The sequence below is a fragment of the Taudactylus pleione genome, unplaced genomic scaffold (genome assembly GCF_031769625.1).
Source record: "Taudactylus pleione unplaced genomic scaffold, aTauple2 ptg001032l, whole genome shotgun sequence".
Taxonomy (NCBI): domain Eukaryota; kingdom Metazoa; phylum Chordata; class Amphibia; order Anura; family Myobatrachidae; genus Taudactylus; species Taudactylus pleione.
Genome location: NW_028285433.1, coordinates 10,119,463 through 10,191,551, shown reverse-complemented (window position 1 = coordinate 10,191,551; position 72,089 = coordinate 10,119,463). Strand labels below are relative to the sequence as shown.

Genomic DNA, 72,089 nt, shown 5'->3' with positions numbered 1-72,089 from the left:
GGGGCGTGCAGGAGACGCTTTGGGTGGCCCGAAAAATTTCTGGCCACTTTCGCCATTCAGCGACTACGTGCTGAAGACTGGAGCGCCAGCAAACACTCTTGAACCTGCCCCGCCATCACCTGAAGCAAGAGGTTGTGACGCGGTGGAACTCAACCCTCTATATGCTTCAGAGGATGGAGGAGCAGCAAAAGGCCATACAAGCCTATACATCCACCTATGACATAGGCAAAGGAGGGGGTATGCACCTGACTCAAGCGCAGTGGAGAATGATTTCCATGTTGTGCAAGGTTCTCCAGCCCTTCGAACTTGCCACACGTGAAGTCAGTTCAGACACTGCCAGCTTGAGTCAGGTCATTCCCCTCATCAGGCTTTTGCAGAAGCAGCTGGAGAAAGTGAAGGAGGAGCTAAGACGGAGCGATTCTGCTCGGCATGTGGGACTTGTGGATGAAGCCCTTCATTCGCTTTGCCAGGATTCAAGGATTGTAGTGGTCTGATTTCAATCTGTTGAAATCAGACCACTACATTTTGGCCACCGTGCTCGATCCTAGGTTTAAAGCCTATGTGGTGTCTCTCTTTCCGGCCGACAAAAGCCTGCAGAGGTGCAAAGACCTGCTGGTGAACACACTGTCAGCTGAAGCAGAACATGACACGTCAACAGCTCCTTCTTCATTTTCTCCCGCAACTGGGACTGCAAGGAAAAAACTTAGCTATCCTAAGCAACCCGCTGGTGGTGATGCAGGGCAGGCAGGACCAAGTTTGGACATCTGGTCTGGACTGAAGGACCTGGCAACAATTTCTGACATGTCTACTGTCACTACATATGATACTGTCACCTTTGACAGAATGGTGGAGGATTACATCGGTGACAGCATCCAAGTAGGCATGTCAGACAGTCCATACCTGTACTGGCAGGAAAAAGAGGCAATTTGGAGGCCCCTGTACAAACTGGCTCTATTTTACCTGAGTTGCCCCCCCTCCAGTGTGTACTCTGAAAGAGTGTTTAGTGCAGCCGGGAACCTTGTCAGCGAAAGGCGTAGGAGGTTGCTTCCACAAAATGTGTAGAAGATGATGTTCATCAAAATGAATTATCAACTCTTCCAGGGAGACCAGCCTCCAGAACGTACAGAGGGACCTGTGGTGGTGGATTCCAGTGGGGACGAGTTAATACTCTGTGAGGATGTACACAACACTGAAGAGGGTGAGGAATCGGTGGATGAGGAGGATGAGGACGACATCTTGCCTCCGTAGAGCCAGTTTGTGCAGGGACACATTAATTGCCAGCTTGTTTTGTGGGGGCCCAAACGAACCAATCATTTCAGCCACAGTCGTGTGGCAGACCCTGGCGCTGAAATGATTGCTTTGTTAAAGTGTGCATGTCCTGTTTATACAACATATGGGTGGGTGGGAGGGCCCAAGGACAATTCCATCTTGCACCTCTTTTTTTTCTTTGCATTATGTACAGTTTGGGGCCTAGTTTTTCAAACTGCCATCCTGTCTGCCACTTCAGTGTCACTCCTAGATGGGTCACGTGTTTGTGCCGCCCACTCGTGTCGCTTAGCATAGTCATCCAGCTACCTCGGTGCAACCTTTTGGACATAAAAACACTATTGTGAGGTGTGAGGTGTTCAGAATAGACTGGAAATGAGTGGAAATTAAGGTTATTGAGGTTAATAATAGCATAGGAGCAGAAAAACCAACACATTCTGTGATTTTAGCTGTTTTTATGCTTTTTTAAAAAAAAATACAGATCCAAAACACAAAACCCAGAACCCAAAACACGGAAGGGTGGTTTTGGCAAAACCAATCCAGATCCAAAACATGAAGAAAGATCCAGATCCAAAACCAAAACACAAAACACGAAAAGGGGCCGGTGCACACCCCTAATTCTAATACATGGGTGAGAGGGGGGCAAGTGACTGAGAGCTATTCCCAGGAATTCAGAGTATGCACCATGCAGACTGAGAGGAGAGGAGAGGGGGATAAGGAAATATGGCACAGATTTAAGGGGAGGTTGCAGTGCCCACTTCCTTTTCATGAGCATCAGGTAAGGGTGAAGCCAGCGCTTCTTAAATGCCCAAGTACACTACACAGCACACTACACTTTAAAACACACTACACACAGCACTCCACTACCCCAGCCACCACCATACAGAACAGCTCCTGTGTGCTGGGGAGGCCACACTCACACCCAGCTCATGGCTGCATGCTGGCTGTTGAGAAACAGGACGGCAGTATCACGATGCATGTGAGCGTCGCACTGAGAAAGGAAGGCAACCGCTGCTCTTGCTGCTGGAGACGGAGCTCTTGGCTTGAGCTGTGTATGAAGGAGGAGGGAGTGGGTGGGGTAACGAGGAGGACCAGGCACCCTGCTTGCCAGATGCAGGGACCGTGGGGGCAGCTCTGTGCGACGGTACCGGCTGCACCACCCTAGTTACGGCCCTGGAGTTAGGAACTTGGGCCAGCAGGGTATTCATTTTTGGGGAGATGTATCAACAAGTGTGAAGAGAGGGGACGCGGACCAGTGGAGAAGTTGCTCATAGCAACCATTCAGCGTTGAGGTAGCATTTATCAAGTACATTCTACAAAGTGATAGGTGGAATCCTATTGATTGCTATGGGCACCTTCTCCACTGGTTCTCTTCTACACTCTTTTCACTGCTTGATACAGCTCCCCCCTTTATTTCTTAAATATGTACAAATAAAGATACCTGGCGTATGCTACATCATCATGATCACCATTATCTGCCAACTCCCTGCTCTCCCAGTCCATTCACTGATGTGTATATATATATGCTGGGTATACACCTGGCCGACCTGCCAACTTATCTGACAACTGGGAAGTGAATATACACTTACCGGTTGTTCGGACTATATATATCTGCCAGCAGAGCTATCTGAATATGACCGTCCACTGGTAATGTCATATTCAGTAAATTCTGCTGCAGACATGTCGGGCTGACTGTGGATCGGTCTTACAGTTGCATGAAACTATATATCTAGTAGATATATCACCAGCGGCTGTGCTGTAGGGTTGATTAGATATGTCTCGATGGCGTCGTATACAGACATATCGTGTGTAACACCTGCCAATGTACTAAAGATATATCGCCCATTCAATAGAACAGGCCATATATCTGTGTACCCAGCTTTACCGTGTTCCTGGAGCAGAGTGGTCATCCGTCCTCTCAAGCTGGGCCGTCCTGTCGCTGCAGTGGGAAACCTTGTAGAGGGTGTCACTGATTATTGTATAGATTGTCAACAGTGTGTGCAGTACTTTACAATTGGAAACAAACGCAGTCATTAAGAAAGACTGGGTGTAACCAAGAGGTAGGAGGGCCCTGCTTGCAAGCCTACAATCTAAAGCCTATAAAAAATTAGGCCCATCAGACCTGTGTCAATCCAAAATGTCAAAGCAATTTACGTAACAACCTATTGGTAGTACTTTGACAAAAGCTTTTCCATGATTTATACCTTGGTTGCTGTCACAAGATTCAGCTCAAGAAATGTACTTACAACTTTGTAACATTTACTATTTATGTGAATGCCAAATTTGTACTTTATTTGTAAAAATCTGAGCTGTAATCAAGTATATAGGTCCAGGGGCATAGAGAGTGTCACTGGGCAACGGTAAAGAGGGGGGCATGACCTAATCGCGGGAGGCGTGGCCATGTCCCCTTGGATAAAAAAACTAGTTTTGCGCGCCGGGGAGGGGGTGCTGTGAGCCCTTCAGCCCGACGCAATGCCAGGGGTGGGTGCGATCACTGTGATTGCTCCCCCCCCTCAGGCATAGGAGATTGCTGTGGCTGATGCTTAGCAGCCACGAGCAATCTCCCACTGCGTCTGCTCGGAGGGAGGGGGGGCGGCATCGGACCTGGGCCCCTCTGGAAGCCCGGGTAAATTGTACCCGCTCCCTTCCCCCCTCTCGGCACCCCTGAATATGTCATGTACTGTTATTCTAAAAATAGTTACAATATGGTCTGTTGCCCAAAAAGGAGCATTTTGCTAAGTTTGCTGTATGTGCAAGCTGGGCCGGCGCTAGGCCTCTCTGCGCCCAGCGGAGTCTTGTACTGCACTACAGCACCCCTCCCCCTGAGCGTATAGCCAATAATGTCAGCGGGGGGGACTTTCTGGAGTTGCTGCCAGCCAACGGTGAGTTCAGGCTATAATGCTCCAGGTGACGGCCCTGCTAGCCCGTGCCTTGAGACGTCACTGTATGCAAGATGTGTGCAGCTCGGCAAGAGTAGCAATAGCTCCTTCTTTATTCCTGGAGAGAACAGTAATATATGCACAAGGTTTACGCTGGGAGAGAATGCTAAATATACAGTACACAATTCATACACAATATAGTCTGTCTGCACAATGTTATAAATAATATAGTCATGTTTACCACATAAAAACAAATTAAAATAATACACAGGCAAAATTTAAAAGTACTAATTGACTTTATCAATACACAGAACTGGCCTTCCCCTTTAGAAGATGACATGGAAATATTGACTTTATTACTGTGGACTGATTGCAAATAAAAATGTAATAAACCAACTACAGTAGACTGGTATAGTATAATCCAACCACATTGGTATAGTATTAGCATAAATGCTAAGGACTCTGATGTATTCAGGCCATCGGAAATAGCCATTGATCATCCTCAGAAACAGTTTGCATTTTGCACCAGGGGATGAGCACCTGCAAGTTATCGACCTTCAAACTAGGGGTGAGCGGGTTCGGATTTCTGAAATCCGAACCCCCCCGAGCCCCCCCGATCCGAGGCAGATCCGAGTCAGGCTCGACTTTTCCCGCCTGACTCGGATCTGAAATCGAGGCAAAACCTCATCATCCCGCCTTCCGAGTCTCGCGGGTTTTGGATCCTATATAAGGTACCCGCGTCTGCGCCATTTTCTCACTCGGCTGTGGACAGTGAAGAGGGAGGGTGGGAGTTAGGGCTGTGTAGTGTAGTGTAGTGTAGTGCTGCTGTTGTCCACTACTTCAAAGTCCATAGGGGCTGGCTGTGTTGTGCTGTGCTGCTGTTGTTAATAGGGGCTGTGTCCACTACTTCAAAGTCCATAGGGGCTGGCTGGACTGTGTTGTGCAGTCAGTTCTCCATAGGGGCTGTGTCCACTCCAAAGTCCTGTGCAGTGTCCCAGTCCTAAAGGGGTGCTGTAGTGTTGTCCAGGGGGTGCTCTGTCCATCAGGGGTGCTCCCCCCAAGTGCTAAAAAAATAATATATTTTCTGTGTTTGTGAATTGTGTGCGCAGTAGCCGCACGTGCATCAACAAAGTAGTGCCAAGCGTGCGCCTGTGTCATAAGTAAAGGGCCGGCTGGCTTGACCGTTAAAGGGTGCTGTAACCCCCGAAAGTACACTCCAATCCAAACCAAAAAAAAATTATTTTCTGTGTTTGTGAATTGTGTGCGCAGTAGCCGCACGTGCATCAACAAAGTAGTGCCAAGCGTGCGCCTGTATCATAAGTAAAGGGCCGGCTGGCTTGACCGTTAAGGGTGCTGTAACCCCCGAAAGTACACTCCAGTCCAAACCAAAAAAAAAATTATTTTCTGTGTTTGTGAATTGTGTGCGCAGTAGCCGCACGTGCATCAACAAAGTAGTGCCAAGCATGCGCCTGTGTCATAAGTAAAGGGCCGGCTGGCTTGACCGTTAAAGGGTGCTGTAACCCCCGAAAGTACACTCCAGTCAAAACCCCCAAAAAATTATTTTCTGTGTTTGTGAATTGTGTGCGCAGTAGCCGCACGTGCATCAACAAAGTAGTGCCAAGCGTGCGCCTGTGTCATAAGTAAATGGCCGGCTGGCTTGACCGTTAAGGGTGCTGTAACCCCCGAAAGTACACTCCAGTCCAAACCAAAAAAAAAATTATTTTCTGTGTTTGTGAATTGTGTGCGCAGTAGCCGCACGTGCATCAACAAAGTAGTGCCAAGCGTGCGCCTGTGTCATAAGTAAAGGGCCGGCTGGCTTGACCGTTAAAGGATGCTGTAACCCCCAAAAGTACACTCTAGTCCAAACCAAAAAAAAATTATTTTCTGTGTTTGTGAATTGTGTGCGCAGTAGCCGCACGTGCATCAACAAAGTAGTGCCAAGCGTGCGCGTGTGTCATAAGTAAAGGGCCGGCTGGCTTGACCGTTAAAGGGTGCTGTAACCCCCGAAAGTACACTCCAGTCCAAACCAAAAAAAAATTATTTTCTGTGTTTGTGAATTGTGTGCGCAGTAGCCGCACGTGCATCAACAAAGTAGTGCCAAGCGTGCGCCTGTGTCATAAGTAAAGGGCCGGCTGGCTTGACCGTTAAAGGGTGCTGTAACCCCCGAAAGTACACTCCAGTCCAAACCAAAAAAAAAATTATATTCTGTGTTTGTGAATTGTGTGCGCAGTAGCCGCACGTGCATCAACAAAGTAGTGCCAAGCGTGCGCCTGTGTCATAAGTAAAGGGCCGGCTGGATTGACCGTTAAAGGGTGCTGTAACCCCCGAAAGAACACTCCAGTCCATACCAAAAAAAAATTATTTTCTGTGTTTGTGAATTGTGTGCGCAGTAGCCGCACGTGCATCAACAAAGTAGTGCCAAGCGTGCGCCTGTGTCATAAGTAAAGGGCCGGCTGGCTTGACCGTTAAAGGGTGCTGTAACCCCCGAAAGTACACTCCAGTCCAAACCAAAAAAAAATTATTTTCTGTGTTTGTGAATTGTGTGCGCAGTAGCCGCACGTGCATCAACAAAGTAGTGCCAAGCGTGCGCCTGTGTCATAAGTAAAGGTCCGGCTGGCTTGACCTTTAAAGGGTGCTGTAACCCCCAAAGTACACTCCAGTCCAAACCAAAAAAAAAATTATATTCTGTGTTTGTGAATTGTGTGCGCAGTAGCCGCACGTGCATCAACAAAGTAGTGCCAAGCGTGCGCCTGTGTCATAAGTAAAGGGGAGGCTGGCTTGACCTTTAAAGGGTGCTGTAACCCCCGAAAGTACACTCCAGTCCATACCAAAAAAAAATTATTTTCTGTGTTTGTGAATTGTGTGCGCAGTAGCCGCACGTGCATCAACAAAGTAGTGCTAAGCGTGCGCCTGTGTCATAAGTAAAGGGCCGGCTGGCTTGACCGTTAAAGGGTGCTGTAACCCCCGAAAGTACACTCCAGTCCAAACCAAAAAAAAATTATTTTCTGTGTTTGTGAATTGTGTGCGCAGTAGCCGCACGTGCATCAACAAAGTAGTGCCAAGCGTGCGCCTGTGTCATAAGTAAAGGGCCGGCTGGCTTGACCGTTAAAGGGTGCTGTAACCCCCGAAAGTACACTCCAGTCCAAACCAAAAAAAATGTATTTTCTGTGTTTGTGAATTGTGTGCGCAGTAGCCGCACGTGCATCAACAAAGTAGTGCCAAGCGTGCGCCTGTGTCATAAGTAAAGGGCCGGCTGGCTTGACCGTTAAAGGGTGCTGTAACCCCCGAAAGTACACTCCAGTCCAAACCAAAAAAAAATTATTTTCTGTGTTTGTGAATTGTGTGCGCAGTAGCCGCACGTGCATCAACAAAGTAGTGCCAAGCGTGCGCCTGTGTCTTAAGTAAAGGGCCGGCTGGCTTGACCGTTAAAGGGTGCTGTAACCCCCGAAAGTACACTCCAGTCCAAACCAAAAAAAAAATTATTTTCTGTGTTTGTGAATTGTGTGCGCAGTAGCCGCACGTGCATCAACAAAGTAGTGCCAAGCGTGCGCCTGTGTCATAAGTAAAGGGCCGGCTGGCTTGACCGTTAAGGGTGCTGTAACCCCCGAAAGTACACTCCAGTCCAAACCAAAAAAAAAATTATTTTCTGTGTTTAGCCGCACGTATATATCAAATCGATATAACATAAATGGAGGACCAAACTTTCTCCGATAAAAATAAAATAGAGAAAGATCAAGAACCACTTCCTCCTAGTGCTGAAGCTGCTGCCACTAGTCATGACATAGACGATAACATGCCATCAACGTCGTCTGCCAAGGCCGATGCCCAATGTCATAGTAGAGGGCACATACAATCCCAAATGGCAAAGTTCAGGAAAATGACCTTGAAAAAGACATTTAAATCAGCTGAAGAGAAACGTAAACTTGCCAATATGCCATTTACGACACGGAGTGGCAAGGAACGGCTAAGGTCGATCCCTAGTATGTTCATGACTAGTGGTTCAGCTTTACATGACGATGGAAGCCCTCCTCCCAATAAAAATATCAAAAGAGTTAAGCTGGCAAAAGCACAGCGAAGAACTGTGCTTTCTAAGAAGATATCACAAATCCCCAAGGAGAGTCCAAGTGTGGTGGTGGTTGCGATGCCTGACCTTCCCAGCACTGGACGGGAAGAGGTTGCTCTTTCCACCATTTGCACGCCCCCTGCAAGTGCTGAAAGGAGCACCCACAGTCCACTTGCTGATATGCAAATTGAAGATGTCACTGTTGAAGTACAACAGGATGAGGATACTGGTGTAGCTGGCGCTGAGGAGGAAGTTGGCGAGGAGGATTCTGATGGTGATGTGGTTTGTTTAAATCAGGCTCTGGGGGAGACAGTTGTTGTCCATGGGATGAAAAAGCCCATCACGGTCATGCCTGGGCAGAAGACCAAACATTCCACCTCTTTGGTCTGGCAATATTTCTATCCAAATCCGGACAACAACTGTCTTGCCATATGTACCATATGTAAAGGTGAAATAAGTAGGGGTAGGGACGTCAACCACCTAGGAACATCCTCCCTTATACGGCACCTGCAGCGCGTTCATAAAAAGTTACTGTCAAGTTCAGAAACTTTGGCTAAGACCGTAAGCAGTCCAGGGACACCTAAATCCCGTTGTCCTGTTGTATCCAAGCGCCTGCAAACCACACCGTCAACTCCCTCCTCGTCAATTTCCTCCTTAGTCAGGATCGGAAGTAGTCCTGCAGGCCATGTCACTGGCATGACTGACTCTCCTATCCGGGATTCCTCTGGAGGATCCTGCATTGCTACGCCTACTGCTGCCGCTGCTGCTGTTGCTGCTGCTGGGAGTCGTTCATCATCCCAGAGAGGAAGTAGGAACACCACTACTTTTACTAAACAATTGACCCTCCAACAGTCCTTAGCGAGGAGGATGAAGTACGACAGCAGTCATCCTGAAGCAAAACGTATAACTGAGGCCTTGACTGCTATGTTGGTGTTAGACGTGTGTCCGGTATCCACCATTAGTGCAGTGGGATTTAGACAATTGATGGAGGTAGTGTGTCCCCGGTTCCAAATCCCGTCTAGATTCCACTTCACTAGGCAGGCGATACCGAGACTGTACAGAAACGTCAGAAAAAGTGTCCTCAGTGTCCTGAAAAATGCCGTTGTACACAATGTCCACTTAACCACGGACATGTGGACAAGTGGAACAGGGCAGACTAAGGACTATATGACTGTGACAGCCCACTGGGTAGATGTATCACCTTACGCAGCAACAGCAGCAGCGTCACCAGTAGCAGCATCTCAGAAACGCCAGCTCGTTACAAGGCAGGCTACGCTGTGTATCACTGGTTTCAGTAAGAGGCACACCGCCGACAACCTCTTAGAGAAACTGAGGGAAATCATCGCCCAGTGGCTTACCCCACTTAGACTCTCCTGGGGATTTGTGATATCTGACAACGCCACCAATATTGTGCGGGCATTACATCTGGGCAAATTCCAGCACGTCCCATGTTTTGCTCACACAATAAACTTGGTGGTGCAGAATTTTCTGAAAAGCGACAGGGGCGTGCAGGAGACGCTTTGGGTGGCCCGAAAAATTTCTGGCCACTTTCGCCTTTCAGCGACTGCGTGCCGAAGACTGGAGCGCCAGCAAACACTCTTGAACCTGCCCCGCCATCACCTGAAGCAAGAGGTTGTGATGCGGTGGAACTCAACCCTCTATATGCTTCAGAGGATGGAGGAGCAGCAAAAGGCCATACAAGCCTATACATCCACCTATGACATAGGCAAAGGAGGGGGTATGCACCTGACTCAAGCGCAGTGGAGAATGATTTCCGTGTTGTGCAAGGTTCTCCAGCCCTTCGAACTTGCCACACGTGAAGTCAGTGCAGACACAGCCAGCTTGAGTCAGGTCATTCCCCTCATCAGGCTTTTGCAGAAGCAGCTGGAGAAAGTGAAGGAGGAGCTAAGACGGAGCGATTCCGCTCGGCATGTGGGACTTGTGGATGAAGCCCTTCATTCGCTTTGCCAGGATTCCAGGGTGGTCAATCTGTTGAAATCAGACCACTACATTTTGGCCACCGTGCTTGATCCTAGGTTTAAAGCCTATGTGGTGTCTCTCTTTCCGGCCGACACAAGCCTGCAGAGGTGCAAAGACCTGCTGGTGAACACACTGTCAGCTGAAGCAGAACGTGACACGTCAACGGCTCCTTCTTCATTTTCTCCCACAACTGGGGCTGCCAGGAAAAAACTTAGGTATCCTAAGCAACCCGCTGGCGGTGATGCAGGGCAGGCAGGACCAAGTTTGGACATCTGGTCCAGACTGAAGGACCTGGCAACAATTTCTGACATGTCTACTGTCACTGCATATGATACTATCACCATTGACAGAATGGTGGAGGATTACATCGGTGACAGCATCCAAGTAGGCATGTCAGACAGTCCATACCTGTACTGGTAGGAAAAAGAGGCAATTTGGAGGCCCCTGTACAAGCTGGCTCTATTTTACCTGAGTTGCCCCCCCTCTCCAGTGTGTACTCCGAAAGAGTGTTTAGTGCAGCCGGGAACCTTGTCAGCGAAAGGCGTAGGAGGTTGCTTCCACAGAATGTGGAGAAGATGATGTTCATCAAAATGAATTATCAGCTCTTCCAGGGAGACCAGCCTCCAGAAGGTACAGAGGGACCTGTGGTGGTGGATTCAAGTGGGGACGAGTTAATACTTTGTGAGGATGAGGATGTACACACTGAAGAGGGTGAGGAATCGGTGGATGAGGAGGATGAGGATGACATCTTGCCTCCGTAGAGCCAGTTTGTGCAGGGACACATTAATTGCCAGCTTGTTTTGTGGGGGCCCAAACGAACCAATCATTTCAGCCACAGTTGTGTGGCAGACCCTGGCGCTGAAATGATTGATTTGTTAAAGTGTGCATGTCCTGTTTATACAACATAAGGGTGGGTGGGAGGGCCCAAGGACAATTCCATCTTGCACTTCTTTTTTTTCTTTGCATTATGTACAGTTTGGGGCCTAGGTTTTCTAACTGCCATCCTGTCTGCCACTGCAGTGTCACTCCTAGATGGGTCACGTGTTTGTGCCGCCCACTCGTGTCGCTTAGCATAGTCATCCAGCTACCTCGGTGCAACCTTTTGGACATAAAAACACTATTGTGAGGTGTGAGGTGTTCAGAATAGACTGGAAATGAGTGGAAATTAAGGTTATTGAGGTTAGTAATAGCATAGGAGCAGAGAAACCAACAAATTCTGTGATTTTAGCTGTTTTTATGCTTTTTTAAAAAAAAATACAGATCCAAAACACAAAACCCAGAACCCAAAACACGGAAGGGTGGTTTTGGCAAAACCAATCCAGATCCAAAACACGAAGAAAGATCCAGATCCAAAACCAAAACACAAAACACGAAAAGTGGCCGGTGCACACCCCTACTTCAAACAGGTGCATATTTGTCTTTCTTGTGGTTAGCATGGGACATCCTTAGTGTATGCTGGCCATGTTTACATACCTCTTCCAACCTCCATTTTGTTCCCCTAGGTGCACAGGGATGTAAACCTAAAATGCATGTCATTTAGACGGGGCAAGGATGTGTAATGCTGCGTATCCACTAGCCAACAAAGAAGGTCTGCACAATAACGATATCGTTATCGTGCAGTCGTTCATTGTACTGTGCAGTGCCCACACTGACCAATATGTCCAGTGGAGGCACCCTCCCTCATCCCTGAACATGGGATATCGTCATGTTGACCATCATGTTCGGGCGATTAACGATGTTGAAAACGACCAGCGGGCGTGTGCATCGCTGGTCGTTTACAACATTTTAATGGACGATTTATGCGCGATTGAATGATTGAACGATAATGATATAGTTATCGTTCAATTGCTCAATTTAATCGGCAAGTGGATACGCGGCATAAAGCTGCATACACACGGTACGATCTGTACCACCAACGACTTGAAAGATATCTTTCAAAGAGATATTTCAGTGAATTCATCCTGCCACATCTCTGAACAGGCAAAGTTGACAATATCGTGCAAGTTGGCCTGCATGTACGGATGATTATAGATATCGTTCATGTGGGAACGGGCATCGTTGGTCATTCACTGCTTAAAAATGAACAATATCATTATTATTCCTATCGTTCATAGATATCGTACCCTGTGTACGCACCTTGAGAGGTTTGTGTGCATATGCACAATTGAGAAAAGCAAAAACTGTGTTTCTGGTCAACTCTACATGAGGCCTATGTGTTCCGGATGTTCTGCTAGCTATATTCTAGCCAGTGACTGATGCCGTCTTGATGTTGGCAGCAGAACTTTAAGGGGACAGCATTAAGCATTAACTAGTTGTGAGTGCTACACAACTAATATGCCCTTGCTTTCCATAGCTGGTGAGCCCCATTGAAAGATCCTCTTCAAGACCTTGAAAAGAAGAAACCTAATTATTAATCTTTATAAACTGAAACATAACTCATTCACATTAGTCTTTGCCAGAGAGGAGCTTACAGTCTAAATGTTGCACACACCCTTACACAAACCATAACCTGCCAGCATTTTTAGGGATTTAAACTCACCGTCAGCGCCTCCTTCGAAAGTATTTTGCTTTTTATGTACATTGTATTTGGCAGCAACAGGGTTAATGAACTCCACCCAAGTATTATATATATATATATATATATATATATATACATACATATATATATATATTATATATATAATATATACTCTCACTCTGGCAGTGGCACTCCAAGTAAAAGATGACAGTAGGTAGGATATCATTCATCAAAGTTGCGATGCTATTTAATGCATTGTTTTCAAGATACAGAAACAAATAAAACAAGATACTAACATACCCTTCACCACACCACGTGAAAACGCTGCAGCATCCGGGTCCAGTATGAAACGCCCACTGATGACATCACAGGCGCGACCCATTGCCATAGCAACACATATGAAACAAAAAAAATAAAACACTGTTCATAGAAGCATGAGACTGCAGATGCAGATGTACCTATAACGTGCTAAAATATAACAGCATAAAGCAAATTGGGGCACAGTTAAATAATCACAAAATACATGCCAGCAAACCAACTAATATATATCACAGACCTAAATAACAATCAATTAGACATAATAGTCAATACTGCATAATTGATAAAACATCAGATCATGTGACACTCATTCGTTGTCATGTCCGTCAACTGTGTGACACATCAGCTCACACTGAAAGCTGAACAAGTATACTAGTAACAAACATTACATTGAACATATATACTATATATAGCCAAAAGGCACTAAACATTACCAATAGAGATCATGAGAAAAAAACAGCAAATAACGGTAAGGGCAATGAACCCGGACAGACGTCCGTAGTTACTGCATCATCACCGTGATAAACATCACTCGCTGACATATAAACCCCATCTTCTCAAACAAATGACAAAACCTACTACGGACTTCTGTCCGGGTTCATTGCCCTTATCGTTATTTGCTGTTTTTTTCTCATGATCTCTATTGGTAATGTTTAGTGCCTTTTGGCTATATATAGTATATATGTTCAATGTAATGTTTGTTACTAGTATACTTGTTCAGCTTTAGGTGCAAGCTCATGTGTCCCACAGTTGACGGACATGATAACGAACGAGTGTCACATGATCTGATGTTTTAAATCTGGTGAGTGCCCTTGTGAATACGCAATACAATGTGTTGTACATCTTTGTGTGTTAATATTTGGACTCAGTCCAAAAAAGGAGCAGCCCAGTGAGTGGAATTGGATAAAGGCGGGAGTGCAGAATTACATTAACTCTCTCTCTATATATATTATATGTTTTAAACACACCGGTCGCTATTTATCAATTGCACTAATTGCACACGCCGGTCGCTATTTATCAATTGCACTAATTGCATATATATATATATATATAAAATGTATGCATCGCAGTGAACGTGCGCTAAGGCTTCATCTGCAATCGCAGACATTACGCAGACACATCGCAGAGTGATTGACAGAAAGTGACCGCTTAGGGGTGGTCGGCAAAATGCAGGCGTGCCAGTGCATTTGAACGCCATTACAGGTGCATGCATAAATTATCCACTGTCTGTGATGACATACACAGCTTGAGATCTCACTGCGAAAATTAGCAATTTCTGAGTAAGGTCTGACCTTATGCAAGTGTGCGTGAGGCCAGTGGCGTAAATTTATCCCAGACGCAAGGAGGCGAGTTATAATTTGGTGCCCCCCGTCACTGCGCCTGACACTGTAAAGTAGCAATTTGCATGCAGGCAGGCTATAGATAGACAAAGGCAGCAGCTGATGGTCTGACATGGAGCTTTCCACTAGTGTATGGTGGCTCTTCAGGTGTCGGGAAGGGGTGCCATGTATTGGGCGGCCATGACAGTACACTCCGGGCGCCTCCATTGTCTCCCATAGTTCTGCCCCTGAATTGCACATATCCTTACACATCAGGCCTTCTTATTAAGCTAACTTTACTATAACCTCTTGATTACTCGTACACTAACTGACTGTCTTTTCATACCAGTTACAATAACATACACATCTATAGAAATTAGAACTTTGCAGTACTTCTAATATTTATTTTTAGCAGTTAGAAAACAAATAATTATTATGTTTAAACCTTAACAGGGTCTGCAATTAATTTGTGCCTACTAAGACATTTGCTTCTTTGTGCATTTATGAGTTTGTCTTGTTTGAACTGCAAACAAGTTTAGATGATTACTAGATTATGGCTACTTCACATATCGTACTGCATGTGACATTCCCCACATGAGACAGGTGTAATGACTCCTACCCTGCTGCAGCTTGTGATGACGGAGAGAGACAAAGAATAGAAAGAAATGAGCAGGCCATTCAGCAGCATCTTCCCCAGGCAGCTTCAAGTTCTCCACAGGATGTTTTATATTCTTGCACTTCCCACGGGCTTTATTTTCTAGACGTTTTCCTTGGAGCAAGTAAATGACTTGTTGCTACCCCCAAAGTCCTAGACCAGCCCCCCTTCACCGCCAACTCCAACGCCAGGCAACGACCACCCCACCCTCATCGGGCTTGGCTTGCCAGACACTGAGACAGACTTACTATATTGTACTGCCTGTCTTGCAGCCTGTCTCGGGTCCCGGCCACTCTCTACGGCCCGCAGTAGTCAATTCCAGCCGCCGCTGAAAACCAAGTTGCAGTGTTGGAGGCTCCTCAGAAGGGGCAGGCACAGGGTTGCGGGCTGTCACATGATACGTGACGTCCGCCGCGACCAGAGAGACCACAAACAGAGTGCAGACGTGATGGAGCCGGAGGAGGAGCACCGCTGATGCTGTTCGGCGCTCAGCTCAGTGGCTCCTCTAGCTCTGTTTCTTTTTATTACTAGTTATAACGAAGAAGGCGGTAGGTGGAACAGCCGGGACCCAGGTGACAATGGAGCCAGGTGACCCCTTCAGGGCTGGTGCCCGGCGGCAACTGATTCCATTGTCTCCAGGAGTTCCGCCACTGCGTGAGGCTCCGATGTTACTCAATGTTTTTGCAGACTTGGGGAAGTGGGCGTCCTTATTTTGTGCTACGACGGCATAGCAATTGCAGACATTAGCATATTTTCGCAGTGAGATTGCGTGCGTAATTGCAGCTGCGATTGCACTTACGATCTGTAATGAATCAGACCCTTTATGTATTGTAACAGAAATAAAAAAAATACAATATATCAAGCACTCCTTTTTTCTATGGGATATATATGTATATCAATAGAGTTCCATAGCCAGTCTTTCTATAGGGATTTTTCTTTCTTCTGATATATTCCTTATTCCAATGATCCCTCAAATAAAGGAGAAGAATATACCGTTGGCAAACAGATTCAATGTATAAAAAAGGTATATTCTCCTTTATTTGAGGGATCATTGGAATAAGGAATATATCAGAAAAAAGAAAAATCCCTATAGAAAGACTGGCTGTGGAACTCTATTGATATACATATATATCCCATAGAAAAAAGGAGCGCTTGATATATTGTATTTTTCTATTTCTGTTTCTATATTATAAGTGGTGGGTACCACTTTAATATCGGGTAGCCCTTTTTTGAATTTGTGTGCGCAGGATTTATATATATATATATATATATATATACACACCTTTATGTATTGTATTTATGAATAGAATAGGCTCTGTTGTAAATTTTGCATTTTTTTTCCCTTTCTTATGCTCACGTGCGGCCACATGTTGGCCACGCCCCCAATTCAGTACAGGTGAGGGGGGTGCCGAAACATACCCTTGCTCCAGGCACCATGGCTCCTAACTACAGAGTAAAGACTAGTTCCACTTCAGATTTTGTATCTGGAAGTGACGTGAACTGAGGCCGAAAGTGTAGTTTCCTGCCCACACAGTGCACCAAAAAAAGAAAGTTAACCCTTCGCGGGCTCGCTTTGCTTGCCACGCTTCGGACACGGTGGCTCGCTACGCTCGCCACATGTTTATAATCCCCCTCTGCACCCACTTGGATGGTAGGGAATGACGTTGGACACTGGCTGATGACGTCATACGGAAGGGGATCTAGCTGTTACCCTAGGTACAGCTTAACCCGGAAGTGTCGTGAGTTAGAGGTCCTTTCTCCAACTAGGATCTAGCAGCTACATTCTGATCACTGCTGCAGCTGCAGTGTTGACGTGTGAGTAATACCCCTTTTACACCGACTGAAATATCCCGGGTTGATGCACGTGAGCGCGCATAATCCCGGGAATTTAGTCGGTGTGAACGGATCAACCTGGGTCCAGAGACCCGGGGATCCGACTCTGCTCCATTGCAGGGTTGAGTGCGGGTTGTTCCCGTGTCACCCTGCAATGTAAACGGCGCTCACGATGACCCGGGTCGCGCCGCATGCCGCTTGATTGGCTGGCTTCAGTGGCGCTTGGAGATGACATCTAAAAGCGGCCACTGCAAGCAGCGCCTGCCTGAGTGGCACGAAACAGCGCATCCCACCTGCTCTCCCTGCCTCCGGACCGCTGCAGGATAAGGTAAGTAGGTTGCGGAGGGGGGAGGGAGGGGAAAAAGCGCTGGTCACCTTCGCCGGGCAGCCGGGTCAGTGCTGACCCGGGTCAGGTGTGAATGGTGCCGACTCGGGCATAGCCCCTTGTCTGATCCGGGTTGGAAACGTGTTCCAAATCCCGGGTCAGACCAGGGGATTTTGGTGTAAAAGGGGTATGAGATACAATATGTCACTGTGTATGTAGTATGTTATGTATGTTGTTTCTCCTGCTACGTAGTCTACCCGTACACAGGGAGTCTACATCAGCGCTGAGCCTGAGCGCTGTACTGATGTCTGGGTGCCGGGCGGGGAGCCCATGCAGTCACGGAAACGCCCACCTCAAACGCTCCACACCTCTATTGGATCCAGCATACTGGAGGGGGCGGAGCTATGGATGGCTGACAGTTATCGCCCACAAGCTGCTGCTTATATGCAGAGATCGGCGGCGGCTCCGCGGGCACTGACTGTACTCTGCATTGTACACAGGGAGAGCAGCTGCACAGAGCGGGCGGAGGTACGGCGATATCATGGTGAAGTCTATTCATTCTATGGTAAGTGTCTGATCTGTGTGTGTGATCGCCCCATACACATGATTGTGTGCTGCAGTGCGGGGGAAAGAGGTGTAGTAAAGCAGCTTCAGTGACACACATGGGTCGTATAGTTATACTCTATGGTTACAAGTACAAATAGTGTTATACTGTATAATTACAACTAGTGTCCTCCTTGTGTGAGAGCAACGTGATCATGCCAGTCTGGTGATGGTGGCTTGGAGTTGGGCAGAGCCGTAACTAGACATTACGAGAGCCCTATGCCAGAAAGAGCATTGACGTGCTGGGTGTGGTTTTGTGGGGAAGGGGTATATTTAATAGGAGATGATGGATCTATCACCATGGGAAATAAATGGGACATTGGGGTAGATGTATGATAGCGCCACTTAACGTGCCACTATACTGCTTCCTGCTTCGCCTCTTTACCGAGGCGAAGCAGGAAGCACTACCGATGAGATGTAAGAACATCTCATCGGCTGGAGAAGGGGAGTGTTAGCGCTACCCGCTAGAGACAACGCATCAGCCTAGTGCTGATGCACTATGTCTCGGTCCCGGCTGGCTCCACTGAGCATGCGCGGGATCTCGCAAGTATCGCGAGATCCCCGCGTGCAGTCCTGGAGCCGGCAGCCACCACAGCAGGGACAGCGCTGTCCCTGCTGTGGGGATAGGCTAGCGCCAGGCTGTAGCTGTCGATAACGACAGCTACAGCCGGCCGAATGGTCATGCGGTATGACCGTTCGTACATGGCCCTGCCGCTCGGCGCTGCTATCTTGTAGATAGCAGCGCCGATAATGACCCCCGATCATACATCGGGGAGAAGCGGTATCAGCGCACATAACGTGCGCTGATACCGTTTCTGGGCTTCGTGCATCTACCCCATTATATTCTAATACCTGGGTGAGATGGGGGCAAGTGACAGAGAGCTATTCCCAGGAATTCAGAGTATGCACCCTGCAGACTGAGAGGAGGGGGGAAATAAGGAAATATGGCACAGGTTTAAGGGGAGGTTGCAGTGCCCGCTTTCTTTTCACAAGCATCAGGTAAGGGTGAAGCCAGCGCTTCTTAAATTACCAAGTACACTACAAAACATACTACACACAGCACTCCACTACCCCAGCCACCACCATACAGTACAGCTCCTGTGTGCAGGGGAGGCCACACTCACACCCAGCTCACGGCTGCATGCTGGCTGTTGAGAAACAGGATGGCAGTCAGTGGCGTAACTACAGCCCCCACGGTGGCTTGGGGGCGCGGGGGCTTGTTGGGCGAGGTGGCTGCAGATTCCATGCAAACTAGCCGTCCGCATGGAATCTGCAGAAAACGGCCCTCCAAAAATGGCCGCCGCCTAGGAGGAGACAGATGCTAGAGGTCCTACTGGACCTCTAGCATCTGTTAGTCACGCAAGCAGGGCGGTAGTGCGGACCGCACATAAGTGTCGTCCGCACTACACTAGTATAACAAACACACAGCCGCCAGCGCCGGCAGCTGTGTGTTTGTTTTAGCAGCCGATGAGAGTCAGACAGACTCTCATCGGCTGCATGTCTTGCGCCCACTGCCGGAGCCGGGCTCTTCCGGCTCCCGCAGTGGGTGATGATGGGAGAGATGTCATGACGTCTCTCCCATCATGCAGAGCGGGCCTGCCCGGGAGGACGCCGGACGGAGGAGCCGATCCCGGAGCGTTGATCATGGTAAGTGGATTTTGTGTGTCTGTCTGGCGGGGGGTGGGGGTGGTTGTTTACTACTACTGGGGGCATTGCTGGGGGGAGGGGGGTTGTTTACTACTACTACTGCTACTGGGGGCATTGCTGGGGGGGTTGTTTACTACTACTACTACTACTTGGGGCATTGCTGGGAGGGGGGACTACTACCAGGGGCATAGCTGGGGGGGGGGGTTGTTTACTACTACTGCTGGCATTGTTGGGAGGGAAGACTACTACTAGCGGCATTGCTGGGGGGGACTACTACTGGGGGCATTGCTGGTGGGGGGGTCTACTACTGGGGCATTGCTGGGGGGGGACCACTACTGGAGGCACTGGCGGGAACACTACTGGGGGCACTGTACTGGTGGGGCCACTACTACTGGGGGCATTGCTGGGGGAGGACTACTACTACTGGGGCCACTGCTGGGGGTTTAGTACTGGGGTCACTATTTAAGGGGGCCTACTACTGAGGGCATTATATAAGAGGCACTGCATAGGGGGATGACTACCTGGGGCACTGCATAGGGGGACCACTTTTGGGGGCACTGTATAAGGGGCACTACTGCAAACTGTCTAGGGGGGGTGGGAGCACATTTTTTACTTTTGCATTGGGGCAAATTGCGTATAAATGGCCCTGTAATTATTTTACCAAAATGCCGAAGGTGGGGGGGGGGGGGGGGATGCGACAGAAAATTTTTGGGCAGGGGGGAGCAAAATTTATAGTCACGCCACTGATGGCAGTATCCGGATGCATGTGAGCGGCGCGCTGAGAAAGGAAGGCAGCCGCTGCTCTTGCTGCTGGAGACGGAGCTCTTTGCTTGAGCTGTGTATGAAGGAGGAGGGAGTGGGCGGGGTAAGGAGGAGGACCAGGCACCCTGCTTGCCAGATGCAGGGACCGCGGGGGCAGCTCTGTGCGATGGTACCGGCTGCACCACCCTAGTTACGGCCCTGGAGTTAGGAACTTGGGCCAGCAGGGTATTCATTTTTGGGGAGATGTATTAACAAGTGTGAAGAGAGGGGACGCGGACCAGTGGAGAAGTTGCTCATAGCAACCATTCAGCGTTGAGGTAGCATTTATCAAGTACATTCTACAAAGTGATAGGTGGAATCCTATTGATTGCTATGGGCACCTTCTCCACTGGTTCTCTTCTACACTCTTTTCACTGCTTGATACAGCTCCCCCCTTTATTTCTTAAATGTGTACAAAGAAAGGTAACTGGCGTATGCTACATCACCATGATCACCATTATCTGCCAACTCCCTGCTCTCTCCCACCCCATTCACTGATGTGTGTGTATATATGCTGGGTATACACCTGGCCGACCTTCCAACTTATCTAAAGATCGGGAGGTGCATATACACTTAACGGTTGTTTGGACTATATATATCTGCCAGCAGAGCTATCTGAATATGACCGTCCACTGGTAATGTCATATTCAGTGAATTCTGCTGCAGACATGTCGGGCTCACGGTGGATCTGTCATGCAGTCACATGAAACGATATATCTAGTAGATATATCACAAGCGGCTGTGCTGCAGGGTCGATCAGATATATCTGGACAACGTTGTATATAGACCTATCTGGTGTACACAGCTGCCAATGTACTAAAGATATATCGCCCATTCAATAGAACAGGCCATATATCTGTGTACCCAGCTTTACCGTGTTCCTGGAGCAGAGTGGTCATCCGTCCTCTCAAGCTGGGCCGTCCTGTCGCTGCAGTGGGAAACCTTGTAGAGGGTGTCACTGATTATTGTATAAATTGTCAACAGTGTGTGCAGTACTTTACAATTGAAAACAAACGCAGTCATTAAGAAAGACTGGGTATAACCAAGAGGTAGGAGGGCCCTGCTTGCAAGCCTACAATCTAAAGCCTATAAAAAATTAGGCCCATCAGACCTGTGTCAATCCAAAATGTCAAAGCAATTTACGTAACAACCTATTGGTAGTACTGTGACAAAAGTTTTCCATGATTTATACCTTGGATGCTGTCACAAGATTCAGCTCAAGAAATGTACTTGCAACTTTGTAACATCTACTATTTATGTGAATGCCAAATTTGTACTTTATTTGTAAACATCTGAGCTGCAATCAAGTATATAGGTCCAGGGGCGTAGAGAGTGCCGCCGGGCACTGGTAAAGAGGGACATATGACCTAATCGCGGGAAGCGTGGCCATGCCTCCTTGGAAAAAAACCTGCTTTTGCACGCCGGGGAGGGGGTGCTGTGAGCCCCTCAGCCCAACGCAATGCCAGGGGTGGGCGCGATCAGTGTGATTGCTCCCCCCCCCTCAGGCATAGGAGACTGCTGTGGCTGCGAGCAGTCTCCCACTGCAGCTGCTGCGAGGGAGGTGGCGGGGGGCGGCACCGGACCTGGGCCCCTCTGGAAGCCCGGGTAAATTGTACCTGCCCCCCCCCCCCCCCCTCTCTCGGCGCCTCTGTATGGGTCATGTACTGTTATTCTAAAAATAGTTACAATATGGTCTGTTGCCCAAAATGGAGCATTTTGGTAAGTTTGCTGTATGTGCAAGCCGGCGCTAGGCCTCTCTGCACCCAGCGGCGTCCTGTACTGCATTACAGCACCCCCCCTCCCCCTGAGCATATAGCCAATAATGCCAGCAGGGGGGGGGGGGCACGACTTTCCGGAGCTGCTGCCAGCCAACGGTGAGTTGAGGCAGGGCTGCGCCCTTTAGGCTATGATGCTCCAGGTGACGACCCTGCTAGCCCGTGCCTTGAGCCGTCACTGTGTGCAAGATGTGTGCAGCTCGGCAAGAGGAGCAATAGCTCCTTCTTTATTCCTGGAGAGAACAGTAATATATGCACAAGGTTTACACTGCGAGACGTGGCTTTACAGCAGTAGAGAATGCTAAATATACAGTACACAACAATTCATACACAATATAGTCTGTCTGCACAATGTTATAAATAATAAAGTCATGTTTACCACGTAAAAACAAATGAAAATAATACACAGGCAAAATTAAATTACTAATTGACTTTATCAATACACACATCTGTGGCCTTCCCCTTTAGAAGATGACATGGAAATATTGGCTTTGTTACTGTGGACTGATTGCAAATAAAAATGTAATAATCCAACTATAGTAGACTGCAATAGCCACATTGGCATAGTATTAGCATAAATGGTAGGGACTCTGATGTATTCAGGCCATCGGAAATAGGGCCTGATTCAGACCCACTCGCGAGCGGCTGTCCGCTCGCAAGTGGGTCGATGTTCTGCACTGAGCATGCGCACGACGGAGGGAGCTCCGTCGTGCGCATGCGCCAGACGCAACGAGCGAAGGATTTTCCTTCGCTCGTAGTGTCTCTTCAAAGGGGGCGTGCTGTCGATGTTGACTGACAGCACGCCCCCTTTGGTGGGCGTGCCGGGGCGTGCCTCCCTGACGGGGGCGTTCCCACGGGAACGCCTCCCGTCAGAAGCCGGCCCACTGACATCACTAGTGATGTCAGTGGGAGTGATTTTGGCTCTGATAGAGCCAAAATCACTCCGGAGCTTGCGGTTGAAAACCTCAACCGCAAGCTCCGGCTCGCAGTTTCGATGGTCGCGATGGTCACGACCATCGCGGCCATCAAAATGCACGCTCGTATAGGCTGTGGGTGGTGACCCACAGCTATACGAGCGTCCAGGAGGACCTTCCATTTTTATGGAGGGCGGCCCTCATTCAGAGCGTGCGCTCTGCTCAGAGCGTACGGCTCTGAATGAGGGCCATAGTCATTGATCATCCTCCGTATCAGTTTGCATTTTGCACCAGGGGATGAGCACCTGCAAGTTATCGACCTTCAAACAGGTGCATATTTGTCTTTCTTGTGGTTAGCATGGGACATCCTTAGTGTATGCTGGCCATGTTTACATACCTCTTCCAACTTCCGTTTTGTTCCCCTTGGTGCAAAGGGATGTAAACTTAAAATGCATGTCATTCAGCAAGGATGTGTAATGCTGCGTATCCACTGACCAACAAAGAAGGATTGCATGGTAATGATATTGTTATCGTGCAGTCGCTCATTGTACTGTGCAGTGCCCACACTGAACGATATGTTCAGTGCAGGCACCCTCCCTCATACCTGAACATGGGATATCATCATGTTGACCGTCATGTTCGGGAGTTTAACGGTGTTGAAACTGACCAGCAATCGTGTGCATCGCTGGTCGTTTATGACATTTTATCCACTTGCCTGGCACGGTTGTATCAGATACGACCGCACCAGGCTGGGCTTTCCCTGACATGGTCGTATCTGATACGACCAGTCAGAAATGCCCACTAGGCGACTGTGGGAAGCTAATCTTCCCGCAGCCGCCTACATCAGAGGGACCTTCTGGTCCCTCTGCAAGCATATTTGCCTTGTCAGCGTGTCCCGATCACTGCTGGCCACAGTGATCGGGCACCATCGACAACCCCCTCCCGGCGCACTGTCATTGAAGCAGCAGCCGCGGCTCATGTAGCCGCAGCTGTTGCTGTGACCCGATCACTGTGGCCAGCAGTGATCGGGCAGCCGGCCCCAGCAGCCGCGGCTCTGGTAGCCGCCGCTGCTGCTCTGTACCCGGTCCGCCAGCGGGAGACCCTCCCGCCATGGCTCTGGCACTACAGTGATCACTAGGTGATCACTGTGGTGGAGGAGCAGCAGCAGCGGCTCTTGTAGCTGCTGCTGCTGCTATGTATCCGGGCCACCAGCGGGACACGCTCCCGCTGTGGCTCCGGAACTACAATGTACAGGAAGCAGCAGCCGCGACTTTGGCTGCTGCTTCTATGTACCCAGGCAGCCCCCGCACACTCCCACACCGGCCTCAGCTCCTCCTCCTCGTCCCCCATGATGCAAGTTTTCATAAGGGCCACAATAGTGTGTGTGTGTGTATATATATATATATATATATATATATATATATATATATATCGCAGAGCCTCTGATTAGGGATGGCAACGACCATCGATGGTTTGCAAACCATCGATGGTCTGACTGAAAACAAGTGGTTTGCCATTGCTGTAGGCAATCAATGTTGTACCATCGATGGCAAACCCTTAATCGATGTTTAGGAAACATCGGCAGATGTGGTCTTCACACATCTCCTCGACCAATCGCTAAACAATTGATGGTTTCTAATGATGTTTGAACCATCGATGGTACAGTTGTCAATGCCCATCACTACAGTATAACATAGTCACTATTTTTATGGTATACCGTGTTTTAAAAAAAATTTTTGTAAATAAAATAGTGATGGATACGTTTAAAATTATGTTCTTGACCTAATTCAATCATAAAAGAAACCGACAATTTTGGATTGGTTTTTGTAAAAAGAATTAGTCAGTTAAGTTGTTAATGGACTATTTATGCACGATTGAATGATAATGATGTAGTTATCGTTCAATTGCTCATTTTAATCAGCAAGTGGATACGCGGCATAAAGCTGCATACACACGGTACGATATGTACCACCAACAACTTGAAAGATATCTTTCAAAGAGATATTTCAGTGAATTCATCCTGCCACATCTCTGAACAGGCAAAGTTGACAATATCGTGCAAGTTGGCCTGCATGTACGGACGATCATAGATATCGTTATCGTTCATGTGGGAATGGGCATCGTTGGTCGTACACTGCTTAAAAATGAACGATATCATTATTGTTCCTATCGTTCATAGATATCGTACCATGGGCCTGATTCAGACCCACTCGCGAGCGGCTGTCCACTCGCAAGTGGGTCGATGGTGTGCACTGCGCATGCGCAGTGCACACCATCGTTGTGTCTGATCAAAGGGGGTTTGCTGTCGATGTTGATTGACAGCACGCCCCCTTTGGTGGGCGTGCCGGGGGCGTGCCTCCCAGACGGGGGCGTTCCCAAGGGAACGCCTACCGTCAGAAGCCGGCTCCACTGATATCACTAGTGATGTCAGTGGGAGTGATTTTGGCTCTGATAGAGCCAAAATCACTCCGGACCTTGCGGTTGAGAAACTCAACCGCAGGCTTCGGCTCGCAGTGGCGATGGTCGCGATGGTCAAGACCATCGCGACCATCAACCTGCACGCTCGTATATGCTGTGGGTGGTGGAGGACGCTCCATAATTATTGAGGTGGGCCCTGATTCAGAGCGAGTGCTCTGGTCAGAGCGTCCGGCTCTGAATCAGGGCCCATGTGTACACACCTTGTTTTGTGTGCATATGCACAAGTGAGAAAAGCAAAAACTGTGTGTCTGGCCAACTCTACATGAGGCCTATGTGTTCCGGATGTTCTGCTAGCTATATTCTAGGCAGCGATTGATGATTCCGTCTTGATTTTGGCAGCAGAACTTTAAAGGGACAGCATTAAGCATTAACTAGTTGTGAGTGCTACACAAGGAATATGCCCATGCTTTCCAAAGCTGGTGATCCCCATTGAAAGATACTCTTCAAGACCAGGAAAAGAAGAAACCTAGGCCCTCATTCAGAGCCACTCGCTAGCGGCAGTACGCTCGTTCTGAGCGATGTTAGCCACCCCTTGGGCCTGATTCAGAGCCGTTCGCTACTTGAGGTCGTTCGTTCAAAAACAAGGGGTGGCTATTCAAATGATCCGTTCGCAAATTGCAGTCTGTTCACACCTCTAAGTCTGAACGAGCGAGCAAAACATACGCTCGTTTATTTGTTAAAAACGCCCCCTGGCCGCTCGCACCATACGTCATGTCCGCTATTTATTAGATTAATCGAGTACATCGACCAGCGTATGAACTGCTCGCTATTCTTGTGGTTGGTTTTTGCTACCACAATCTTGCGAGCAGTTCTGGCTATAAAATAACCCAGTGACGTGGTCAATGACGCTGCTGTATTAATTATGCACACCCATAAAACGCCCGTTTTGACCTTTAAGCACGCCTGCGTTCGGATCTCCACTCCCCATTTTCAAGCACCTTCCCCTGTTACCACCCACATACGCCTCATTCTGTCACTCAAAATAGCAGGCATTCGCTATATTGCGAGCACATGAATTTCGGCCGCACTGACTGGTTCGCGCATGCGTATAACGATCCGTACGCATGCGCAGATGTGCGAACATCGCTCGGAACGAGCGTACTGCCGCTAGCGAGTGGCTCTGAATGAGGGCCCTTGTTTTTGAACGAACGACCGCAAATAGCGAACGGCTCTGAATCAGGCCCCTTGTTTGTTTCAGGGGTGAATTGCTGCTTTTTTGATTTGCCTCTAATTTTGAATCGGGCCCATTGAGTTCACTGGGTGAATTTAGCATTGACTTGGAACTGGAGACAGGGCTGCCATCAGAAATTGTGGGGCCCGGGACTGACCAAATTGGCAGCCCCTTCCCCTACTACCTTATTCCTACAAAAAAATTGTCCAAAAAATATCAAGCCAGCCCCTACTGTATGTGCGTCCCACCAGACCCCATTTCTCAGCGTCCAGACAGTCCCCCTTTGTGTGTATCGAGCTTCCCCTCCCTCTTTCAAGGCACAGCACTGCCCGCTGGCAGTGCATTTGAACTTAGGCCCTGATTCAGAGCCGCTCGTAAGCGGCTGCTCGTTCGTTCTGACCGTTGTTCGCACATCTGCGCATGCGTACGGATTTTAATACGCATGCGCGAACCAGTCAGTGCAGCCGAAAATCGTTTGTTCGCTATATAGCGAATGCCTGCTATTTTGAGTGACAGAAGGAGGCGTATGTGGGTGGTAACAGGGGAAGGTGCTTGAAAACGGGGGTGTGGAATTCGAACGCAGGCGTGCTTAAAGGTCAAAACGGGCGTTTTAAGGGAGTGCATAATTAATACAGCAGCGTCATTGACCACGTCACTTGTTTTTTTTTTACTCAGAACTGCTCGCAAAATAGCGGTTGAAAAAAACAGCCACAAGAATAGCGAGCAGTTCATACGCTGTTCGATGTACTCGATTAATCTAATAAATAGCGGACATGACATATGGTGCGAGCGGCAAGGGGGCGTATTTTTCAAAATTACAACCGCAAGTTTTGCTTGCTCGTTCAGACTTAGAGGCGTGAACAGACCGCAATTAGCGAACGGTTCATTTGAATAGCCACCCCTTGTTTTAGAACGAACGACCGCAAATAGCGAGCGGCTCTGAATGAGAGCCTTAGCCGCTTTGCGTGCCACTGCTGTCTTCTATCCGGGCATTGACGCGCCTGTGCGCTGCTGGACAGACCACGGCGGTTAGAGCCACGGTTGGTCCTAGTGCCCACCGCCGGCTCAACCTAAACTGACGGAGACGGAAGCAGTGCTGCTGCTCTCCGTAGAAAAAAAGTGCCAGAAACTACGGAGCTGTGTGGGGAAACTGGGAATGGGGCCAGGGATTGCACTGTAGGAGTCGGGCGCCCACCTCTCTACCAAATACCCGGGACTCCCGGCAGTCCCCCCCCCCCTAATGGAGGCCCTGACTGGAGACATTACTTAACATGGTACTTGTGTACTTTACGGAATCATAGCAGAGAGAACCCAATGAATGTTTTAAATGGTACTTGTTTACTATACATACACAAGTCCCGAAAGTTGTCCCCACCTAAAGAAGAAAGTTGTCCCCTCGCGGACTCGCTGCACTCACCACAAGGTTATATTCCCTCTCTGTGCCCACTTGGATGTTAGGGAATGATGTTGGACACTGTGAAGGGCGCTGGACACTGGCTGATGACATCGGGGTCCTCTCCTTGAAGGGGATTTAGACATTACCATGATTGATAATAATAATGAGTGTAGGACACTTGAGTACTTTACGGACTCATTGCAGAGAGAACCCAAGTACCCTTAACATTATTCGGGAGTCATGAGTGACCAAAAAATACGGGGGCTGCAATAATACAAGTATAATAGTGTGATAGTAACTGCAGAGTTCTGACAATTTAATGCTTAGGGTTGGTTAAAATAATGGAGCTGACGGGAGGAACCAGATTACTAATATTCAATGGCAGTGCTTAATATTTTCTTTTCTTATTTTTTTTTTCTTCCCCTCCCCTTGATCTGTCTAGTCATTTAGGGCCCACTGCTGAGTTGAATGCAAAACATGTATAATTGCAACACAGAAATAAATGCGTATATTTGCCTGTATAAAGAGTCAAGGGGTGAATGCACCTCTAATCTGTATGCTTAGTTTGATATTTGTTATCATCATCAGGGTGTACTTGGAAATCCTAAACTTTTTGCACATGAATCACCTGGAAACACATATTTAAGCTTACGTCCAACTTTGTATTGCCCGCAGTTCTGTCAACATGCGCTGCCGATGTGAGAACACCCCTTTATGCCACTTCAGTTGCAAGTAGAAATATGAAGGTCTCTGTGTCGCCTTACTTGGTTTCAAAGAATGCACAGTGCAAATATAAGCAAACTCTGCAAACAGGCGGACATGCAACTCCTTTTATTAAAGATCCTGACAATAGCCCTGTTTGTATTTTTGGTTGAGCTGCCAGGCCCTATGTGATGTCAGAAGATAACTGGTTGCTCAGCCAGTAGTGCTAAACAGACAGTTCATGTCCACACCTGCTAAGGAATTATCACATGGATCTTAATGTAACAAATGGTCTCCTCTTTCTTTAAAGATTCTCTTCTAGAAATTTAACGATATTATAATTGAACCTCTATATACCCCTGCCTATACCTTCTAATATCCTATCTATAAACCTCTAAGGATGACGCCAATTTGCGTACGCAGTCATACAGTCAATAAAAGACTCCAGACTTGGAACGTGTGGTTCCGAAGCACAAAGTATTATTCAAGTAAAAAAATACAGTCAGTTACACGCTATTGATCCATACACAATTAGACGCAAAGGAATTATACAGACCCCAAGAACAGTATACATACGCATGCGCTCTGGACCAGATCCCGGCATTCAGAAAGAAAACCTCTGTCTATCAGCATTCAGCAAGAAGACTAAAGACCCAGTGTTTGAGCACACATGTTTATACCCCCCCAGAATAGTCAGGACAATAGAGAAGTTTCTTGCTTATGCCATTGGTTCCCATAGGGGAACCATCTGTTACAGAGCGTTTAACAGGCTGATTCAAATAGACCCAACCCAGCCTCCAACAACTGGGGGTCTCTGCCCACCCGCCCCCTAACAGTCATCCTAACAGTTGTTCATAAAATATACATTTTGTTGTTTGAAGTCTCTGCGATCCATAACTCGAGAATGCATGATGCAATCTCCCCACCGATTACAACGGAATACTGTGGAAAGAGTACGCATCAGTACAAAACCAAACACGGCTTTCTTAGCATGTATAAAACCTTAGTTACCAAATATCTTTATTTCACAGCATTTATATTAACCAAACAAACTTAAATCTTATATATTAAAGCTAATGGAACCTTGTAAGTGAATATGTAATGTGTGAGTGTACGGGGTTTGATATGAAGACGCTAGTTAACTGGGGACAGATGCGTGCGCATTTAGCTACTAAACGGTATTTTCATTCGGGGTCTTAAGCATAAGGGGCCCCATTCAGAGGCGGTTGGAGGATGCAAGCGGTCGCTCACAAAATGGGCGGCCGCTTGCATCCTGACCGGCCGCCTCTGTTTCGGTCATTAGGCTGTGGGTTTACACCCACAGCTCTAACGACCGCTAGGGTGATGGTTGCGATGGACAGAGACCATCGCGACCATCGGGGCTTACGACGAGACCCTAGGGTAGGGTCTCACTTGTCGTAAGCCCCGTAGAGCTTCTGGCTCTGTCAGAGCCGGAAGCTCTCCACTGACATCACTAGTGATGTCAGTGGGGCCTCCCCCAAACGGTAGGCGTTCCCATGGAAACGCCTCCGTTTGGGCTGCCACCCCCCGGCCCGCCTTCCAAACGGGGCGAACTGTCAATCAACATCGACAGCTCGCCCCCTTTGGAAAGAGACCCGCTACGACCGGCGCTGTCGGTCGTAGCGGGTCTCACGCATGCGCACTTGACAAACATCGAGGCGGCCGTGTGGTCGTAGACCGTACGGCCGCCTCTGAATGAAGGCCAATGTGTGTATGTGAATGGTGAAAGATGCAATCGCATGATGCTAATAATTGTGCATTCGCTACTGGGCGTCATGTTAGCAGCTCAATTGTGCGTAATGTGCGGTGTTTATGCATGAGATTCCATCTATGATGGACTTAACATACATACATACACACACACATATCATTCCTCACTGCAAATGTGACCTCCAGCTGTGAAGCTAGGCCACTCTGTCTGGGTGTGAAACTAAAACCTGTTTAGGATTCAGACAAATCCAATTGTGTAGATCAATGCCTGGATTATATTACAATTGCCAACAGGGATTCCCAATTTGTATGTAAAACACTCAGTTTCTGGTGCATTGTCTATTCTATTTAGATTATCAAAAACATTGCCATCTGTTCTTAGCTCGTGAGTTGTAACTTAAAGTGACCCTGGTCGCAAAATGGCGTCTTGCAGATTCTTGTTTCTAAAATGGAGTCTAGCTGCCATTCGCAAGATGGCGTTGCGTACGCTTCAATTTTAAACTGATCTAGTCTCAGCCAATTATCCAGCTTTGACAGTCCACCCTTTGATAGCGAACAACATGCTTTCACAATCTGCTATTAGAATTTAATTTAGGCTTACATTTACATATTATTTAGTGTTATTGTGGGATGGCACAAGGTGGTTCTTAATCCATCAATAATGTGTCTCTGGATGGGGACATAAAACTACTATTATACGCACACCGTGGATCTTGGAAGATCATGTGAAAGGTGTGGGAATGCATCAGTCTTATAAAAGCAGTCTTGAAGGGGAATTTAGACTTTACATTATCTGAGGTGTTTTAAAAATAACATTTCAATAATACATTCTATGCATGGCTAAATATAATACATTAAATGATGGTGTTTCCTAGCTCAGGGTTGTAATGCAGTTCTGTATTTACCTCGGTATTCATACTGGCCACCATCATAATTTCATTATTTCGCTTTACTCTACCTTTACATTTTCCACACTTCAACACAATAGGAACACACTGGACACATATGCCAATTACTATGATGACAATTAGTATAAGGATCAAGAATGTATTCTGTCATTCACTTCCTGGACCCATTCCCCTAGACCTGAGAACCATTTCACTGGGTTCAGCCATGACACCCATCCTTCTATCTTTTCTCCTACTTCAGCCACTGAAGCGTTATGGTTCTTACGAAACTCCCATTTTAGCTGCAGAATTTCATCCATCTTCTGGTCTATCACCTCCTTGGGGTCGCTTGTATCATTGGTGACATAGGTGCAATACCCTCCAGTAACAGCAGTTAAATAATTCAGCACTAGTCTGTGTTGCACCAGTTCTTTCTTGTACGCTTGCAATTCTCTCCCTGTATACCTGAATGTGTCATCGTACATCTCGGTGATATTATCTATCAATTTAGCAAGTTCCTGGATATATCTAAAATTTAATGTACCCCGAGCAATCCTGGTGGGATCCAATGCGACTAAAACTTGAAAGCCAGTTGTCTCACTGATTAACTGAGTGGCTTTATGTATGTCACCAGGTATCATATTTCTTTTGCCCAGCATTTCAACATGTGTGAGGGTCATAACTTCTGGGACTACTCTGCCCAGGTAACACAAACCTTCGGAACTCGGGGAGAGCCATTTATACGCTTTTTTTCCACATATGAAATATACATTATCAGGGAGAACATAAGGAATGGTATGCATCATTATCATTAAGCACATTTCCCTTGCAAACAATCCTATTTCTGGGTCTTCCATCTGATACATGCAAGTTTCTGGCTGTATTATTTTAGCACAATAACCATTTGGCACCTTACCAATAATTTCTTTGGTGGAACTCAATGTATACCGATACCTAAACTGTTTCCCACCAGACTTAATGGAGTGCAGCAGATCGTGGTTTATGGACTCATTATCAGCTCTTTGTGAGAAGGTCATCGTCTGATTATTCCCCGTCACTTCCCAACTCCCGGGTTTATTGGGGTTGGTTATGTTTAAACACAAAACTGATCTATCTACTTGGAATTGATAGAGTTTGAAATGAGGTGGTTTAGATGAGAGGAATTTTCCATCCAATGGTTTCCCTTTTTGTAATTCTAAAATTTCCGTGATATTCAGCGGAAATGGCACCAACCCTACATTATGCTGTCCCTGTGGCACATGTGAACACACCCAGCAATCAGCTTGATTTAACACTTTGCCTACCATACTATGATAATCCTCTAAAGGATACCCACCCCAGTACGGGCTATATTTAGGTTGGCACCGTTGGATACAGTTATCATCAACTAGGGACCCACAAAGCTCACAAATACAGGAATCTTCAGACGATAAACCTCACACCTTCCCCGAGTATCCGGAATGATAGCTCTCTTAACAATAACAGTACTAAGGTTGGTCAGACACTCCCCTGATTGGCATTGCACTCCTCCTGACTCCACTCCATCAGCACTACCATCAGCTCCCATTTCCTCCATTTGTCTCCCATCACATAAACTGGATACTCCCGAACCGACCAAGATGGTGAACACTCTAAAAGAGAATATGAAAATGAACACAGCAGGCCCGTTCATTGTCACAACAAGACCTGCAGATTTCTTTCCTTTCAGGTATCTCACTACAACCTGTTCAATTCTCCCGGAACAAGCTCACGAGCGACAGGTCCACACTATCAGCCTTGTCTCCGACTTGTTTCTCTACTGGTTGATTGACCTTTTTGCAGTGAGTGGAATGGACCCAGGTATCTCTCTCGGCCACCTTCAAAGATGTAGTACTCGTCAGCAGCACCTGGTACGGACCTTCCCACCGATCAGTCAAACAACCAGAACGCAAGAAATTTCTGATCATTACATATTCTCCTGGTTCAACATCATGACAGTTTCAGGCATATCATTAGACAACAATTTCAGTTTCTGCTGCTGTTGCTTTAACTGCTTACTCATTGATATAAGATACTTTACAGTTATCTCGTTGTTACCCTTCAGGTCTTCCTGTGGACTTATAATCAAATGAGGTTGTCTACCGAACAATATTTCAAATGGGGACAGATTCAGAGGAGGTCTAGGAGTGGTCCTTATGCTATGTAGGATCAAAGGTAGCGTTTCTGGCCATCCTAGTCCAGTCTCTGCCATGATTTTACTTAGCTTATTTTTAATAGTCCCGTTCATCCTCTCTACCTTGGCACTGACTTGCGCTCGGTAGGGGGTATGAAGTCGGCTATTAATACCCATCAGCTTACACATATTTTGAAAAACATCACCTGTGAAATGAGTACCCCTATCACTCTCGATGATTTTAGGGATACCGTACCTGCATACAAATTCCTGAACTATTTTCCTGGCAGTAAACGCAGCAGTATTAGTGGCCGCTGGGTAGGCCTCAACCCAGTTAGAAAATACGTCTGTGCACACTAATACATACTTAAGGTTCCTGCAGGGTGGTAATTGGATGAAATCAATTTGTATCACCTGGAAAGGTCCATCAGTCAGTGGAATGTGGGATGGTTCGGTAGGGATCGCTTTCCCTATGTTCTTTCTCAAGCAGGTCAGACAAGACATTGCTATCTTTTCTGCTTGTGAAGAAAAACCTGGTGTGCACCAGTATGCCCTCACCAACTTGCACATACCCTGTTTACCCAGATGAGTCAGACCATGTGCTGCCTCAACCAGGCTGGGGTAATATGCCTTGGGGGCTACTGGCTTACCTTGTCCGTCCCTCCAGAGCCCAGAGGACTCTTGCCCACATCCCTTGGACTTCCAAATGGATTTTTCCTGAATTGAACACAAATTTTGCATCTCAATTAATTTCAGGACCAAGAGGTTTAGCTTCTATGATGTCTGTGTCATTTACAACACAGCATAACCTGTACATAATTCACCTGTGTCTGTTTGTCTATGACAACTCCCATCCGTATAAAAGGTCACATCCACATTCTCTAAAGGTGTGTCATGTATGTCAGGTCTAGCAGTAAAGGTCTGATTCAGATATGTCATACAATCGTGCGTATGATTATGTCTGCCGACCTCACCTCCCGCCAGCAACTCCTCTCCTTCCACCCTTTGTACATCATGTTGTACATATGGTAGGTATGTTGCTGGATTCAGCATACTGCAACGTTTGACAGTAATATTTGCAGGCGCGATTAGAGCTAGTTCCCATTTGGTGAACCTAGCCGAGGAGACGTGTCTTGTTTGAGCTGAGTTCAGCAGAGCAGATACAGCATGGGGAGTGTAGACAATCATATCATGGCCCAATACTACGTCCTCACTTTTACTCACCAATAGGGCGGTAGCTGCTACACTTCTCAAACAGGTGGGGAGTGATCTTGCCACAGTGTCCAATTGGGAACTGTAGTATGCTACGGGCCTACTGGCATCACCATGTTTTTGTGTAAGGACACCTGCAGCGCAACCATCGACTTCCGTACAATACAAATCAAAAGGTTTTTCATAATCGGGTATTCCCAATGCAGGAGCTCTTGTCAGACTATCCTTAAGATTAAGGAAAGCCTGTTCTGATTCCTCTGTGTGTATGACATGGTCGGGCTTTGAGGAAGAGACTAATTCCTGTAAAGGTAAGGCCAAAATAGAAAAACCTGGTATCCACATTCTACAGTATCCACACATTCCCAAGAAGGTACGAATTTGCTGTTGATTCTGCAGCAGTGTCATGTTTTGTATGGCCTGGATTATATCTGTTGTAAGATGTCGTAACCCCTGGGTTAGGCAGTGTTCCAAATATTTTACTCTGGATTGGCACGGCTGTAGTTTGTCCTTAGCCACCTTGTGTCCTGTATGCAAGAGATGAAGTAACAAAAGTTTAGTATCATTCAAACATGACATAAACGAGTCAGAACATAGCAATAAATCATCCACATATTGAATTAGAACAGATCCATTGGCAGGTTGAAAAGATTGTAAACAGTCGTGCAATGCCTGGGAGAAGATACTGGGACTGTCTATTAAACCTTGGGGTAACCGTGTCCATGTGTGTTGTAAACCTCTGTATGTAAATGTGAATAGATACTGATAGTCAGGATGGAGAGGCACAGAGAAGAAAGCAGAGCAGAGGTCAATGACAGTGAAATGGGTTGCATTTGGTGGGATCTGCATCAAAATGACAGCTGGATTTGGCACTACAGGGAATTGGCTCTCTACAACCTTATTAACACCTCTAAGGTCATGTACCAGCCAATAACCCCTCCCACCACTCTTCTTCACCGGGAAGATGGGACTGTTGGCTACACTAGCTGTACGAACTAAAATTCCCTGTTGCAATAATCGCTCAATTATTGGAAAAACCCCTAATTCTACCTCCTGTTTAAGTGGGTACTGGGGAATTTTTGGAGCTTGCCTTCCGCTTTTTAAATTACCATTATGGGGCTTACATTTGCCATTAATCCAGTGTCCTGTCCATCTTTAGTCCAAAGGGAATCTGGAATTAGGGACAACATTTCATTTATCTGAGATGGATTTTCATTTAAATTTGTAGAATGATACATTATCCTTTGGGGAGTGTCCAACATATCCCGCACTTCGTGTGCCACTCTCTCTGGGATGTCTAAAAATACACCATCAGTGGTGCAATATATGACACATTCCATCTTACATAGCAAGTCTCTACCCAGAAGGTTAGTAGGAGCAGCAGCAGCCAGGAGAAAAAAATGCCTGGTATGCAACGGTAAATTAACGGGAGATTTTATCACTGACCTGGTCGCCCCTGTGTCTACAAGAAATGGATATTCAGTACCAGCTACATCAACCATCATAACCGGTTCTTCCCTAGTACTCCCCGTTAAGCTGACTATATGTAGACTACAGGTATGACCTGACCCCTAGCGTTGGCTACCATTCTCCAATAAAGCATTTACGGCTACAATTGGAGCTGGTACCTGCTGAACATTTGCTGGCCTCTGTGCATATCCCTTATGGGGATATCCAGGTCTTCCCTGATGTGGGGTTCCTACTCTTTTTACTGTACAGTTTCTACTTAAGTGTCCTGGTTGTTTACAGTTAAAACATGTTCGTGTATCAGGTGAAGACATGTGTTGTTGTGAAGTTTGAGCAGGGGGTAAAGGTGGTCGATATGGGTAAGGATAGGGAGGGTAAGGGTATTGTGGGGGATAAGAAGTTTGAGAGTAGTATGGGACCTGTGGTTGTGTCGGGTTAGTGGGATAGAGTTGTGCTTGTTGATGTGTGGGGTTAGTGAGGGCACATATTTGTTGAGGTGTGAGTGTGTGTGCAAGTGCAAGTGTGTCTGTTGTCTGTGATGTTACCGTCATTCCCTCCAGAGCTTGGATACTGACAGCCATTAGTTTTTCGCTCTGGGCTTCTCTCTTCTTGGAGATGTTTTTATCATGTTCGATGGCGGTTTCTATGAGGGTATCTATTGTGAGTCCCCGCCACCCAGGCTGTGAGGTCTGAACCCGGGTTTTTAAACTCTCCTTCAGACCATCCAGGAGTATCGTGACTATTATTCCCCTGTGGTGAGTGCTATCTTTAATATCCTCTATCCCAGTGTACTGGGTGATAGCCTGCAGAGCCCGGTCGCAATAATCTTCTGCAGATTCACTCTCCTTCTGCTTAATGGTGAAAATTTTGTTCCAGTTAACTACTACTGGAAAATATATACCCAATTGAGTTACAATGCGGGAAATGTTACCTTGGTTTACTTGGTCTGTTAAGGGAATGTCACCATCCAATACACAATCCGTGATAAATTTTGTCACATCGGTATTGCGTGGTAGACAGGCCCTTAACACCACACGCCAATCTTTATTAGTGGGTTCATGTGAACTACCCAAATTTCGCCAAAATCTTTGACATTTGGCTAATTCCTTTTTGGGATCGAGGAAATCATTTATGATGGAATTTAGTTCTGCTCTTGTCCAAGGACAATGCATTACTACTATACCGTTCGCATCTGCATTTCCATTTGGAACAGTTATTGTCCGAATGGGATGCAGACCGGTAGCACTGCTACCTTTGACCTGGTTACCTGGCTGGGGATTTAGTCTGCTGCTGCTGCGTATGGTATGAACAACTTCCTCTACGGGTGCAGAGGGCAGTAACACTTCCCTTGCTGTTACCGATGGAGATGGCAGCACCACTCGTGATTGTGGTGATGCAGCATCTATCATTTGTACAGCATGGGAAATGGCAAACATTACAATAGGCTCATCATCCACATCATGAACATTTTCTTTATAGTTGCTTAAGAGAGGGTACAAGTTGCTTGTTAAATTTTTATGGGTATTTTTGGTAACTGTACTTGCACCTCCATCCACATAAGGTGGGGGAGGTGAGCGTGAACTGCAGGCAATACTCTCCACAACGCTACCTTGCCGCACGGGCGCACCATTTTGCGGCTTGCCCGTATTGCAATTCAGCGTCGCGGATGTATTTTCTGGCAATGTGCTCACAACGCTAGTTTATGTCGTTTGCACATTCTTAAGCCAAGCATCCCCTTCATGCTGCCATAGTTTTAAACATTCAAAATATTTAACCTTTTTCTCTCGGGAGCGCATCAGACCGATGTGATCCTGGACATTATCTAGTACATTTTTATCAAAACTACCAATTCTGGGAAACGGTCTAACACTCTTCATCGTCATTTTAAACCATATATCACAATACTTTATTGCATAAGTACCGTACTTAGTATGCATAATACGATGAGCCGATCCGATCGGCGCCTCCATTAGCAGCACATCAGTGTCTAACATCTCTACTGTTTGCGCTGCTCCCATTCTGAGACAAAATCCTATGCTTTTAAATAAAGATTTAAACTGGTGAAAGACAATCTAGATACTTTCACTTACCTACGGAATAAATTTCTAGATGCCCCCGCTCACCTACGGAAGAAATTCTAGATGCCCCCGCTCACCTATTATCTCTCAGCTCACAATCACACCTAGTGTGGCTCAACTACAATGTTCAAATATTATTGAACACTGTAGTCACACTGAGAGCCGGTCCCTAACAAAAATAACAAACCATACACCTGCTCTGTGTACTGAACGGTAAGCTGCTTACCGAGCGGCTAGACTAACCCTTGCACCTAGCCCTTAAGGATCATACGATACCCTTAACAGTCCAACACATACTCACTGTTACACACTTTTTCCTGCGCAGAAAAATAAACGTTAACCCAGATATTGCTAACAATTGAAAAATGTAAACCTCAACGGTTTTGTTTAAACACCATGGCAGCACAACCGGAAGTACGTATACGCTATTGTGCGACCAGTCGCATACACAATAATGCGATTACCACACAACCGTATGACAACCTTTAGCTGCGTACACAAAAGTGCGTCTTTGCTATGCGCAAACCTGCGACTTAGCCACGTACTCAGTACTTTGGCACCCCTTTAAACGTAAGGTTCTATCAACAGAGGAAAACAAACTTTTTCCTCTCTTGTCCCTGGATTCTAGTCAGCTTCCTTGATTCACACGGAGACGGATAGCGATCTTTCAGCACAAAGCGGTTGTAGGCAAACCCTGCATGTGGCCACTCCACCCTTTGCTGAAATATCGATAGCCGTATGTACCGTGTGAGCAGGTAAGTGACTTCACTACGAGCCCCCAACTAACGATATTATAATTGAACCTCCATATACCCCTGCCTATACCTTCTAATATCCTACCTATAAACCTCTAAGGATGACGCTAATTTGTGTACGCAGTCATACAGTAAATAAAAGACTCCAGACTTGGAACGTGTGGTTCCGAAGCACAAAGTATTATTCAAGTAAAAAAATACAGTCAGTTACACGCTATTGATCCATACACAATTAGACGCAAAGGAATTATACATACCCCAAGTACAGTATACATACGCATGCGCTCTGGACCAGATCCCGGCATTCAGAAAGAAAACCTCCGTCTATCAGCATTCAGCAAGAAGACTAAAGACCCAGTGTTTGAGCACACATGTTTATACCCCCCCAGAATAGACAGGACAATAGAGAAGTTTCTTGCTTATGCCATTGGTTCCCATGGGGGAACCATCTGTTACAGAGCGTTTAACAGGCTGATTCAAATAGACTCAACCCAGCCTCCAACAACTGGGGGTCTCTGCCCACCCGCCCCCTAACAGTCATCCTAACAGTTGTTCATAAAATATACATTTTGTTGTTTGAAGTCTCTGCGATCCATAACTCGAGAATGCATGATGCGATCTCCCCACCGATTACAACGGAATACTGTGGAAAGAGTACGCATCATTACAAAACCAAGCACGGCTTTCTTAGCATGTATAAAATCTTAGTTACCAAATACATTTATTTCACAGCATTTATATTAACCGAACAAACTTAAATCTTATATCTTAAAGCTAATGGAACCTTGTAAGTGAATATGTAATGTGTGAGTGTACGGGGTTTGATATGAAGACGCTAGTTAACTGGGGACAGATGCGTGCGCATTTAGCTACTAAACGGTATTTTCATTCGGGGTCTTAAGCATAATGTGTGTATGTGACATGGTGAAAGATGCAATCGCATGATGCTAATAATTGTGCATTCGCTACTGGGCGTCATGTTAGCAGCTCAATTGTGCGTAATGTGCGGTGTTTATGCATGAGATTCCATCTATGATGGACTTAACATATTTATATATATATATATATATATATACACACACACACACACACATATCATTCCTCACTCACAGTTTCAGACTGCAATGCAAATGTGACCTCCAGCTGTGAAGCTAGGCCATTCTGTCTGGGTGTGAAACTAAAACCTGTTTAGGATTCAGACAAATCCAATTGTGTAGATCAATGCCTGGATTATATTACAATTGCCAACAGGGATTCCCAATTTGTATGTAAAACACTCACAGTTTCTGGTGCATTGTCTATTCTATTTAGATTATCAAAAACATTGCCATCTGTTCTTAGCTCGTGAGTTGTAACTTAAAGTGACGCTGGTCGCAAAATGGCGTCTTGCAGATTCTTGTTTCTAAAATGGAGTCTAGCTGCCATTCGCAAGATGGCGTCACGCACGCTTCAATTTTAAACTGATCTTGTCTCAGCCAATTATCCAGCTTTGACAAATTACACTATATATTTTTTTAAATCCACTCCCTACCTGAGCTCTGTCAGTAACCTTTGTGCTGTCTTCTAAACTGTAACTATTAACCTCTAATTCTTTACTAATGGTTTTATACTTTTTTCTTTGAACAGGCTGAATTTACAGCATTGGTGAAACCTGCAGGTAACAAACTTCTGGTAATTCATTTCACTGCCAAATGGTCTGCACCGTGCAGAATAATTGAGCCTGTCTTTGAAGTAAGTGGAAAATTGAATGGTACATTATATAAAATAAAATGTTTGCTAATATGAACTAGAAAAAAAGCCTAACTACAAAAGGAACACTCTGCGCTAGACACTGGGTAATATCATTTGTTTATGAATAGAAAGGTATCAATATACAGCTGCATCAATTAAAGAAATAATTTTGCTCATAAAATTCTTGATAAAAGTAGACCTGAAGAAATTGACACGATGATACATATTGGTAACATGCAGAACATAATTATACAATGTAGCTAATTCTGAAGCAGCTCAATGAAAGTCAATTCAAATTTAGAACAATAGTGTTGTTAGTAATTGGAGTAGCTAATTAAAAGTTTTATAGTCTGTATGTCCAATAAGCTTAAATTTGGTACACTTCATATGTCCGTATGATAAATAATCAAAATGTAGCCTCCTTTAGATTAATACCTGTAAATAGACAGATCCTTCCTTGTCTGTGCTGGCGTCCCAGCACAGATAATTGGTATTGTTAGCCGCCCTTGGGAGAGATGGTAGCGGGATCACCGGACAGAACTGCGGCTGTTCCTTTGTGTGCTGACACTCCGATCCCAGCAGTGTGATCAGCGGCCGGTGCAGCTCTCCCGTTCCTTCTATAACAGGTGTAAGCTGAGTAGGATATTGGAAGATGCGAAGCTCCGTGTATGGGAGCTGGTCTCACTGAATGTGCGGTCAGCTGGCTACCAAATTTCTCCAGGCAGACAGGTGGATAAGCATCGGCCACAGGAGAAGGATTAGTACAGCTGATGAGTCAACGCGTTTCATCTCTCGATCATAGAGACTTTTTCAAGACTTGAAAAAGTCTCTATGATCGAGAGACAAAACGCGTCTGTTGTATGGCATGATGCAGGCACAGACGCTATTCTGGCGAGTCTGACATATTTTTTAAATCAGTACAATCAGGCCCATAGATTGGTTAAATGAATCGGATGCAGTGGCGATGTCGGACGAAGTGGAGCAATGTTTTCCATTTGTGCATGTGTCACGATTTTCTACGTACAGATTTGGATGCATGATAGCAGAAATATAGGGGGTGTTCCTGGACAGTGACTGGGAGGTAATGAGGGTGGCTAAATAGATGCACAGAGATTTTGTCTTATGGGAGTGTCAAGGAAGTGTTACTGAAAGTGCAGCGTTTATAGACACTCAACTGCTCATATAGGAGGACATACTTAAGACGGAAAAATTGCACCTACATTGGGCCAGGTGTAAGGACCGGCTGTGCGTCTAAAGACACCAAGTGGTGTTTCAGCGTCTACAGACACTGACAGTGGGCATCTCAGTCCTTCGGAGGCACAGCTGATCACCAGGGAAGGGCTTTGTAGTGGCATTAGCATACAGTCACAGACACGACTTCAGCAAAAGACGTGACTGAGTCCGATTCAGTCAGACGCTCTATGTTTAAAGAATGTAAAAGCACCGTGCCACATGCTTGGTCAGTTCTCGCCTACTGATCATACTAGGCATAATTGTTATAATATCATGGTTGTCTATTGATCCCATGACTGAAGTTTCTACATTAATAATTACTAAAGTCTGTGCTATCTAGGATTTTTCTTGGTGTTAACTGAGCAGATGGGATTTAGGGATAAATTCAATTAACCGAGATAAAAAAAATAGTTTTGCGTGTTAAATGAACGCACATATCGCTCGTTAATTTCACTTATCACTGGTATGCTCGCTCCCGACTATCGTTCAATCTGAAAAGTCTTATTCCAGCGTTGACTCCCGTTAATTTTTTCTGCTAGTACCATTGTTAATTGTGGGTGAAAATGGGGATATCAGCCTGTACCCCAACAAAATGCAAACTAATAGATAACCCTATAGAAGTCTGGGCCTGATTCAGACCCGCTCGCAAGCAGGTCAATGTTGGCCCAGTGCGCATGCGCGAGCCCCGGATAGCGACAGGCAAGCCGTCGCTCCGGGTCTCGTACCAAAGGGGGCGTGCTGTCAATGGTGAGTGACAGCACGCCCCCTTTGGTGGGCGTGCTGGGGGCGTGGCTGCCCAAACTGAGGCGTTCCCATGGGAACGCCTACCGTCTGGGGCCGGCCCCACTGACATCACAAGTGATGTCAGTGGGAGTGATTTCGGCTCTGATAGAGCCGAAAGCACTCCAGGGCTTGCGGCAACGAGACCCTACCACAAGGGTCTCGTCGCAAGCCCAATGGTCGCAATGGTCTTGACCATCGCGACCATCTTCCTGGCCGCTCGCTGTAGCTGTGGGTGGTCACCCACAGCTATACGAGCGGCCAGGAGGCCGCTCTAAAAATTAAGAACGACGGCCCTGAATCAGAGCGAGCGCTTTGTCAGAGTGTCCGGCTCTGAATCAGGGCCTCTGTTACAGGCTAAAAGCAAAGTATTTGAGGTTCTTAAAATGTGTCAAATGGCAGTTATATGCATTTTTCAAAAACAGTGAAAAAATAATAGAAAGCAAGTGTTTTTCTGCAAAGTAAGTGCTCTAGATAATTTGGGGTGCATAAAAATGCATGTAAGTAAATATTTGTGTCATTTTAAGCCACTTTTAAAAATGTCAAACACCTGTAACTCCCACCTGCAAGATTAAATACACCTGTCCCATTCATACATCAGTCCCCTTTCCCTGTCCTACATCTGGTAACCCATTATTCTGCATTTTGCATAATTTCACCCCAAAATGGCATGTTGTTATTGCCCAAATTAAGCTAATTGCAAACTTCTAAATGCCTAAGTAATCATTAGGGAGAGTGTCCCAGTGGTTCTGAACCCAGGGCCTGATTCACTATGGATCGCAATTCTGCTTATAGGCACGCACCGCTATTGTTAATATCAGCGGTGCTATTTCAGTATCACACAGATTGTTATGATCCCACTCCAGTAATTATGTGAATTTGTATCTCACATCCAGAGTATAGATGATAGGTCTATTTGTGTTGATCTCAAAGCTCCATTGGTAAGAATTAATATTTTATCGATATTTATTAATACTAATATTGAATTACTGAAAGTGCTCCCTGATAATCTCAATATTATATATATTTTGCAACAAGAGAGAAAGATAAGATAAATTCAGGTGCACTTATTGAGTCAATAAACTCTATTCTCTAGAAAAATAATACAATTTGTAATCTTTATTCATAATACATTAAAAAAGAAGGCGAAATATTAAATAAAAATAGTTTGATAGAGAAGTGTGCAGTTAAATAGAAAAAGTGTTAAAAATGTCCTCATGCCATTAGTCATATCACTATTTGTTGATGGTACACACTTAGATAGACTTCTTCTTAGTAAACATTTATATTCTTCAATAATTATCTGTGCAGTGTGATCCCTATCTCTATGGCAATGAGCTTAGCCCTATAGTGAGTGTTCATATATTATTATCAAAAGGGATGCTTGTATCTACTTTGGGTAACCTGATACGTAGTTAGGAGTATCCACGGAATACATACGATTTACACAAGTCCGGCGGTTCAAATCCCGACAGTGGCTGGCCGACAAGGATGAAAATCCTGATCGTCTAAAAGGTAAGTATAAACTAACCCTAACCTCCCCCCCCAGTGCCTAACCCTAATTCCCCCTCTAAGTGCCTAAACCTAACCCCTCCCCCCTTCCCCGCCGCCTAAACCTAAGTCCCCCAGGGGGTGGCTAACCCTAACCTCCCCCCGGGGGTGCCTAACCCTCCCTCCCCCTAGCCTAACCCTAACCTCTCGGGGGGTGCCTAACCCTATGTCCCCCCCGGGAGCCCTAACTCTCCCAATACCCCCCCCCACAACTGTCCGCAGCGGCGCCCGGCATCCCTTCGATCGGGATGCTGGGCGTTGGTCTCCCGGCATCGGTAAAATTACAGGCGTCTAGATTTAGACACCTGTCATTTAACCCTCGCTGGGATAAAGCAGTCGGGAAGCCGGCTGTCGGGCTTACGTCAGCCGGCTTCCCAACTGCATCCCGTATCCACAGTTTAGTATCTTTTTCTTATAGATCTGAGACTCTCACATATAACTGTTGGATACTCCTTTGCTTTACTAATAGCTGTTAGAGGTCGGCGTGTTAAGTATAGAAAAATAAGTGGCTCATGTCATCTGTCGCTGATATACCTCTAATCTAACGTATTACTGGGCTATAGCATATTTCAGTTCACATTCTGAATTAAGTGGTGTACCATCCACATATTTCACTAACTCCGATGCCCCTTAGTTAGGTCTTACTGTTGCCCTATTTAGACAAGTTTACATCATCTTGTTTATATTCATTAGTGCACATACATATGCACACTTCCCCTTACTCGCATCCTTATACTAGGGCAACATAGCGAAACAGTCGGTAACATTGAACCCATAAGCACACTTGCACAAGCCCTGACCTTAATCAGAAATGAGTAACAGCCATGCATGCTATCAGTGCTGTGGCTGCTTATGACCATGCAGTGGATAATTTATGTACGCCCCTGCAACATCTCTGCAATGCACTGGCACGCCTGCGTTTGGCCGACCATCCCCCATCACCACCCACAAACTGCACTTCCTGTCAATCACTCTGCTCTGGGTCTGCGTAGCCTCTGCAATTAGTAGTCCGCGCACTGTGATGCATGCGCAGTACGGAACAATTGGCCGGTTGCGTGCGTATTAGCAACTACGCTCCTTGCTGAATCAGGCCCCAAGTTTTCACATTTGTACCTTTTTAAGATAGGAATTTTCCCCAACTTTGCTCAGGGGGTTGTGAAAAAAAGTTGCATTAAACCCTTTGAAGAATGAACACACGATAACTTGCGAGCTAATAGAATAGGGCAAAATTTGTTTCGCCTGTAAAGTCACATTTACATAGCCAAAATGGGTTATTGTGGCTATTTGAAATCCCCGTTTATTGGCCCATGTTATACCTATTGCTAGTGAGACTTACATTAGTGCTATATTTAGTAGGATATTACAATGGGGTCTCCCAAAGCACATCTTGGCTGTATACTGGTCACTGGTAGGATACTATGTTACTTGCCAATATACATCACTACATTTCTGTTACAATTTAGCTTCATTTACAACAAAAGCATGCCCCTAACACTTGGCTAAATATGACCAGGCACTGGCTTCATTCTAATACTGTAATACTGGACTGTGAAGATGCATCATGCTGGCATTATTTTGACCAATGCAAATTAGTTTGCTGATGATTAAAGAGTAATGTGATGTAATGCAGGATTGTAGAATGCAGATGCTGATGCATTGCCAAAGGGAAATAATAAACATGAATACAAACCGTTACTGGGATAGTTTCCTTCCACTTACAAGCAGGAATGGGATGTAATGGAATCTAACCTCTAAATATCCAGTGCTAACATACTACTGTATGTGTCCTCCCAGGGGCTGACCAAGAAATTTCCAGGCATACTGTTATACAAGGCAGACATGGATGATGCAAAGGTGATTATAAATGCATGATTTTCAGTCAAAATATATATATATATATTTTTTTTATTCTATATCTTTCCCACTCATTATTTATCCTGACTTTTTTTCCTCTTTGCAGGATGTGTTGGAAGCCTGTGGCATCAAAACGATGCCAACATTTCACTTTTACAAAAACGGACAGAAGGTACGCCTACTTGTGCTTCCTGGTGTAGGAAACACTTTGTGGTTACAGCTTAATATTTCCAGTTTGTATTGACATTTATGCTATGTATGTGTTCTCTGAAATGAAAGCATAGAACAAATAAAGGATTGGAGATAAAAGAAGAGCTCCTAGAATAATTTTGTTTAATGAATTAAGAATAATGCCCTGAAGCAACGTCCACAATATGCGTATTACTAGTAACACTTCTTTCGGTTTTCAGGTGATGTGAATTAGGGATTAGTAGTCATGCATAAAAAAGATATAAGGAAGGTTAATAATGATCCAGTTAGTAATAGCTGGGATATGTTTATGCTGTGTGTTCATATATAGTCTAAAGATAGCAGCTCCCTGTTGGTAGAAACAATGCAAATTAAAATAGACCACAGATGGGCGGGGACAGGGATAGATGGGGCGCTGTGGGACTGGCGGTGTCAGACCGTGATCCGCGGGGCATCTCCATAAGGGCTACATTAGTGTCTTTAATTATGTTAGAGACCGTATAAAAATCTATATATAGCAGCCAAATACACTGGAAAAGTTTTAACACATCAAAAAAGACACAATCCCGCACCAGTCTTGCTGTACCAATATTATTGTTCTCCTGATCCTGTCCTCTTATATTTTCCTATCCAATTCCATCTGATATCTCAGATGCAGGTGCACTAGGATCAAAAATTTACTTACTAGAATATAATTTTATTGGTGTATGTTAAAAGATATCTTTGATATCAATATAGGGTGAAATATCGTAAAAAATTTTAGAATGTGAATAAAGTTAGAATAGATGTGTTTCAAAAATTGATAAAATGAAACGTTACAAAATTGTGGCTACTGTCTTTAATTGTTCTTCCTCCTTATTGTATTCATTTTATGCTCTGGCCTTTTTCCGCTATATGAATCTCGGTGTGTATCTTCCCCCACTATATAGTTAGTGCTCTTGGCTCTAATAATACCCATGTGTGTCTTAGTATATTTTGTTGGGTTTTTGTACAGTTTTATTTTTCCCCTATATTCCAACTGGTACCGATGTACATTCCTATATATATATATATATATATATATATATATAATAATGTGCAAAGGTTCGGCACTCAAACTGAAAAAGCAAAATAGCGGGGTGCCATCCTAAACAGGTAGTATATAGTCCAATGCTCTTCCGATGAGAGGTGTGAGAACCCACCAGGGGTAGAACAAAACAAAGGAGGCACTCCCTGAGATAGTAGAAAAAACTTGTAATATACTTAAGACATGTGAATTTCAGTACAGATGTGTCAACGTTTCAAGGTCCGCAGACCTTTTCGTCAGGACTGTACAACAGGATATATATATATATTATACAATATTATTATTGCTGACCGTTCTGTGTTGTTATCCATGCCGCCCGGTTACAGCCATTGCTACATGTAACGGCACTGCTCTGTTAGTCGGTGTGCTTCTCCGACATGGCTGTGCACTTTCTCCGCACCGGTCGGTTACTGTTGATATTACGGCAGCCGATACTCCTGATTTTAGCGATAGTATATAATGTACATACTTGGAAGTCCTAGTTTATTTAGCGGGGATCACACTCAATTCACATATATTATTAGAACAAGGCATCAACCCGATGTCTCATGGAAAAGCCTTCGGTGAAACAGCTGTCGGCATAACTCCCTGAGAATGTCCCACTGTTCAAAGTTCTGCTTCTTTGTTGTGTGACTTGCTGATGCCGGGTGCTTGGAAAACCCTAAACCCATCATAGTAGGGACCATTCAGCCCCCATCCATGGGGTACACTGAATCCATAAGGCACATGGGGTGTAGCGGAAATTCAGGCCCTACGCTATTGCCACTAGTTCTTCAGAGCCTTGTCGCTACACAGTTTTCATTATTTCACACAGCAAGGTCAATCTGCGTCTTCTTGCTGAACCTGACAGAAGCTGCAGCGCCAGTTCTTCCAAGAAAAGTTCAATACTGAGTCATTCTGTGTCCTGCCTTTTATCCTCTCACTCATGGCCAATCCAGAGTCACCCCCTTGTGAGAGTCACTGCCAGCCTTCACTATTGTTATTGGTCAGTTCAAATATCTGGGCTGTATGGTGACCATTATCAGAGCTAGTGTTATATACTCCACCCCCTGTGGATATGGCTCCCTAATGTCTGGTGACGCCCCTACTGGGGAACTATGAGTACTCATTAGTCAAAGGAGGGATTAAAATTACACCACTGGGCTTTTACTGGGTTTTAGTCTTTATGACTTGCAAAGGTGGTAGTTTTGGAGGGAGTTGCATGACTGGGAGAGAATCCTTACCTTTTTCTTTAAAACATTTTTACAATGTAAGGAAACTAAGACAACTGCCCCAAATACTACAACATACAATAACTAGTAATAAACCTTCCAACATCATTACATATGTTCTCCAAATGACCATACAATATTTCCTAGTCTTTAACATAACAGGTAATAATGACAATCACTAGTCATGCAGCTCCTTCACTCTGCCCTAATATACTGAGAAGTAAGGCTGTAAACAGTCCAATGTCTGTGTCCCTACTCAAGACCAGGTTAATAACATATATATATATATATATATATATATATATATATATATATATATTATAAATTATTGCTAAACCATGTCCTTGTCCTGCATTGTTTTGTACCACTATTACTGTTTCTTTTTGTGTGCTCATTTATGTACTGTGTAAGGCGCTGCGTAACCTTTGTGGCGCCATATAAATAAAGGATAATAAAATAATAATTGGTAGTTATAACTGAGTTGCCATCACTGTTCTACTGTGCTGTTCAGGCCTTGGTTTGGGCTATGGCTCTCAGATGGAATATGCCGACAACCTCTCTTCTACACACAGTTCTCTACCAATCCTCCCCTCCTGACGTTGTTTTTATTCTATTAATACTGATCATATTTCTTTTATGGCACATATTATGTGTCTGGAGAGGGTTATGATGTTCACACATTTTAAGATGTTCCTCTGATGTTTAAGGAAAAGTACATTAATTGTTCTTGCTGTACAACCTACATATTGTCTCACATTGATACTTCATTAGACAAAATGTATATGTAGAATTACAGTCTCTTGACTAATTCTACATATACATTTTGTATACATTACACTAGTAATGACATGTTTCTCTTTTGTGACTGTTGACTGAAAATATGTGGTTTTACATATGGTATATTTGGTATGGAAGGCATCCATTTCTACCACAGTGGCAAACATCTGTGTGTGTTGGTTTTTATCAAGATATATGTGCAGTTAGGCACTGAGCCTGTTCTTATAGAAGCCTGCAGATAACTTGTCTTTTAAGTCCTTTGCTTTGCTAAACAGTTTTCTCTCCAAACTTTGGATTCAGAGATGTATGCCAAGCCGATGCGTACATCTAATATTTTGGGGACTGTGCAGGTGCAGAATGGGTCCTGTGATCTCACTCTCATATTCCCCAAGTCGCAGCATGATTGACATCTCTGATAGCCAAGTGCAGAAAACTTTTTAGATACAATGCTGCTCCCTTCACTTTCATGTAGTTACATGGTTTGTTATCTCTACAGATTGATGAACTACTTGGGGCTGAAATACCACAGCTACAAGCTCTAGTGGCCAAACACAAGTGAGATGCCATCATGCCCATGAAGTGATCTACAGCAAGCCGTCCACACCCAGATGCTGTTTAAGCTTGAGGTCAACCAACCATACCTGTCTAGATCTGTTCTGGAGTCAGACTGAGCAACCAAATTATACAGGGCCCATTTGCTATTGTTTTCTAAGCCTGCAAACCAAAGAAGCTAGTTTGGAATTTTTTTTTTATCGACATTGATGGGCATTTTCCCGATCTTTGAAGCAAAGCTCCCAGCATGGTAGTAGAAAATGTCACAAACTGAAATTTAACATGAAGACTTAACTGGTTCCTCAAGACTGGTTTTCAGTATATTGTACTCATATTACACATAGGGTATAACTATTTCACAAGAATAAAGATCACTTCAATGAAACATTTCACGGCTTTTATATGTGAGCTTGTTAAGCATTGTATTCTGATCTGTTAGCAGACATGTACTGCAAAAAAATTCCAATACATCTTCCAACATTACATTGAAAATTTATGTTATCTTGATCTCTAGTAAAGAACATGATCAGTTGTTGTTTTATTATTAATGAAAGCATCGGACATCAGTAATACTGAACAGCTAATCCATCAATCCATCAGAAAAACTTTTTGGCAAGCTATTTTGTGATTACACATGGGGAAAGTGCGTTATACTTTTTGGTGTGGTAGAGGTAGACTAGTGAAGAGATTACAGGCCTGCTTACACAGCATCCTTTATTACATATCTTAATTCTTGTACTGGCATGCACTACATATGTTGCTACCAGGTTTCTCCCTTGCTCTGAATTCCAGTAGAGGTTCAATTAGAATGGGATGGCATTATGATGTTATAGAAAGGCATAGGTTGATGGTTACTCTGTGACCCACGGTGGCTGCGGTGAATACATTAGTCCACAGGTTCTCAAACGTGGTTCTTAGGACCACAAACAGTGCATGTTTTCCAGGTCTCCTCACAGAATCACAAGTGAAATAATTAGCTCCACCTATGGATCTTTTAAAATGTGTCAGTGAACAATGAATACGGGATGCAGTCAGGATACCGGCGGGCGCTATCCTGCACGACGATATCCCGACATGCGACTAAAGATAGGCATTGAAATCCTGATGCCTATCATTAGCCCACTTCAAAATTCTGGCACCTGGCATATCGAACGAAGGTAAGCTGGGTGTCTTAGAGGTTAGGCCTGGGGGAAGAGGTGTGGGTTTAGGGACCCCCTGGGGAGGGTTAGGCACTAACGGGGTGGTTATGGTAGGGAGAGGAGAGGGTTAGGGTGCTCACCTGCTGCAGTCGGGATTTTGATCCGTGTGGCTGCTGCTGTCGGTATTCCATGACTGTGTTCTCCCCAGGCTGTTCTCTGCGGGCGCATTGCCCGGCAGAAACAGCCTACCGCCCGGCACTTTTCCCTGCCGACCCCTGCTGTGTGGAATGCTGGCCACTGAATTGACCGGAGGCTAAAGAAGCCTCCGATCGCTTCAGAGGCAAGCGTTCCCAGCGTACCCCATGAAAGTATTTTCAGCTCAACCCTTTCCCAAGGACATTTAGGAGTCATGTCCAGAAAGGTCTGACCCAGACTCCTTTGTTGCAGGTATACAATGTAACCCCCTCCGGTTGACTAATGCAGTTGTTCTCAAACTTGATCCTCAGGACCCCACACAGTTCACTTTTCCCAGGTCACCCAGCAGGTGCACAGGTGTATTCATGCAGTGTGCTCCCCAGAAATTTTTTCCAGCCGGGTGGCTTCAAGAAGTAGCCGGGTGGGGGCCTTCGCAATTATATGCGCGGCGAGAAAAGGAGTATCTCCCTTACCATTCCAGTCTGACAGGTCTCAGGCTGCTCCCCCACTGGCTCTCAGTCCAAAGTGGCTATTATGCAGTGCCCCCTGTATTTGTGCCCATTATACAGTGCCCCCTGTAGTTTTCCCCTTTATGCATTGCCCCCTGTAGTTTTGCTTTGCCCTTATGCAGTGCCCCCTGACTGAAGTAATGCCCCCAGACTGGTCCCTTATGTAGTTCCCCCAGGTTTAAATAGTGTTCCTTATGCAGTGCCCCCAGGCTTAAATAGTGGCCCTTAGGCAGTGCCCCCAGACTGGTCCTGGTCCCAGCCCCGAACTTACCTTAACTTACTTGCTGATCACGCTCCCACTCCCTCGCTCTGACTGGATCTAATTAGATCCAGCAGGTGCGCGGGGCAGGCTCCTCACGTCGCGGGTGACTTTATGACGTTACCCACACACTGCATTGCTGGGAACCCTTGCCTCTGAAGCGATCGGAGGCTTCTTTAGCCTCCGGTCAATTCAGAGGCCAGCATTCCACAGCAGGGGTCAGCGGGGAAATGTGCAGGGCGGTAGGCTGTTTCTGGCTGTGGTTCGTGATTCCAGCGTCAGCATTTCGACTGCCGGTATCTTGTACGGTGGTATATTAACTACATCCCCTCGTATTTGTATTAAACAGATATAATATAAAGAACGGTATACCTCCCATCCCCACACTGTACTCCTGCTGATAAACTGCTGTAGCTTTACGTTACTCAAAATAGGAAGATAACCTATACACATTATTTGTAACTAGAAGAGAATATGCCTTAACTTGGCGATGCAACCCGACACTGATTGCATATAGATATATATTAGTATGATGGGTATCAGGAACAAGTTTCTGAAAATTTCGTTTTCTGTAGCTTGATGCATATGGGGAATGCAGTCAAACCTCAGAAAATTGCATTTTTGGGGATAATGCAACCCATCCATTGGATGGTTTCTATGTTGCACAGTATGTGCCTTATGGTGGGAGCTACAAAGAAAAAAATCGGGGTCATGAGAGTTTGATAGGAATAAGAACATTGCTACATTTGTGATATAGAAAGCAGAAGGACATTATGGATGGCATGCATGGTGTTCTGATGGATATATAGACTATTTAAAGGGCATGAAATCCTTAGTTACAGAAATCTGGGCAACTGGGAGAGATTATTTACTATTACTATAGATGCGGAAGAGAGTAGATTAGTAGAAGTAATGAAGGGCAGAGAGCAGACACATGGGGTGATATGTAATAGGGTGTGAGTTTTTTGTGTGAGACAAACTGGACCTTCTGCTATCAGCCTTACCTCATCAGGGATCTCCGGCCTGGGCTGACTAGCGGTCAGGTGTAATGCTTTGGCCAGGGGGACCTGGTGAAAGGGTTTCCCTGGTTGTGGCATTACACCCCTGCTAGAAAGGGTCCCCTGAATCTTAAGAACCAGCACAGGCCTCAGCTGAGCCTATCCTGGTTATGGAAAATACTGGGGATCCCTACTCATTTTGTCCCCTGTATTTCCACAACCAGGACAGGCTCAGCTGAGCCCTGTGCTGGTTCTTAAAATTCAAGGGACCCCTACGTATTTTTTCCCCTGTATTTAAAAAATCAGGACAGGTTCTACGGAGCTCAGTGTTGGTTCTTAAAATACAGGGGCCCCCTATACATGTTTCCCCTATATTTTAAGAACCTGGACAGGCTCCACAGAGCCCAGGGCTGTTTATGCTTGTGGGGAGGGGATGCACATCATTTATTTTTTGTTTACTTTGTTATTTACAACACAGAAGCCTTCACAGATCTTACTGATCTGTTAAGGCTTCTGTATAACTCGGACCTTTTAATGCTAGTCGCATTAAAAAGTCAGAGTTTTCATAGGAGAAGAGTCACCTGGACTCGCATAATGTAATAGCCTCGAGCTCACAAGTTCGCAGGCTACTACATTTGACGAATTTTTAGACAAACTCGGACCTTTAAATTTGCGATAAGGTCCAGTTTGTCTCACACAAAAAACACACCCTATTACATCTTGTTCCATAGGTCTGCTCTCTACCATTCATTACTTCTACTAATCTACTCTCCTCCGCATCTATAGTGATAGTAAATTATCTCTCCCAGTTGCCCTATCCTTAGTTACAGATTTCTGTCTGTATAAAGAGTCAACTGCATCAGTGAAAAGTTTTTGTCATCATCATTGGCACACATTTTCACATGCCCTATCCTTGGTGCAAGAATGTCAGATATATATCTGTTTATGCTCACCTCTAAATAGCCCGCAATTCTGTCAACGCACCGCCGACACACACACAGAGTGCTTATCACATGTATATATGCTTGTTGCTTAGACACAAGTGGTGTCCTGACTGAGATCCATATGACTTGCTTGTAATTGCTATACATTGTGTAGGCAGGACTGATGCATGTGTAGACAAAACACAAGATCTGTGCGCAGACACAATTGTGTGCAACTCTCTGAATCAGGCCCCTTGTTTAAAACATATATATCGGAATCAGTATGCAATGCCGGTGGGTGAATAGCCACCGGATCATATACGGACGCCAGAAGACTGAAGGAGGCAAATCCCAACTGGGGCTGGAAAGGACACTAACTCTCCCTTAGTAGTGCCTAACCCTAACCTCCCCCATTAGTGCATAACCACCCCCCCTCCCCGCATCCTAAACCTAACCCCCCCGGGGGGGAGGTCCCTAAACCTAACCCTTTCTCCCCCACGACTAGAACCTGAGACACTATTGATACCTAATTAAAACCTCTATGCAATCCTGCCTATAACCTCTATCGAATCCTGCCTCTAACCTCTAATCCTTAGATGACGCTAATTGGCGTTCTGAATAGTTGCACACAGCAATAAACACTTTCAGACTTTGCTTGTGGTTCCGAAGCACGAAAAGTTATTATTTAGCACAAAAGAAAAAGGTACTTAAACGCACATGATTTAGACAATACGTGCAAAGGTTACAATCATTATGGTACAATCGATACATACGCAGGTGCTCTGGATGCAGATTCTGGCATCAAATATGAAGCTTCCGTCACAGGAACAAGAATATGACTGACTACTTGGTTTCAGAGAGCCTGACTATATACCCGAACAGAGATAAGCAATACAATAGGCATGAGCTGGCATCACATTGGTTCTTCTTCTTGAGTCTCTTCTTACGGCACAGTTCATAGGTCCATTTATACTTGAGAAGTTCAGCCTCCCAGTGGCTCTTTGTGTACTTTTTCCTGCCGTTAAGCAGGTCTAAACTAGCTATTGCATTACAACATTTCAATGGCTATCTCTCTATATTCCATAATTCACAGACGCATGTAGCGTTCTCCCCACCGATGGAACCGGAGATCTGCAAATAAACAGCGGATCAGAATGGCACCAAACATGGTCTGCTTATCATGTACTAAACCATAGATATCATATAACATACATTTCACAGCATTGCAAATATATATAAAACCTTGGGTAATAACCTTTATTACTGCGGAACCTTTTTATGTAATTATGTAAGCAATAGGAATATTTAGGAAAAGACGCTAGTTAGCGTTGTGCGGATATGTGTGTGTGCAGTACACCATGGTAAGTGTTACGCAAGGTCGTCTTTAGAATGGGCTTAGAGACATCAGGGTATGGTTTCTGGAAGGATTATTAAAAGTCTTGTGCGTCGGAGTCACACGACGCTAAATTATAACATCGCCATATGTACTTATTTTGTGAGTTGTAGCTAAAATGGCGTTGTGCGACCAATCGAAAAATGGCGTCTTGTTCGCCATTCGCAAGATGGCATTGTGCCGATTCCGATTGTAACAGAATCCGTCTTAGCCAATTATCCAGCTTCGACAGTCCACCCTTTGATAGCCAAACTCTATCACAACCTATTTTGAATCTGTTTAGCCATGCATGAGAATATACCGTATAATGTTATTATGGTATGCCTCAGTTTGGTCATTTGAACCATTAGATAATGCATCTCAAGAAGGGTGAAACAACCCTTATACGCCATCTGCGGATCCTTAAAGGACCATGGGCAGGATGTGGGAACTCATCTAACCTATAAAGGAAGTTTGGAAAGGGGGAATGGGACTGCATTACCTAAGATGACTTAAAATAACATCAATGTTATATTTATGCACAACCACACAAATCCATATCACATTATTATAGGGTACATTCTAATTCAGGGTTGTAATACAGTTTTTCCTTAACCTTGGTATCCATATATCTATCGCTTACCACCACCATCTCAATTCCCTGGTTTGCCCTAGTACATTTCTTACACTTCAACACATTAGGAACACATGTGACACACAAGCCAATTACTAAGATGACACTGATTAAGAGGTTCAGAAGTTTACCCACTGTAGCAACCAATTTCTGGACCCACTCTCCTAGACCAGAGAACCATTTCACAGGGTTCAACCACGTGAACCACTCCTCTACCTGTTCCTCAACTCCAGTCAATAAAGCATTATGGTTCTTTCGGAATTCTCATTTTAACTGCAGAATTTTGTCCATCTTCCGGTCTATCACCTCCTTGGGATCACTGGTGTTATTTGTAATGTATGTGCAACACTGGGTGGCCAATGTCACACAGTACCCTCTTGTGACAGCTGTTAAGTAATTTAACACTAGTCTATGTTGCACAAGTTCTTTCTTATAAGCTTGTAACTCTTTACCTGTATACCTAAACGTGTCATCATACATCTCGGTGATATCATCTATTAATTTTGCAAGATCTTGGATATATCTAAAATTTAAAGTACCCCGAGCGATCCTGGTGGGATCTAGCGCTACCAACACTTGGAAGCCAGTTGTCTCACTATAATGAACTGTGTAGCTGTATGTATGTCACCAGGTATCATGTTTCTTTTGTCACGATGTTTATAATGTGTATGAAGATATTGAGATGGGGTGTTTTTGTGGATACCAAGCATTTCACCATGTGTAAGTAAGGGTCATGATTTCTGGAAGTATTCTTCCCAAATAACATAAACCTTCTGAACTCGGGGAGAGCCACTTATACGCTTTTCTTCCACGTATAAAATATACGTCATCAAGGAGAACATAAGGGACTGAAAACATCATTGTCATTAAACACATTTCTCTTGCATATAACCCTACTTCAGGTTCTCCCATCTGGTCAAGACATGTCTCTGGTTGTATAATCTTGGCACAATACCCTTCTGGTACCCTACCAACCATTTCTTTACTATCACTAAGTGTATACTGATACCTAAAGTGTCTCCCGTTTGATCTAATTGTGCGTAACAGTTCATAATACATTGGCTCATTATCAGCTCTTAGTGAGAAGGTCATCGTCTGGTTATTCCCCGTCACTTCCCAACTCCCTGGTTTATTGGGGTTGGTTATGTTCACATATAAAAGTGATCTATCTACTTGGAATTGATGGAGTTTAAAATAAGGCGGCTTGGTTGAGAGGAATTTTCCATCCAGCGTTTTCCCTTTTTGCAATTCTAAAACTTCTGAAACATTCAATGGAAATGGCACCAACCCTACATTATACTGTCCCTGAGGCACCTGTGAGCACACCCAACAATCAGTTTGATTTAAAACTTTGCCTACCATGTTATGATAATCCTCTAAAGCAGGGGTTCCCAACCACGGTCCTCAAGGCACACTAACAGTCCAGGTTTCAGGGATAGCCATACTTGAGCACAAGTGACTTAATTAGTACCTCAGTTATTTTGATTTAACCATCTGTGCACAATCATGGATATCACTAATACCAGGACTGTTAGTGTGCCTTGAGAACCGAGGTTGGGAATCACTGCTCTAAAGGATACCCACCCCAATACAGGTTATATTTAGGCTGGCACCATTGGATACATTTTTCATCAACTAGGGACCCACAAAGTTCACAAATACAGAAATCTTCGGACGATAAACCTTCACACTGTCCCCGAGTTTCAGGTATCACAGATCTCTTAACAATTACTGTACTAAGATGGGTCAGACACTCCCCTGATTGGCATAGCACTCCTCCTCTCGACTCCACTCCATTAACATCGACATCAGCTCCCATCTCCTTTATCTGTCCTCCATCACAGAAACCAGAAATCCCCAGACAAACCAAGATGATGGCAACTCTGGAAGAAAATACAAAAATGAACACAGCAGAACAATCCATTGCTGCAACACTGATCTACAATTTTTTTTTCAGCTCAGATATCTCACTGCCACCTTTTAATCCTCCCAGAACAGGTTCGCAATTGACAGGTCCTCGTTATCTGTCTCGATTCCACCCTGTATCTCCACCGGTTGGTTAACCTTCCTGCAGTGAGTGGAATGGACCCAGGTATCTCTCTTGGCCACCTTCAAGGATGTGGTACTCATCAACAACACCTGATGCGGATCTTCCCACCAATCTATCAGACAACCTGAGCGTAAAAAAATTCTGATCATAACAAATTCTCCAGGTTTGACATCATGACAGTTTGTCTCTGGCATATTGGGTGACAACAATTTCAGTTTCTGCTGGTGCTTCAACTGTTTACTCATTGTTATGGTACTTTACAGTGACCTCGTTATTACTTTTCAGATCTTCAATCAAACTTACAATCAAATAAGGTTGTCTACCAAACAGTATTTCAAAGGGGGATAGATTAAGAGGAGGCCTAGGAGTGGTCCTTATGCTATGTAGGACCAACGGTAGTGCTTCTGGCCATCCCAGTCCTGTTTCAGCCATAATCTTACTTAATTTATTTTTCATAGTACCGTTCACCTTCTACACCTTCGCACTGGCCTGGGGTCAATATGGGGTGTGAAGTTTACTATCAATACCTATCAACTTAAACATACTCTGGAAGATGTCACCGGTGAAATGAGTACCCCTATCACTTTCAATGATTCTAGGGATACTGTATCTGCATACAAACTCCTGTACAATCTTTTTAGCAGTGAACACAGCAGTATTAGTGGCAGCTGGATAAGCCTCTACCCAATTAGAGAATACATCTGTACAAACTAATGCATACTTGAGATTCCTGCAGGGTGGCAATTGGATGAAATCAATTTGTATTACCTGAAAAGGTCCGTCTGTCGGAGGAATGTGGGATGGTTCAGTTGGTATTGTTTTTCCAACATTCTTCCTTAAGCATGTCAAACAGGACATTGCTCTCTTCTCAGCTTGAGAAGAGAATCCCGGTGCACACCAATACGCCTGACCAACTTGCACATACCTTGCTTTCCCAAGTGAGTCAGACCGTGTGCTGCCTCAGGAAAGCTTGGGTAGTATGCCTTTGGTGCCAACAGCTTACCTTGTCCATCTCTCCAAAGTCCAGAGGACACCTGTCCACATCCCTTTGATCTCCAGACTGCCTTTTACTGAATGGAACACAAATTTTGCATCTCAATTAATTTCTGCATTTCAATAGTTTCAAAAAACACAATTTGTTCATTAGGTACATTTATTTTCAACCCTGCTGCCCACTTGTCAGCTTCGTCTGCCCTGTTATTACCCAAAGACACTGGGTCGTCTTCACATGTATGGGCTTTAAAATGACGGCCACTGCCTTTGGCATTTGAATCGCGGTTAAAAGTCCTTTTTTGTGTTTTGAATGGGCTATTGGTGTGCCCGCTGCTGTCATAAAATTTCTCAGACGCCATAGAGCTCCGAAATTGTGTACCACCCCGAACGCATACCTCAAGTCAGTGTAAATGTTAGCAGATTTGTCTGCCACCAATTCACACGCTCTTCTTAGTGCTACTAACTCTGCCACCTTGGCTGAGTGAGGAGGACCAAGGGGTTCTGCTTCTATGATATCTTTGTCATTTACAACAGCATAACCTGTACATAACTCTCCTGTGTCAGTTTGTCTATGACAACTACCATCCGTGTAAACCGTAAAATCTACATTTTCTAAGGGTGTATCATGTATGTCAGGCCTAGCTGTAAAAGTTTGATTCAGATAATCCATACAATCATGTTCATCAGTACCCCTACAAAACTCACCTTCTGCTAGAGACTCACCCTCCACCCTTTGTGCATTCCTATGCACATACGGTAAGTACGTCGCTGGATTTAACGTATTGCACCATTTTATGGTGATGTTTGCAGGTGGTGCTATCAGAGCCAGCTCCCATTTTGTGAACCTAGCTGAGGAGATATGTCTGGTTTGGGCTGAATTCAACAAGGCAGATACTGCATGGGGTGTATAGACAATTGTATCATGACCTAGCACTACGTCCTCACTCTTGTTTACCAAAAGAGCGGTGGCAGCAACACTTCTTGAACACGTTGGGAGTGATCTTGCCACAGTGTCCAATTGTGCACTGTAGTATGTTACAGGTCTGCTAGCGTCACCATGTCTTTGGGTGAGGACACCTGCTGCACAACCATCGGCTTCCGTACAATACAATTCAAAGGGTTTTTCATAGTCAGGTATTCCCAATGCAGGTGCTCTTGTCAGACTATCCTTAAGATTAAGGAAAGCCTGCTTTGTTTCCTCTGTGTATATGACACGATCGGGCTTTGAGAAAGAGACTAAATCCTGTAAAGGCAAGGCCAAAATAGAAAAACCTGGGATCCACATTCTGCAGAATCCACACATTCCCAAGAAGGTACAAATTTGCTTTTGGTTCTGCGGCAGGGTCATGGTCTGTATAGCTTGGATTCTGTCATTTGTCAGTTGTCGTAGGCCATGGGTTAGGCAGTATTTAACCTTAGCCTGGCATGGCTGTAATTTGTCCTTAGCAACCTTGTGTTCTGTTTGTGAGAGATGAAGCAACAAACTTATCATTTAAACATGACATAAACGAATCAGAACATAACAATAAATCGTCTACATATTGTATTAGAACAGATCCATTGGCAGGTTGAAAAGATTGCAAACAGTCATGTAAGGCCTGGGAGAAGATACTGGGGCTGTCTATGAAACCCTGGGGCAATCGTGTCCATGTGCATTGTACCCCCTTGTATGTAAAAGCAAAGAGGTACTCGCAGTCAGGATGTAAAGGGACAGAGAAGAAAGCAGAACAGAGGTCAATGACAGTAAAATGAGTGGCAGTTGTTGTAATCTGCATAAGGCTGACAGCTGGATTTGGCACTATGGGAAATTGGCTCTCAACCACCTTATTAATTCCTTGCACTAGCCTGTAACCCCTCCCCCCAGCCGTCTTTACTGGAAAAATGGGACTGTTAGCTACACTTGCTGTACCTACTAAAATTCCCTGCTGTAATAACCATTCAATTATGGGATAAACCCCTAATTCTACCTCTGGTTTTAACAGGTACTGGGGAATTTTTGGAGCTTGCCTACCGCTTTTTAGGTTTACCATTACGGGAGCTACGTTTGCCATTAATTCAGTGTCCTGTCCATCTTTAGTCCACAGGGAACTCTGTATCTGTGCTAACATCTGTTCTACCTGTGCTGGAGTTTTATCTGTAACAGTAGAATGAAACATTAGCCTTTGTGGAGTGTCCAATATATCCCTCACCTCGTGTGCAACTCTCTCTGGGATATCCAGGAATATACCATCAGGGGTACAGTAAATGACACATCCTATCTTACACAATGAATCTCTTCCCAATAAGTAAGTAGGGGCCGCTGCAGCCAGGAGAAAATAATGCCTGGTATGCAATGGACCGATAGTAACTTCTGTGGGTTCTGTTAAAGGATAATGCTGCACTTTACCCATTACGCCCATTGCTGGTACTGTCTTGTTTGTCACCTGTACATTGGATGGAAAAGTTAACACTGACCTGGTCGCCCCTGTGTCTACAAGAAAAGAACGTTTAGTACCAGCTACATTAACTGTCTTTACAGGCTCTTCCCTGGTATCCCCAGTTAACCTGACTGGCTGTAGACTACAGGTATGACCTGACCCCTAGAGCTGACTGTCTTGTTCTAAAACAGCATTCACGGCTGAAATGTTGGCAGGTGATAGCTGTGGCTGTCCTGTATGGTGTGGGTGTCCCTCCTGTTGGTACCTAGAGAATCTCTGATTTACTTTACAAAACCTACTTATGTGGCCCTCCTGATTACATCCAAAACACTTCCTTATGTAATGTGCTTTGAAAGGTTGTTGTTGTGTAGGGAGAGAAGTATGAGAAGATTGAGGTTGGGTATGAGGGTATGAGTTTGGAGGTTGTGTGGGGTGTGTACTTTGGGCGTGTGTGGTAGGTGCATTGTGGTGGTATTTGCATTACTTCTAGAGCTTGAATACTAACGGCCATTAGTTTCTCACTCTGCATTTCTCTCTTCTTAAGGATGTTTTTGTCATGCTCAATTGCAGCTTCCCTGAGTGCGTCCACAGTAATTCCCCTCCACCCAGGAAGTGAGGTCTGAACCCTGCTCTAAGGGCATCTTTAAGACCATCCATAAGCACTGTGACTGTCATTTCCCTGTAATGGGTATTATCTTTAATATCTTTTATGCCTGTATATTGGGTTATAGTCTGCAGAGCTCGGTTAAAATAGTCTCCTGCAGACTCACTCTCCTTCTGTTTAATTGTAAAAATTTTACTCCAATTAACTACTACAGGGAAAAATATGGCCAGTTGATCTATAAAATGAGTTATTTTATTTTGGTTGCCTTCGTCAGTTATGGGAACATCTCCATCCAATACACAGGCCGTGAAAAACTTTTTCACAACGGTATTGTGTGGAAGACATGCCCATAATACTACTCGCCAATCCTTGTGGGTTGGCTCATGAGCATTACCCAAATCCTTTATAAATTTTTGGCAACTTGCTAAATTCTTCCTAGGGTCTGGGAATTCTACCATTATGGAATGTAACTCCGCCCTCGTCCATGGACAATGCATCACTACATCCCTTGTGGCTAATGCACCCTGTGCGTCCGGATTCCCATTGGGAACAGTTATTGTCCTGACGGGGTGAATACCTAATGCACTACTATTCGTGGTTTTATTACCTGGTGGCGGGTGCAGCCTCTGGCTACTACGTATGGGGTTAACAGTCTCTGTAGCTACGGGGGTTAATATTTCTTGCACTATCAATGGTGAAACCTCCTCCCTTACTGGTGCTGGTGGGGCCATTACCTGTACTTGTGATGGTGGTGCATGTAACATTTGTGCAATATGGGAAAGAGCAGACATTACAACAGGTTCATTATCTGCATCATAAACATGTTCTTTATAGTTACTAAGAAGAGGGTACAAATTGCTTGTTACATTTTTATGGTTTTTGTGATCGATTGTACCAACACCACTATCCGCATAGGGCGGCGGTGGTGCATGTGCGTTAACAGTACCTTTGGCAACGCTACTTTGCAGTACGTGCACAACGCTGTTTTGCATTATGCCCGTGCTCCCTTGCGCCGCCAAGCGGCGCTGATTTGCGTCGCGTGCACTCTGCTTTGCCATATGTTCCCCTCGGGCTGCCAGTTTCAAACAATCATTAAACTTTACCCTTTTGTTTAAAGACCTCACCAAGCAAATACTGTCCCTAACATTGTTCAAGACTTCCGCATCAAAGCTACCTATCTTGGGAAAAGGCTTTCTACATTTCTTGGTCATTTTGACCCATATGTTACAATATGCCGTAGCATAAGCACCATACTTTTTAAACACTACATACCTTGCCGACCCCTGCGGCCCTTCCATCAGCAGCACTTCATCGATCGTTACTAGAGATTGCTTAGCACCCATATTAAGAAAAATGCTACACAATTTCCAGAAAACGTCGACCTGTGAACGATTTTGAAAGAGCTACATTCACGCACTCCCTCCGTCTATGCACAGCTGACCCTTCTAAAGTTCACAGTAAGCTTTGCACAACGAGGAGCAGAATAAACACCTATTGTACTTGCGGCTGTATTACCAAGCTTCAACCGCTCACTTCTGCAAGCTTATACACCGGTTTCCCTCCTTAGGGAACGTTTGTATAGCCAAAACGTGAGGAAAGAAAACAACTTGCTTTGTGAGTTATTTATTTTTCCTCATGGTAAATCACCTCAAGCTTTACCACACCGCTTCCTACTTCGAATCTACTCCCATTGGTAGCATTTAGAAATTACAGATTATCAATAATATGTGAGTCCACCTCTAGCGCTCCACCACTTAGCCCATGCTTAACGCATTTCAGACAATCAGTCCTTCATCCAAAGCCTTCTGATGAAGGACTGATTGTCTGAAACGCGTTAAGCGTGGGCTAAGTGGTGGAGCACTTTCTAGAGTACCCCTTCCTGTTTGGCATATCCGAGTATCCGGAGCTGGGTTATTGCCTTCCTCTACTGTCATCTAGGAGGTGAAGGACGGAGTCTTTGGGAGTGCTGTCAGCTTACCACCATTGATGATTTTAAACAAATGCTTGTTTAAACCTACACTTTGTAACTGCAATTTGCCATTAAAATTTATGTGTCCAAGTTTGATCTGCACTATTTTTTGTCTCTCTTCTTATTCTCCCTATTGGTGTGGTTTTTATTAACACACAAACGGAGATTTTTTCTACATAGATGTCATCAACCATCTGTCTATAAGAAGTTCCTATTGGATTTATTATGCATTTCTCCATTATCAAGTGGATTCTTTTATGGTGATTATTTTTACTACATTTTCTACACTGACCTATGTGAATTTGTGTTCTGAGGAGTGCTAGAGGTGGACTCACATATTATTGATAATCTGTATGTTCTTGGAGTTTTTGGGTGTTTACTCTTTTGTGTCTTCACCACCTGCTGCACTTCTTACCAAAATTGTCTTTTTGCTAGCATTTAGAAATTCCAATAACCCCTAACCTTGCCAACAGTTTCACTCCCACGACACTCACTTCACAATCATAGTTTACACAAACTATGCGGCTTGATCACTCTGCCCAAGGAACCTAACCCATCAATGGACTTTGCGATTAATGGGTGTTCGGACCAGGAAGAACTCCTTGTTTCTCGAAACCACAATGTACCTGCTTTGTACACTGGCCCAGTAGTTTGCACAGCCTTCTCAGGCACCTACTGAGTTTACACTTTGAGGTTTGACAAGACAGTAACTTGGCTAGGCTTAACCAGACAGTAGCCTTAGCTTTTTTGGGCTTTACTAGACAGTAGCCCACACACACATTCACACTTCAATCACATACCCTAATTCTGTACAGAAGAATAAAACCTTTTTCCCAAAATATGGCAACACAATTCAGATGTTTGAACAGGTAATCACACTACAAAACACAATGACTTTTGAAACATGCGGCAGCAATACAGAGAACGTGCAGACGCTAATGTGCAACTTACCCCCTAACACATTGTTTTAACACTGAAGGAAAACACACTTTTCCTTCTTCGTCCCTGGTTCTAATCAGCGCGCCTTGGTCTCACACGGTGACGGTAGCGATCTCTCAGCAACCTAGTGGTAGCAGGATTTCGAAGGCTAAGTATTCTTTCCTGCTTATGGCGCCTCCACCCTTTTGCTGAGAGATCGATGCCGTATGTTACCATGCAAGTGGCAGCGTGATTTCACTCTACGAGCCCCCAACTACTGATACCTAATTAAAACCTCTATGCAATCCTGCCTATAACCTCTATGGAATCCTGCCTATAACCTCTAAACCTTAGATGACACTAATTAGTATTATGAATAGTCGCACACAGCAATAAACACTTTCAGACTTTGCTTGTGGTTCCGAAGCACAAAAAGTTATTATTTAGCACAAAAGAAAAAGGTACTCAAACGCACATGATCTAGACAATACGTGCAAAGGTTACAATCGATATGGTAGAATCGATACATACGCAGGCGCTCTGGATCCAGATTCTGGCATCAAAGATGAAGCCTCCGTCACAGGAACAAGAATATGACTGACTAGCTGGTTTCAGAGAGCCTGAGTATATACCCGAACAGAGATAAGCAATACAATAGGCATGAGCTGTCATCATCACATTGGTTCTTCTTCTTGAGTCTTTTGTTTTACGGCACAGTTCATTGGTCCATTCATACTTGAGTTCAGCCTCCCAGTGGCTCTTTATGTACTTTTTCCCGCCGTTAAGCAGGTCTAAACTAGCTATTGCATTACAACAATTCAATGGCTATCTCTCTATATTCGGTGTGGATTTACACATCTCTTATAGACAAAAGGTATGACAATACAATATATTTCACAAACCACATAAACAAAGTCAGATTAGTTATTATGCAACAATGAGGGTGTAGAGTCCCCGGTCAGTATGCAAAACCAGGAATGCTACAGAAAAATAACAGTAAAAAGAATGTCATATAGCAGAGGGTAGATCACACTCTTTGTTATCCAGGGCCATGAAAGAGTTGGAAGTGGAATAGGGGCAATCACTCGTTTCCATCTAAAAAAGCACTGCATACTTTGGAGATGGCCATAGCAATAGTGGGGGATGAAGTTTGCTTCCATAGTTAGGCTATAGTTGACTTAGCAATGAGAATACAGTCAAGTACATATTTATCATATTGTGGAACAGTGGACGAGCATAGGTAAAGTAGCACTTCTACTACTACTACTGAGGACAGAGCAAGAGGTTAACCGAGAACTTGGGTAATCAGTTATCCTATTTCTTTCCGGAAGTGCTGGACCATCATTTGCTACTTGTCAGGTGTAAGGCACATACTGTGTGGACAAGCATAATGAACATCTCCATGTGGTTGATGCACCAGGATATCTTAAGCTCCGTGAGTTTATAGTGCTAAGCACTGACGGCAAATCCAAAAATATACTAGTAGGTTAATTGGCTCCCAACTAAAAAGATAACCCTAGTGTGTGTGTACATGTGGTAGGGAATACAGAGTGTAAGCTTAACTGGGACAGGGACTGATGTGAATGGCTAAATGTTCTCTGCCAAGTGCTGTGGAATATGTATGTGCTATTTCAATAACTGGTAATAATGATAACAGTTCTAATAAACTGATTTTTATTTTTTGTACAGTTTGCATAAAACATGTCAATATGTTATATATAATGTGAGGTAATGTGGCAGTATGTAATTATACCTACTGTACTTAGAGTAATCCTTTCCATTCATAATGACAACACCATAATGTCGACAGTTAGGGTTGGTGTTGGGATTAGGGTTAGCATTAGGGATACTGCACAAATAGATTGTTGCCTTTTTTTGATTGTTGACATGCTGAATGTTAACATGGTAAATGTCAACATGTTCACTGCAGACATGACCATGTCGACATTCTCATTGTTGACATAATATATCTAACCCTGAGACATACAGTATGTCTGTACTTAGAACTTATAACGACCACTTATCTAGCATGTTATCTGAGGATTTCAGATCCTTTCCCTTTTTATACAAATTTAACATTTTGGTTATTTGTGTGCATTTTGCCCACATACCTCCTATTTTATGACGAACTAGCATTTGCCCGCAACTTTGCTCGATTGGATATCTGTTATTGCTTAGCGAAACTAAGTTTACAAAGACAGTAGTAGCATCTAATATTGTGATATATATTTTACAGGATAATGTAGACATTGATCACAAAACGTCTTTTTGCAGGTTTTCTTTCAGGGAACTCGTGAGCAAGCCACTTACCCTGGTGGCAAGTAACACAAACAGTGACTATATGATATGTAGTATTTGTCTTGGTGCTCCATCTACTGGATTGGATTGACATGTATACTGCAACTTCATGAGTCAAGATAAATCGCCTGATTAGTGCTTAGTATATAGCTGGATTTTCCTGCGAAATAGATCTTAAGATATATATATATATATATAATCATACATATATAACTGTTTGCATTCAGCGTGTGCAATATATATGTATATATATATATATATATATATATATACTGTTCACTCAACACTTGCTGCAGCTTCATAGGGTGCCAGTCATAGTAAATAACAAATAAACATGTTCCCAGAATGACACTCCTATCTCATACAGATCCATATAATAGACCCACTGGGACTGGGTATGTCTTCATTCAACGTTTAATCTTTTCTTCAGGAATACAGTATAATTTTATTATACTGATCTGTATGAGATAGGAGTGCCACTCTGGGAACATGTTTATTTATTTATTTATATATATATAGCAAACAGGAGTCCATAGTCATGGCTGTGTTGTTCATCAAGGGGCTGCTGCCTCATCCAGGCGTGCTCTTCCCCAGTGTAAAAAAAAAAAAGTTAAATAAAATTATTCCACAAAAAAAATAAAAAGATCTTTTTTAAAGATTTTTATTTGTGTGTGTTAGCTACGCTATTATTGTTCGGTGACACTGCTGGCCAGACCAGCGTAAATTTGTTGATATGGAGGACGATCAAATGAGAGGATAACAGGAACCACATAGTAGTGCTGCAGCTGCTGCCAGCAGTCATGATGATACAAGGCTGTCAACGTCATCTACTAAGGCTGATGCTAAAGGACTTAACTCAGGGCATCTAAAATCAAAGAAGCAATCTTACAGTGGTAAAGAAAAAACATCAAAGGGAAAGTTAGCTGCAGAAAGACATACAAGTGGCAATATGCCTTTCACCACACAAAGTGACAAGGAAAGGCTAAGGCCTTTATTTATGACTGGTGGTCTGCCTCTTATGACGATGTAAGCCCTTCTACCTGTAGATGGTTCAAAAAGATGAAAATAGTTAAGGCCCAGGAACCAACTGTGTTCTCAGAAATCCCTGAGGAGAGTCTAAGTGTGTTGGCGGGAGCCATGTGTGAGCCTGGCCTTTCCAAAACTGTACTCGAAGAAGAGCCTTCTTACACCACTTGTGCGTCCTCTGCAAATGTGGAGATGAGCAGAACAAGTCAACATGCTTACATAGAAATCGAGTACCCTTCTGTGGAAGTGCACCAGTCTGGGGACGATATTTTTGTAACTGACGCTAATAAGGATGTTGATGATGAGGATGTTGTTGATGAGGATATTGTTGATGAGGATGTTTGTGTAAATCAGGCACCAGTGCAAACAGTTGTTGCCCATGATAAGGGAAAGCCGATTGCCTGGGCATGATAAAAAAATCCACTTATATGTGGAATCATTTCTACCCAAATCTGGACAACAACTATCAAGCCATCTGTACCCATTGTAAAGCTAGAGTAAGTAAAGGTAGGGACCTTAGCCATCTAGGAACCTCCTCAATGTTATGTGCTAGCTCCCTTCTCTCTGCTAGATCCAAGCACCTGCCATCTTCACCACCAACACCTTCATCAACAATATCCTCAATCATAATTGGAACTAGTCCTGCATCCAATTTGATAAGGCTAACTCAGTACTACCCTATCCTGGATTCCTCAGAAGAATCTTTGAGCACTACTGCTGCTGCTGGGAGTGGATCTTCATCCCAGAAGGGGACCAGGAAGACTACTAGTAGTAGTTAAAAAAAAATTGACTATTAAACAGTCCTTTGCATGGATGAGCAAGTATGACAGCAGTCATCCAGGTGCACAGCGGATCACTGACGCCATAACATCTATGTTGGTACTAGATGTGTGCACAATATCCGCCATTAGTGCAGTGGGTTTTAGACAGTTAATTGAGTTCCTGTGTCCCCACTACCAAATTCCATCTAGGTTCCACTTCGCTAGAAAAGCAATTCCCAGCCTCTACAGGGACATTAAAAAAACTTAATTACTTAGTGTCCTCCAAAATGCCATTGTACCCACTCTCCACTTAACCACAGATATGTGGACAAGTGGAACAGGGCAAACGCAAGATTACATGACTGTGAAAGCCTACTGGGTGGGGGTATTGCCTTCAGCAGCACCAACAGCAGCATCTAAGAAAAAGCAGCTCATTCAGAGGTAGACTATTCTGTGTATCACCGGTTTCACTAAGAGGCATACTGCTGACAAACTCAGGGAAGTCATTGCAAAATGGCTTACCCTGCTTGGACTCCTTGGGATTTGTGATTTCTGACAATGCCACCAATATTGGGAGAGCATTACAGCTGGGTGAATTCCAACACGTCCCATACTTGCTCACACTATTAACTTGGTGATGCAAATTTTTTTTAAAAATGACAGGGCCGTGCAGGAGATGCTCTCTGTGGCCCGAAATATTTCTGGGCATTATCGCCATTCAGCAGGTGCATTTAGAAAATTGCAGCACCTGCAAGAAATGTTGAATTTGCCCTGTCACCAGCTGAAGCAAGAGGTAGTTACAAGGTGGAATACCACCCTTTATATGCTTCAGCGGATAGACGAACAGCAAAAGGTACACAATGAAGTATAACATAGTAAGAGGAGGGGGAATGTACCTTACTCAAGCTCAGTGGAAAATACTTTCCTTGTGCAGAGTGCTGAAACCCTTCGAAGTAGCCACCTGTGAAGTGAGTTCAGACACTTTCAGCTTGAGTCAGGTAATTCCCCTCATTAGACTGTTGGAAAAGCAGCTTGAGAAACTGAAGGAGGAGCTGAAATAAAGTGATTCCGCTTAGCATGTCGGACTTGTAGATCAAGTCCTTTATTCACTTCACCAGGATCCAAGGGCTGTCAGGATCTTTCAATCAGATCAATACATTTTGGCGACCATGCTTGATCCTAGGTTTAAGTCAAATGTTGTGTCTTTCTTCCCTGTCGAAGCCGGATAATTGGCTAAGACAGAATCTGTTACAATCGAAATCTGCACGACGCCATCTTGCAAATGGCGTCAAGACTCCATCTTAGAAATAGATCACACAGTGCCATTTTGTCAAAACCACATAGTACACAAAACACAATGCTAAATTGCTAAGTAATAGCATGACCAGCTTTTTAACAATCTTCCCCAAACACATACCGACAGTGTTTAACATACATAAAAATGACTTTCCAACACATTAAAATCATCACAGACTTAAATATAAACAGCGCAAATAGTAGCAAATTAGTGGTGTTTTCCCTGCATTCACATGAACACATATACTTGATGCCAGGATCTAGTTCCAGAGCGCTTGCATATGTATCGACTGTACCTTGTGACTGTATAATTTATTTACGCTTATTATATTAGATCACAGCGTGTAACTATCTGTACTTTTCTTGAATAATAACTTTTGTGCGTTGGACCACAAGTGCCAAAGTCTGAGAGCATTTATTGGGGTGTGCGACTGGTCATAGCGCTACTTAGCGCCACTTATGTTTTAGAGGTTTATAGGCAGGATTGTCTAGAGGTTTATAGACAGGATTGTATAGAGGTTTATAGGCAGGATTGTCAAAAGGTTTAATCAGGATACAACATCCCAACAAACACAGATCTGGAAAGATGAAAAGAGCTGTTGATAAGCAAATTGTCGTCACAAGAGGCACATGATGCAGCGATGGCTCCGTCTTAATTTTCTCCAGCAAGTGCGGTTGCAAGAAAAAATTAAACTTTCCCAAAAGACCCACTGGTGATGCAGATGAGTCAAGTTTTGACATCTGGTCAGGTCTAAAAGAATTTCCTACCTTTTAATGAGACTTCTACCGTGACTCCATCTGATACGGTCACCATTCAAAGAATGGTTGAGGACTATTTTAATGATAGCATCCAAATAGACTTGTCAGACAGTCCGTTTGACTACTGGCAGGAAAAAAAAGGCAATTTGGAGGCCCTTGCACAAACTGGCCCTACTTAACTTGAGCTGCCCACCCTCCGGTGTGTACTCAGAAAAAGTTTTTAGCACAGCTGAGATCCTTGTCAGCGATCGGCGTAGGAGGCTATCTCCTCAAAATGAGGAAAAGATGATTTTCAAAATAAACTACAAATTCCACGAGGAAGACCTTTACTGCCAATTACATCCAAAAATTACAGAGGCACCTGAGGCTGTAATGGTGGATTCCAGCGGGGATGAATATTGTGTGAAGATGATATACACACTGATGAGGGTGAGCAATAGGATGATGATGGTGACAACATCTTGTCTCTGTAAAGCCAGTTTGTGCATGGAGAGATCATTGCCAGCAATGTCAGCTGCCCAATCGTAGCTTGATTTGTGGGGGCCCAAACAAACCAATTGCTTAAGCCACAATTTGCAGTCCCTGCCGCTGAAGTGATTGCTTTGGTTTACTGCATGTCCTATATACAACATAAGGGTAGGTGGAAGGGCCCAAGGACAATTCCATCTTGCACCTCTTTTTTTTTTGCATTATGCGCTGTTTGGGGTATTGTTACCTGACATTTTTAATTTTATAGTTCATGAAACTTCCATCCTGTCTTCCACTGCTGTGTTGCAAAAGTTTAATATATGTCCTATATTTTTTTAAACTGCCGTGCTTTTGTGCCGCTGCTTTGACGCTTACTTTTTTCTATAGTTTCACACTGTATTTATTTTATCTAAAATCACAAATAGGTATACTTGCAAAATAATCTTATGCCATTTTTCAATCTTGATTTGTAGATACCTACTTGGTGGGCTTGGTTTTCCTTGATCATGACAGCCATGTTTGGTCACATGCAACTCAATCACCAAATGGAAAAGCTATTTTGTGATCGTATCTGGAGATGTTCTCTCTCCTCCCCTCCCCGCCTTCCCTGCCATAATCCCAGAAGAACAATGATA

At 44.7% G+C, this 72,089-nt stretch overlaps 1 protein-coding gene across 1 annotated transcript; it reads left to right on the top strand.

Moving 5' to 3' along the window:
- The first annotated feature begins 17,656 nt into the window (after positions 1-17,656).
- Positions 17,657-49,873, top strand: LOC148454068 (thioredoxin-like). Its single transcript, XM_088461304.1, has 5 exons — positions 17,657-17,721; positions 40,549-40,653; positions 46,012-46,071; positions 46,178-46,243; positions 49,811-49,873. Exons 1-5 carry the CDS (start codon positions 17,698-17,700, stop codon positions 49,871-49,873), a joined length of 318 nt encoding a protein of 105 aa, XP_088317430.1. The 5' UTR covers positions 17,657-17,697.
- Positions 49,874-72,089: the final 22,216 nt, after the last annotated feature.

Bases quoted from the DNA above. Each gene is read 5' to 3' on its own strand.
- LOC148454068 (XM_088461304.1), top strand. From the start codon at position 17,698: ATGGTGAAGTCTATTCATTCTATG. The intron at 46,072-46,177 runs GTGATTATAAAT...TCCTCTTTGCAG, and splicing joins CAGACATGGATGATGCAAAG to GATGTGTTGGAAGCCTGTGG. The intron at 46,244-49,810 runs GTACGCCTACTT...TTATCTCTACAG, and splicing joins TTTACAAAAACGGACAGAAG to ATTGATGAACTACTTGGGGC.